The sequence below is a fragment of the Antennarius striatus genome, chromosome 11, assembly GCF_040054535.1.
Source record: "Antennarius striatus isolate MH-2024 chromosome 11, ASM4005453v1, whole genome shotgun sequence".
NCBI lineage: Eukaryota > Metazoa > Chordata > Actinopteri > Lophiiformes > Antennariidae > Antennarius > Antennarius striatus.
In genome coordinates, this window is record NC_090786.1 from 20,304,882 (window position 1) to 20,365,000 (window position 60,119).

Below are 60,119 nucleotides of genomic sequence, written 5' to 3' on the forward strand. Positions count from 1 at the left end.
CATTATTATAACTGTGATGGTTTTATTATAATGATGTTAGTAAATGAAAAATATTCACCATTAGTTTATCAGTGCTTTAAATTATTCACACACTTCATTCTCATCACTATACAAAATAGATTGAATTTACTACTTTTTTACTTTACAGTATGTCAACAACAGTTACTTCATCTGGATGTCGTCCCATTAAAGAATGTCAAACATTTTGATGGTATTGGTAAGCGGCAGAATGATGTGGAAGACCACAACTAGATGGCAATTTTGCAATTTCTACATCAGAAAAAAAAAAGTACAGCCTGTCTGCTCACCTTTGCAATCTCAGAGCTCACCCCCAGCTGGCAATGTAATTCTGAACAATGAATTTTAAATAAAGTCAAACATTTGCTTCATGCTTCTCCACAGTTTAAACAAGACATTTCTGATGGAGACGTGTGGATTTATTGTAAGTAAGAGATATAAGAGATAACTTAATCCCCAATTGGATTGTAAACCCCACCTCCACTTCGCATGGCTCCACCCTGCCACACAGCTGTCCTGACCTTTTGTCTCATTTCTCGTTGGGTAATGAATGCTTTCGGACTATTTCAGACAAAAGATCTTGCACATAGTCCAGAGCATTGGAATGTCATATCAGAAAATCACCCAATCAGCATGCTGGTGTTGAGAGCAAACAGACAGTGTGCACAGAAGTGTGGTGGACTGGGTCGTCTGGATGTCAATATAATAGACTGGCTTATGATGTGTAAATAACACACCACTTAATGGTTCTCTCCTCCTCTGTCAGAGTGTTCGGAATCACATGAAGGGGAGCGTTCTCTCCACTCCACAGGGTCTCGTCATCCATCCAGACCGCCTCACTCCACATCACGGCTTGGAGATTTAAAAAAAAAAAAAAACCTTTACTGTAACTACGCTGCTGCTGATGCTCTATAATTATTTGGATATATCGGTTGGGGATGGAATTGAATTTTTTTATCATACATTTCTCAACAACAGTCATCTTCACTTCTTTCAAGGGGTCAACTCTGTCTTTCTTTCTCATTCTGTCAAACAGAGAGGAAGAAGAGTCACCTGGAGATGACTTTTATCCCCAAACAGCAAATGCATCAGAATGACATATCCTCTATGAATGTAATGAGACTATAGATCTGCGTGCTGTATAAAGTTTTGTATATATGCTATGGAGAATATGCCCTACATCATATTAAATTCATGTTTCCATTCAAAAAATAAATACATTTGTAGAATAATCATATTGTATTAACATTGTTGATTATTCTACCAGTTCCTGTAATGGTTAATTCAAGATTGATAAAGCAGTAATGTATAGTTCACCACCTAAAACAACATGTTTTCTTTAAACTCAGAATAATATTGGTACACCAGTCTAAATATCAAAAATCACATCCATGTAATTTGTTCAGGGTATGGATAAAGTTTGATGAAGATAAAGTTTATATTTCAGGAGACACATCTATGATGAAAACTCTTCAAAGTACCTCACAAAGTCCTAAAAGCACATCAAAAGTCATAGCTAATTGTCATGTCTAGTCTATGTCTCAGGTTTGAAGCTACAATGGTTTTAGAGATTTGCTCTGGGTAAAAGTGATTCTAGATGGAGGTGTAGAGGACTAAACCCTTTGTCAGTTCATCTAAACTACAACAGAAACACAACAAAAAGACATTGTTATTTTCATAAATCATCTGCACTGGCATTTGTTATGTGTTCCAGAAAACACTCATGTATTATTCACAAAACATATATATATATATATATATATATACACACACACACACACACACACACACACACACACACACACACACACACACACACACATACATACATACATACATACATACATACTGTATATATATACTGTATATATATACTGTATATATACATATATATACACTGTATATATATATATATAGCTATTATTGTTTTAGTCATATTTGCATATGTGTGAAATGATTTGTTGTTGTAGCTCGAGTATCCAAATGTATAGTTGAGTGTTTATTAAAGCCTTAGAATGAACATTGTAAAGATATTTAAAGTGCAATTAGTATTTGTTCCCTTTTCTACATTTAGAAAAACTCTTTCAAAGTCTTTGGAAAAAGCAGTAAAACATAGTTTCTTTCATTATTCACTTCTTGTTTGCATTTCTACATGATTAATGAAGAAGGGCACAAGGACAGACATTTAAAAAAAATATTTAGCGAACCAATACGCCCCAGAGACACACACTCTGACACAAAGGATAATATTTATGTGAAATAATTACAATACATATTTCTTACGCGTGTTTGATGTTGAGTCTTAATATAATGGTGGGAAACACCATGACATTAATGGCAATAGCCTTGAAATTGGAAGACTAAGTCAATGACACACTCTCACTGTGTATTTGCTTTATTTGTTTACAAATTTGAACAATTTTACATTAATTCATTGAAATGCTTTGTCTATTAATTGCACTCTCTGTGGCATTCGAATGAGGGGGGAACTCTCTCTTGGTTAAAAGTTGGAGGCGAGCGTCTTTGAATGAAAGTGCATCTTAAATGTAACATTAAAGCGCGACCCAGTCAGTAAACACTGTCGGATAAAAACTTAACAAGTTTTAACAAGTCATTCACACCTGCTGATGACTTACGTCGGGTTTTATTATTACAATCCTTTCCATTCTAGACCTGCTGTATATGTGATACTTTAACCCTGCGGTAATAATAGAAGTGACCTCACTGAATGGATCACTCATGAAGCGTCTTGTATTTGGTCACTATTTCCGTCAGACCCAGGAGACAGCCGTATTTCCCACATCCACTGACCTTGGAGTCTCTTTAGTGCTCTTTCCAAAACCCGCTGCTCAAGGCTGCGTCCAATCTGTTGTTTTTCTACATTAGCAAATCTCAATTCTCCTTCCCCATTAAAGCCCCCTCTTGAAAAAGCAACACTGAGCGTAAGGGCTGTAAGTGAGAGGTGAGGGAGTGTCAGTTGTTGTTGGGTCAAACAGGGTGATCATAAACAAAAGGAAAAGAATAAGAAATATAATTTTACCTCCCCCCAATAATCCGAGAATGACCTTTGATCTTGCAGCATGTGTGGTATGCTGAGCCTCCTTGCTCGTGGTTGCATGCTGCTCTGATCCCGGGAAGCAATCACCGAGTGCACCGCTATCAGAAAGGCTGCTGGGGGGAAATACTCTAAGCCAGAGTCTGGAGGTGAGCATCAAGCAAAAAGCAAATGTGAAGGGATGGAAAAAAATAACCAAGTGCAGCCAACCACACAGAAAGCCTGATGGGCCGGAGTGCTGCTTGATAAAGGTAAAGTGGATACTGTATCTACAACACAACCTGATTTAACAGCACAAAACACTTTAACAATCTTAATTGAACTAATACTAAGAGAGACCGTTATTTTATGAATGATTTTTTTTTTAAATGAGCCACTGTAATGGTGTATATATGTAAAATACAAAGGATATAATATATAAAGGAATAACTTATTAGCTTGCATTGTATGTGTGTGTGTGTGTGTGTGTGTGTGTCGGGGGGGGGGTATTTTATTTTATTTTTTTACCAATACCAAGGAGATTAGATTTTCATTTTTGTTCCTTTGTTGGTTTGTTTTTTTTGCAGGATTACACAAAATCTGCTGCAGATTTCCACTAAACTTGGTGGCAGGGTGGGGGCATTGGCCAGCAGAAGAAACCGTTCCATTTTTTGTTGCAGATCTGGGGTAAAAGGGAGGATGCAGAAATTTATTTCCACTCGCTTTATCATTTGGGCGTTTTCCACATTTTCACTAATTAGACAAAACCTACTGAGCCGATTTTCATGAAACTTTATTGGAAGGGGTGGGGCGTGGGTCACGCAAGCTAAACAGACGTGTAGGATTGTTCGACCTTGGTGGAGGAATGCGCTCTGAGTGCCATTCCAATTTTAAAATCATATTTCTTCCATAATTGACACAGATATTTATTTCCTCAAAGTTCAAAAGTGTCAGGTTCGACCAGTGAATCTGTAATCACCGCTTCATCTCGGGGGGGGGGGGGTGTTTGAAATTCTCCACATTTGCGTTTATTTGATTGTTTAAGAGCTATTTCCGGAAACCAAGTTTTTTGGGACGGCCAGGAGCTGCCTTGTAACAATTATGGGGTTAAATGGCAGTCGGCCACACAGGAGGGCATTTGCCTGCTGGCAGGGCCCTTCCTGCTCTGCAAAGGTCAGAGGTCACAGACTTTCCAGGAAAAGTTCATTTCTCAAGTACCCTGAAACAGGTGGAGACCCAAACAGCCCTGTTTACTTAAACAGCAGAGGGAAACTGGGAAAGATTTAAGCAGCGACCATGCTGGGTTTGAGTAGCGACACTCAACATTCTGGCGTGTTTTCACTAACAAACTGTACATGTAGATAAACTATGTGACATGGATCATTTTCATAGTACATTAGCATATTTTGACAATTTTTTTTAATGACTTTTGTCAAGATCTGTCATCTACGGTCGGACTTTTTAAAAAAAATGTTATTCCTCATTATTCCTTATTGATTCTCTTCCACCTTTTAATGCACCGACACTGCGTCAAGTTCCTTGTGTGGTAAACTGTACTGTACCCGGCAATAAACTTCATTCTGATTTACAGCAATTCTGACTGAAGGAGAAGGTTGCACTTCCAGAACAAACCTGAAATTATTAGGTAGTAGTAGCGGTGTGAAAACGGGTGTGACGAAACATTTTCCAGAATATAAGACCGACAGATATTTCTATCAATGTGTCGATCGTTGGAAAAGGGTTAATACACTGAATTCAAAGAAAAAAAAGGGCAAATGGCAACTTGGCTGAACTCGACCCCTCGGTGCTCTCACTATTTGGATTGGTTAAATCGCCGGGACCTGGAGCTGAACCCCTCGGGAAGGGTTTAAGTGTTTAGGATTAGGGATCTAAAAAGGCATTTGGAGGCTGTGAATCAAACCCACAGGACTGGGTGGTGGGAGGCGAGCCTCGGTGTTTGGCCTCCACTATAATCAAACAGGCAGCTCAGGCCTGAGCACACCTGCAGGAAGGGCCTGCAGCAAAAGAATCAGGTCCCAGCGAGAGGAGCAGGTGAGGTGGCAAACGTTTTCGTTTTTGTTTTTTTCTCCCTGGCTGTGTAGAGTGACAACAGCTGGGGTGGTTTATGGTGGTGTTGCCCAAGGGCAAGGTCAGCCTGGCGGACCGAGGGGAACAGCAGGAGGATTGTTTTCACTCCACTAGTGAAAACAGCAAGCGTGGAGATGCTGAATGTGCCAGCTGTGGATGTGGACTCGCAGTCCACAGCCTGACCCCATATTAACAGCGTGAGGGGAAGCTGGATCACTAATGACCGGTGACCTCTGACCTCACCTGAACTCCTCCCATACAGACCTCTGGACACATTGTGAGCGCACGCAAAAAAAAAAAATTCCTTTCCGTCCTGAAGCATTCGGATTAAATTCGATTATCAGATAACTTTTATTGTAGGAATATTTAATTGTATGTTTCTGATCTTTCTAGAAACCGTATGAATGTAATTAAAACTAGAAACCACGACTGGAAATACTTTATCAATTTCTTTTGTGATTTCAAAAAAATCATAGTATTAATTTTTAACTTAAGTTGAAAATATTTTTGGGATAGATTGGTGTGAGGTTGCAGCACATTGAGCATCAACTTGAATCCATCCATGAAAGCGTGAGGATTCGCTCATGGCTCCAGGCCTAATAGGTCTGGACTGTTAACATCAAAGAAACTGAGCTTTATGCGTTAATCTATTCACCCTTCTGCCACATTCCCATGCCAAAGATTTTTTTATATGTTCAGATGGTGTAATGAAGGTCATTCTCCATCAAATCACTTTGATCTAAATTGAAGAAAAAAATATTATAGAAATGACTTTCAGTGCTTGGTTTACTGTGTCCCTTCCTTTCTAGATTGTCTTTTCTTTCCTGTCTCATATGAAACCAGCTCCTATTTAGTGTTTTAGGGAAACGAGATCAGAACAATAAAATAAGTGTTTTATAGTGCAGCCTCTGACATGCCCCAGCTCCTATGACACATGTGTAATTAAACTAAGTGAAACTGACATGCTTTATAATGATCATCTTCTTTTATAGATAGCACAGAGTCAGTTGGTGGAAAGAATAAAACAGCTTTTCATAGTAATTAAATTCACCTCTGTGGAAATTCCCTCATAGTCGACTAAAGATTATAATTTTAACAAGCAGAGATTAGTGACTTTCTGCATTACCACATCAGCCTGAATCAAAAGAAACATTTGCAACTGTTTTCTCGGAATTGTTTTGAAAATAGCAGGTGATAGTCGCTCATCGAGGTGCGTTCAGGCACCGCCGCCGCCGACTGCAGCTGTGCTTTTCTATCAGTCTGTTATAATGAGAAATCAACTGTCTGCAGATCAGCTGCTGAAATGCTGTAACGAGCCCTGAGCTCTAATACTTGAGGATCAGTTGCACTGGATGAGGCGGCTTTATCCAGTTATTAGGGTAATGTAATGGAGTCTCCTAATCTAAACCCAGCAAACCCTTTCCACCATAGGGGGCACAATAGTGACGCAACACGTTATTCCAACACAAAGCTGACTTCTCCACTAATGTAGCAGGACACTCAGGCTCACGGCCCCCGTTCAAACAAGTCCTTCACAGTATATCCCTTAAAATGATTTTCTCCCGTCTAACTCTCTTCCCCCCTTTTTTTCCCCTGCTAACTCCCTCCAACAAACGCTCTGCTGGCGAGGCATTTTCTCTTGCTCCTTAATGCCAAATTAAACCCCCAACTCTTTTATTTTAAATGAGAAAAGGCAAAAAGGAGTGCTGACAATCTTGATTAGGTGGAAGAGAAGGAGGGAAAGAGAAGAGGAGCTAAAAAAATGAAAGGGGTATTAGAAAATATAGAACATTACATTAATGCCATCCGGCACAAATGGTTCTAATAGGCAGATAATCCAGGATCTCTGGGCTGCCTAATGCTGGGCTGAGTGTGGGAGCAAGCCGGGCCTCTTGTCCTCTTCCACCGCAGAGTCCTACAAGCCACAGGATGGGGTCAGAGCCTGGTGAAAGGAGACGGATTAGCACTGGCATTGTTGGCTGTTTCCACTAGAACCTGACCTTGACGAGATTTTGGTTCACCTCCCTCCTCCCTTTCTTACCAATATTCCAGCAACACAAACTTCAACAGAGACTTAATGGGTAGTTTTTCAAAGTGCCAGGAGAAACACAAGGAACGCAGGGACACCTCCAAATAAAAAAGTGACGTTCCAACACCTTTGAATTTGAACCCACTTGGGGTAATAATAGAGCTCAAACTATGTTATTATAACTCCACGCTTCATGTAGAGCCGGGGTGTCAAACTCATTTCCACCGAGGGCCACATCAACATCATGGTGATAAATGTAACTCAATGTAATGTAACAAATATAAAATAAATGTAACTACTCCTTAATGTTATATAACTCTGAATTTATTACTAATTCAAGTTACAAACATTACAATGAAAACTAATATGTTTGTTTGTTTCTCTGTTATAACATGATGTTTTAATTTGTCAGGTTATTAAACCCACAGAACTCCATCAATCAAGGATCAAACTATCAATGAATAAAGAGAAATAACATCAAACACAAGTTAGGACATTAACTTTGTTGAAAAAATGTTTTTGTCAGTTTAAAATGGGTTTAATTACTGCATTGTGGGAAATGTAGTTTTTGGTCAAAGCACTTTTGACCTATTTATTTTTAGACACTTTGACCTTTTGCGCTCTCACGGGCTACATAAAATGATGTGGCGGGCCACATTTGGCCCCCGGGCCTTGAGTTTTGACACATGTGATAATATAGAGTCTCATGTCCAGATTATGTGTGTATCTGTGCAGAGTGAAAAAGAAGACGTCCTTTTTGCAGACAAGGAAAGTTAATGAAAACTGCATTTTTTTGACAGAGAATTAATAACAATAATTAAGAGTTTATTATAGATGCTGAAACTTTTGGAGCAATATCTCTGATAACATTCATGCACTGAAACAGCTTCTCCGTTTATAACAATTACTCGGGTCAAAGCAGGCTTAGGCTGTGGGAAAGCAAGTAGATGCTGTGTATTTTTGAAAACGTTTCTGATAATCTTTATCCTAATCCCTTAATTGGGAGTCAATGTGGTCTCCAGTGAACATACAAAGCTGCTTGCTGGAGGAAACTTGGGGCTCTTAAAGGGGACCAGCTACACCTGGGCGCTGAGTGTGCTTTTCAATACGATGAGGAGGCTTTCAAAAGCTCTACCTTATTACGCTATATATCCCAACGAGATGTATTTCCGCACAGTGTTTGAAGATTTTCCATTTGCATGAAAAAGGGCCTCTGCAAAACTGTAACTTGTGAACTGATCAAAAGCCAGAGGCCGTTCTTGAGTTGAATGGCTTTCCCCCTTTGACACGAAAGAGGCTCTTTTGAGGCGCCTTTGCGGCGGTGGCCTTGGAGGTTACGAAAATGTAGCCCCTCAGACCAAACGGGACTATTCTCTGGAGTCCAGACAACACTTGAGTCTGCAGCGATAGAAAGGAGATGCTTTGTCACCGTGGATCAGTACTTCAACAGACCTCAGTAACATTCCATAAGAGGGCTTTTACTATTGCAACCAAAGGCCTTTCATGTCGAGAGGAGGATGTGTATGTGTGCATATGTGTTTACACACGCATACCTCATGGCTGATTTGTTGTTAACATGCTAGCATTATTAAAGAAGTGGCATAAATTTGTTCTTAAAAGTTTTATCAACATTCAATGCATAGTTTCAATATAAAAGCTAGAATTTTAAGAGCTCTTGTGTTTGAAAAGTCTTAATTAATCCCCTTTTTAAAGAGCTTTGAGACAGAAAATAAAGCCATGAGGAGGAAAATGTATTCCATACTAAGGGTCTTGCAGGTCACATATGCACATGGTTCTTTGGGCTGAATGTCTGGTGGAATGGTCTTACAAACATCAAGGTGGAAGAAGAACAATGAATATCTAGGACACGTGTGGCCTGGGGGCCAAATGTGGCCCACCACATCATTTTATGTGGCCCGCCAGAGCATAAAAGATCAGAGTGTCTAAAAATAAACAGGTCAAAAGTGTTCTTTGACCAAAAACTACATTTCCCACAATGCAGTAATCAAGCCCATTTTAACTCTGACAAAAAACATTTTGAACAAAGTTAATGTCCTAACTTGTGTTTGATGTTATTTTTCTTTATTCATTGATAGTTTGATCCTTGGAGTTCTGTGGGTTTAATAACCCGACAAATTAAAAGGATTTATGTTATAACACAGTAACAAACAAACATATTTTTTCTGTGCAACTGTAATGTTTGTAACTTGATTTATTGAACATTATGGAGGAGTTACTTTTATTTTACATTACATTTAGTTACATTTATTAGTTACTTCTGGCCCTTTGAGGACAGCCATGATGCTGATGTGGCCCTCGGTGAAAATGACTTTGACATCCCTGATCAAGGACCTCAGGATTTTGTTTTAACGCTAAGTTTTTATCGAGAACGAATCTGTTTGAGTTGCGAGATTTGGGCTTAAAACCAGAGAAATGTCCGCGGGGGCGCGAGCCGGCCGCGCCATCATCTGGTCCACCCAGCCACAATGGACAAACCCATCTCACCTCCCTCCTACCCTCTCCTCCTCAATGACTCAGCTGGTTTCACTTACAGAACACGGAGAGAGAGGGGGGGGGGGTCACAAGGTCATACCATGACCTCATCAAATTAGCCCTAACCGAGTGAGGTTTTTAGCACGAGTTAAAACAAGTAATCTGAAGGGCATTAAATGCAAATGCGAAGACCATATGCCCACTTCAAACACGGACAGCTTCCCCCCACACCCCCCCGCCCCCCAGTTCTCTCACATACACACAGCAGAACCATTCACATGTCTCATGGACTTGGGGGGGGGGGCTGTTAAAATGACAATGGGTTTCTGTCAAGCCAACCAGGTGCAAAACATTTCAGCTGCTGGCCAAGTCTTTAGCGGTTTGATATCTGTTAACAATGAAAAGTCTGCAAGTGAATGACCCTTTTCCTTTCAGAATATATATATATATATATACATATACACATATATGTATTATGTGCATTAGTATCTCATATCAGCCTACCTTAAACATTAAATAAGTATTAAAAAAAACAGGGACGATGCTTAAAATGTTCATACAAGAGTTAACATTCTTAGCGTTACGTGTCCCCGTTATGTGAGCGAGGGTCCGGTGAGGTTGTGAAGATTAAGGGTGAAGTCTAATTCTTCCCCCCTCAGGCAGTAGCCATGTTGAAAACATGTGGCAGCTCATATATGCTAATAAACACCTGTGGAGGAGGTGGAGAGGGGAGCAGAACCCCCCCCCTCCCCTCCCCTCCCCTCCGGGCCTGACAGCCCAAGCCACCTGCACAGACCTCCACTGTGGCCCCCAATGAGGCTGGGAAAGCATGAACGTAAGCACCAATCAGACGCAGCGCTGCAAACCTGGACAAGCAAATCAGAAGCGCTGATGACAAATGAAAGCGGTAATCGGGGTTTTATTTAGGTGATAACTCTGGTGCTTGACTGTCGTGCAAAAGGTTTCTGTGCCAGAGTGCTTTTACTTACACTCTGATTATTCTTACTGCATGTTGTGACGTTTAAGTTTGGCTTTAACTCGTTTTTTATGTATTTAAATGAAAGAATCAGTAATTTTAAAGATTTGCAATACGTCTAAAACACGTAAAAACATCATCTTGTGATGAACATGAGAAGTGAGTGAAGCGCGTGCTACCTTTTACAAATCTGTCAATAACAAAATAACACCTGTGAAACGCGCCATGAGTAGCACATTGAGGCCAGCAGAGACTTTTAATAAAAGTCCTGCTTGTTACAAACGGCGCAAATGTTCAGCGTTCATCTGAAAAAGCACATCGCTGCTGGCGAGGAATGTGAGGGCAGAAAGGAAGACATTGTGGGAGAGCGCGCTGCTGTCAGTCAAAAGGAGCCCGACTGAATTTTGTTTAAACTGTGAATGCATTTTGAAGAAAGAAAAAAAATATTCTTTATGAACAATTTACAGCCAGTTTTTCTTTTTCTTCCAAAGTGGAAATCTTTATTTATTTTTTACAGTAATCTAGTACATAGCATACTTAACTCTGAAAAAAACTTTTAAAGCTAATTAATAGAGATCATTTTACAGTATCATAACTAACAATATGGTTATTTTCACATATTGTCTCGTGTCAAATCTCAGCAGCAGATTGAAATAACTGAGTTCTGTTTTAAAGAATCAGCCGTCCGGGCCTCCAGGTGATGAATGCTGTGTCACCAGTAGACCGTTCTATTATAACTGTTATTTGTGTGTTGGACTTTTCACCTCTTCGACAACTTTTCCCCCTCCATGCACATCAGGACAGTGATGTTGTTGCAGAAACCCTTGTACTGCCATTTTTAGAAAGCTCCTGTCAGTCATGAGTGATGCACATTGGGATTTTTGAATCAAATTTAGTCAACCGATCGGCCTCCAGTGAGTTATGTGTTTCATAATTTTCACATATAGATTTGATATATAAAAGAATATTTAAGACACCACTCCTCCTGTTTAGAACTGAGGACATAGGAGATGCTCAGTGAGGATGTTGAAATGTCTAAACAGAGTTCAGGAGGAAACACAAAATTGAAATTTTATTCTAATTTAGGCAAAACAGTGGAAATTACTCTCCGCTCTTCAGGCTGTATAAGCAAATGAAAAATATTTATCCTCGATATTAGACAGACATTTTGATGTTAATTCACAAACTATAACGTCATTCAAAATGACACTTCAAATAAACTTTGCAAATCCTTGTTATTCTTAAAGTTAGTTGAGACATTTTTAATAAATCTACTTTTTAAAATTTTTAATTAAACAACAGATGTTAATGAAGATGTTATAAATTCCCTCTGTAGTTACAGATGTTTGATGAAATTAGTGTAACCAAGTTCAACATTTATCACTGTGTTATAAGTTCTCAGCCCCTCTCCTGCAGTTCAGCCGGAAACATGACAAATATACACACTTCATTCATGATTTCACATCATCAGCAAATTACATAGTTTAATTCTCACTCTTGTCTTAATTATTAAAACAAGTTCTTACATAGGATTTTTAAGACCCATAAACTTAATAATTTAACTTTTAATTTAATTTGACTTTATTTAATTTAGAGCGATTGCACCCTCGTGCTTTGCTCTGACTGTTGCTGACACATCAATCCTAAACTTATTCCCGCAGCTTGATAAAAACTGCAGTAGAGCTTGCGCAAAACATTCTCTTAATTTTTTTTATTTCAAGTTTTTATTTCAAGTTTTCTTTTCGAGCAGAAAAAGAGCACAAACTGGTTTTTACTTTTTTCAATTTGTTTTACTACAAAGTGCAAAAATCCTTTTAGAAATTAAATTAGAAGACACGAAGCCATACAAAACATTACAAATAAACACCAGCAAATATGAAACTACAGCTGTAGTGACTTTTTTTTAACAAAAGATCAAATATTCAGTGTTATTTTACGTAATAAGAATCCTTTACTTACAATTATTCCCCCTTTGTGCCACCATTTACATTACATTAATCCAAGTCTGGTTAAATAAATACACCAGCGCTAGTCAGCACCAGGTTGCTGATATTTTTCTGTGTCAACTGTGACTGCAGCAGGATTTCAGTGAAAATAAGCACCACATATATTTCTCTCCAATCCCTCGGAGACACTGCAAGGCTTTGCCCCTTCAAGGAGCAGAAGGGGCAAGAAGGGGCAAAATTTTTAGCTGAGAGCACCCCTCCTTAAACTTTAAATAGATAGTTTCCAACATAAGGACCTCTGGTCAACGCCATGAGCATCACGAAGCATTGCAGGAACATGAGATCAGCAGCTTATGGCCTGTGCATAATATCAGTCGGTGTCCACCAGGGTCATGATTTGGATTAAATGGCCCCCCCTTTTACAGAAGACAGAAGTGACAAAAGAGGAAATTGGGCAACTAACCTGCTGGTTAGATAAATAAAGGGTCTCTACCAGCTCTAATCCCCCCCCCCCCTTGCTCCATTGTCCGGAGACAAGTGCTGCTTGGCTTCCTTCTAATTGCACACAGATTTGATTTTCAGTGACAACGGGAGCTCTGTCTGTGGCCTTCACGTTGAATAAATCTCATTCTCACTCCCGTCTCACCACCTCCTGTTTTGTCATCAATTTCTTTCTAAATCCTCATCAACCGTTGACTCTTTCTAAAGCTGAATGTCCTACTCGATCAATCCATCCACAGGTTTTCGTCTTCAAACATAGAGGTTACATTTATATCTTTTTAAGTTATTTTACTTTGATCAGTGCTACATAGGTCGCATGTCCAGCCTGGACTTAACTTTAGTAAAGTTAAATTCACACATATTGGGTGAAACATGAACCTAATTGGTCAATCCTTTAACTTAAAAACTTAAAAAAGACTTTACATTTACAAATAATGTAGACAGGTGTCTACTTTGCCTGATCAGCAGGTATTTATGATTAAAACCCGTCTTTTGCAATGTGAGTATTTTACAGGTGGAAAAGTGCCAGAATGTTTTTGAACAAAATTCTTATTGCATCAGTTAAAAAGTGCAAAAAAAGATTTATTTCAAGAACAACTGCCCAGTTAGTAGACAAATACAAACTGACAAAGAAAAAGGATTTTCTGACTCGATCAAAATATGTGAACTCTGAAAATGCATTTTTGTAAACTATTGTTGATGAAAATAAAAAAAAAAGTAAGGAAGATAATGGTATAAAAGTGGCAGTTACAAACACTGAAAGGACTTGATAAAGTTTAAAAAATGATATAGTGTGTGTCTCCAACCTAACATACACTTATGGTTTCAGGATAACATGCAGCTCCGGCTCCTCCTTTGGCCTGCAGGCAGGGTGCAACCAATGCATCTACCCCATGGGAGAGCTAGAGGGCTTGCTCCGAAAGCACCAGAGCCCAGGAGAAGCCTCCACGTTCACCCTCCCAACATTTAAAAGCTAATTATCCCGGGAACAAAAATGCACTTTATTTTCACTTAACACAATTAGTCATAAACTGCATTTCTGAGTTCTAAATCTACACAGGCCTCCATTCTCTGCCAATTATTCATAATTTCATGTTTGTGTCACATTCAGAGTTTCAAAGCAAACATATTTTCAGTGCCGGTGTCTGTGTTAATCATCCCACCCACACATTTCATGGATTAGTCATTCACATTGCATGAAATATGAACCGGAGTGCAGCTCTGCCAACTATATATGTACGTATTATCCACAATATTTCTGTTGGGGAAAGGTTAGACACTATATATACACGGAGAGACAAAGTGAGAGAATCAATGATTCCTAATCCACTCAACAAGCAGCTGAGATAATTATGCATTTCATAAATGGTTAGCAAAATACACAAATATTTAATCCCTCTTTGCATTGATGTTTTTGAAACAGCTCTTAGGTGCACCAGGGCACATGATGAGCATCAAATTGGCCTTTCTGTTGGAAAATAGCATATTTGTGGCAAAACCCCTGTTTGAATGTGACTTTTTTTACAGGCATTAAATGAGGTTTTTAACGCATTCATAATTGAAAATGAGTAACTATTTACAAGCACATGCACACGTGCAGAGAAAGACAGAGGGCTCTATCCTCTCCCTGCACATAGCACGCAGTGTCATTACTGGTGTCAAGTCACAATATCTATGTGAATGCTGATGGGAGAACCAGCTAATGCAATTACTGTCATATATAACTCATTACCTCCAACAAGAAGGTCCGATTTCAATATTTTTTTGGATGGATATGAGAAACAATCCACCTGATTTTAGTGGCGTTCCAGATCACCGAATGCTCCCAATGCAATGCTCATATTTCATTATTTGCTTGGGATGTTTATATTTTATTTAAATTATTTTATTTAAATTGAAATTGAATAAATAAAATAAAATAAATGATACATTTATTTATAAAATAATTAATTAATTTAATTTATTTAAATTAAATTAAATAAATGTTCTCTGGGCACAAGTAAAGAAGAGTTGTCTGGCCAGTAGAGGGAGCCAGGTTCCTGTGGAGGTGAGCTCCGTTACAAATTTGTCTAGAAAAGGAAGATGTGCAACAGAGTGTTTAAACTGCACACAGATTGCTTTGAAAAGTGAGCAGTCGTGACAGGTTGATGTGAGGTCCCTTGGCACCGGCCCTCCCTCAATAGTAAATCGGTAACTTCTAGTTTTCTCCAGGATGCAGCTCTCTGTGCTCCAGACTCTCCAACTTTAATGATGATTGTTTGTGTCTTTATTGATGTAATGCAACGATTCACAATCAGTTTGTGACGATAATTCCTAGTCATAAATTTGCTGATCAGATGTATGAAGATGACAACTTTGACTGGATTAGTAGAAATGAAAGAAAATTTGGTGAGGTCTTTCCAAAAACATCTATGACTGGGACTTGTGATAGACACAACTTCTTGTTAAGGTAACTATAGAATCTGAATTTATTTTCCAAGTTCAAATTCCTCATAAACCTAATGAACTAAGGCATGCTGCAGCCCTGTAAAGGTACTGTATCGTGTCATCAGTGCTTTATAATTATGAAAATATGGTAGCACAATTTGTGTAATCAATAATAAAGCACACACCCAGTGGAACACAGCTGCAGTCTTCTAATGGTCAGCATGGGTTTGATTTCAAGTGCAGTTATTCATTGCATGTGTTCCACTTTGTCTCACATTTCCTGCCACATTTCAAGCTCTCTCTATCTATAAAATAGCATAAATGCATAGAAATATATTTATAAATAAAGGTTTATATAAAACAATTCGGTTACTTGTCTTGTGAATACCTGTTGTGACTTAGACTGAAGAATGGCTGCTGCCAGCTACATCCAGAGAATAACAGGTCAAAGAAGAAGAAGCTTTATATTCACATACAATTAGGCTTGGTACACTCATAAATAGTGCAATTACATAAAGTTATACATAGCACAATGTCATGAACTTTGTTCTCTGCATTTGACCCATCCCTGAGGAGCCAGGAAGCAAGTAGGGGTTAAGTGTCCATCTGGAATCAGAAATGAGCTATTCTTTTTTATGAGAAGATCAGCATCTATAAATGTCTTCTAGGCTCATCAAATTGATTCCTTGCGGTTGGCTGGTGGTAGCCACCATCTTCCTTATAATATTTGTTTGTGCCAATATATGATATTAGCTACAAAAGACAAAACGTCCAAGGCTCGCCAGATTTTCAGTGCAGGTGTCACAATGCAGCACCACGCCTCTAGAGGGGGAATAAATCCTCTTCCTTCATCGAATACAGTTCTATAGTAGAGCATTACTTCAAGGGTAATTGGACAGAATTTAAATTATTACATGTTTGTCTGTTGTTCCAAGAAGTATTTCTCAACCAGGAGCTGCTATATACAGTAAGGCAGCGCCAGCTCCAGAACACACTCACACAGTAATGGAACAACCATTCATGAGAAAATTGATGTTGAATACTTGTACAAGGAAACTTATAAAGTCATGGGACCTGGTATTGAACCACTGACCATCTATAGACAACATTTAAGTGTGCCTTTTGGTTTTCGAACCTCATTCAGTCAGCAGGAGAGAGTTGGGCACACCCTGAATTATATCGCACCATATACTGTACCCATAGATCATTGCAACTCCATGTAAGACTGTTTCTGGTATAGTTTTGTCATCATAATCAATTTAAAGAAGTTAACTGTCTGGCAAGCCATCAACATGTTTAGGTTTATTTCTTTTCTTTTTTTTACATGAAGCATGTATGACGATTCATTTTCCCATTCATGTGTGTGGCATAGTGATATTAACACATAGTTTGTCTGTATAAGTAGAGCAGCAACAGGATTCTTCTTTCCAAACTGGTTCAAACGGAACTGTGTTGTGAGTGTGATCAGCTTCTGTGAATCAGACACATCAGATGACACCTTAATGCTTCAAAAAATTACCAAAAAGAATTGTCATTTTACTGTACAGTGCCAACTATGTACTTTACAAAAGGTCACGAGCCTCCAATTGCCAATCAGAGATGTCAGCTCTCCTTAATGTCATCTGGGTAACCTTTTGTGGTTGATGTGACACAAAAAATAGACAATACCTCAGCATTTCTCCATCACATACCTTGACCTTTGTTGTCATAATGACAACATGAAAATGACAATTACCCAATTATGAACCATCACCTCACTGAAATAAGATGATTGATGTTAATTAAAATAAAAAATTTCTACTAGTTTTCAAAAAGGAAAAATGGGCTTAAGCTGAACACAAACAGCAGAAGCAGAGGGTGGAGAACATGCTAAACCTGCCACAATCACAACATCTGGACAACATGTGCAGATGTAGTTTGTGGAGATTAAGGAAGTGTCAATGGTGAGTCCTGGAGGAGATGAGAAACAAGTGGGATGATGACAGCCGTGTGTCTCACCTGAGCGTGGAACGACTCCAGGGAAAAGACAAAGGTGATTTGAAATAACTCAGTTAACTGATATCACAAAAGGTGAACATCTTTTATCTTTTGGGGCTTCAAATTTGATAAAATAATTGTTCCTTCAAACCACACAGATATGCAATAGGCTAATGAAGCCTATTGATGACGGCCGATCACAGGAACTATAATCTAACCTGACAGGTCATCCATAGCATAATCTGTGAAATGTGTCATTCCAGGTTGTGGATGTTCATATGTTCGTTGGCCTTTAGAGTGACACAAAGGTCATCTATTTGGGCATGTACAACAGCTAAAACACGTATTGAACACAACACCACTTTTCTCAGTAAATATATTTCTAAAGGCACTACTGACATAACATTTTCGCCAGATGTCGATAACAAACCACGCAACCTATACAAGCAAAGAAAACAAACCTTAAATGTCCACAAATTAATAAATGTGTACTAAAATGGAATGACGCAGGGAAAAAGTATTCACCACATGAAGACATGGACACGCAAAAAAGATTTTCAGATTTTCTTTCAATTTGAGCAAATGGATGAGAAATTGAGATGAAAATGTACTTTTGATCATCTTCGGTGCAATATGTAACCCAGGCGGATTTACACTGCTGCCTTCAATGCAAAAATAAATAAATAAATAAATAGATAGATGGATAGACAAATAAGTAAATAAGTAAGTAAGTAAATAAATTAATAACTCAGGCCAATTTTCTTATGTTTTGTTTGTGAGAAGAGTATTTATAATTTAGTTTTATTGGTGGAACATTGTGTTGCATCACAGGATGAATTTAATCAATAAATCAATGCATTACCAAAAAAAATTGCATCCCATCCTCAGAACAAAGTTATGATTAAATAGCTGAAACTTATATTTGAATTAAATAAACAAATACCAAAAATTTGATAGTAAAGTTTTTAATAAATCTAAATTAGTTTATATTATTTGTATAAAATAATTACAGATTTTTCCTGCAGCAGGAGTCCCTGTATAGTAAACAAACTTTAGAATGGGTCTGAGTTTCCTGCATTGTGTTAAATGTGCACTTGTAACTAATTAACTACGGAAATGGAAATAGAAATAGAAATTGATGCTTGACATAGGAAAATTGCTTTAAACTGTGCAGAATGAGTAGCTGTGTGGGATGCTTATCCTTGTAGAAGCTCATAATAACCTGACTCCATGTTGATTTTACCTTTGAAGACTGGTAAGTGTAACGATACAACCCACTCACTTTCTGTAAAGGGGTTAAGGTTTTCATGCTGTGTCCTCGATCGAGAAAGAGAGAGAGAGACGCTGGTTCGCTCTACATGCAAAGAAAATGGTTATCAAGAGACGCACTTTTAGATCCACATCCATTATTTTGAACTTATTTAAAATCTTATTGTGAAATTTAGTTACATTTTTAGTCCAAATTACATTTTCATATTCATTCATTCATTCATTCATTGTCTATTGCTTCATCCGCTGTGGCGGGTCATGGGTAGCTGGAGACTATGTATTTTTTAAAAAACATTAAATACAAGGACTGCAAATAAGCAATGCCATCATATTTTTTCATCATAAGATTCAAAAACTGCTTGAGATAGAGTCATGCACAAGAAATGCACAAAAGCCAAGAGACCATCATGTAATGCTTGTGCTATTTACCAGTTTGAAGTACTGTACAAGTGTACCGTCATTTCCAGTGGGAAATGGTCTAACTTTGGTTCTGACGTTTCTATTTCGGCATAGTGTCCCTTTAATCTGCAGACATGCATTTGTCATTAGCAGGCCTCTGAACGTGACTTCACAACATCTCCTTTAAAGCATTTCATCTTGTACACGGCTGACTGCATGTAGTCCTTCCTCTGAGCTGGGTTGAAACTACCTCTCTGCTAGGTGACATATTCCACATGAAAAATTAGATTAGATTAGATTAGATTAGATTCATCTTAATGTTTCCCAATACTCAACAATAAGGTACAATTTATCATCTAATTTGAAGGTGCTGGTGAACAGTTCAATCGATTCACATCAAAATAAGAAATGAATAATTTGCTGTTCCTACTAACTGCCACTGTGACAATTACTGGATGGAATCATGTGAATGATTTCAAGTTTAAAAAATATTTGAAATGTAATTTTAATAATGGGGCAGATTAGACTAGAGAGTTGACTTAATTTGTTCCTTCATGGAGAAACATCGACATTTGCGCTACACACCCATGCCTGCATCTTGAAGCAAAAACTTCAGGATAATATGTCACCAACTGCTTACAGCTGCTTTCACCCATGTTGTAGATCAAAATATAAATGTAATTTCCTGTTGCTAGATCTCAAGGGGTTCTATGACTATAGCTGAAATTTGTCATGTGGATGTCTTCCTAGAAGGACTCATATCCAACAGTTTAGTTCAGATGTACCGATAACCAAAGAGTTGTGACAGGTTTATTTTAAGGGAAAGACTTCACACTTTACTGCATCTTGACTGTTATGCATGTAGGACAGTATTAAGATATTACAGATTTGAAGTTGGGCGGCATGGTGGTGTTGTGGGTAGCGCTGTCCCCCCACAGGAAGATGGTTCTGAGTTTGAGTCCTTTCTGTGTGGAGTTTCTATGTTCTCCTCGTGTCTGTATGGGTTCTCTCCAGGTTTTCCAATTTCCTCCCACCTCCAAAAACATGCGCTTTAGGTGGATTTGTCAGTTCTTAATTGTCCGTAGCTGTGAGTGTTTGTGTGTGTGTGTGTGTGTGTGTGTGTGTGTGTGTGTGTGTGTGTGTGTGTGTGTGTGTGTGTGTGTGTGTGTGTGTGTGTGTGTGTGTGTATGAGTGATTTTTTTTGTCTTTTGTGTGGTTCCGTGGTGCGCTGGCCCCATGCCCGTAAGTCTGCTGGGATAGGTTTCTGCAACCTCCACTGACCTACGAAAGTGGAGGAACAGGATACAGAAAATGAATGAATGAATGAATGAATGAATGAATGAATGAATGAATGAATGAATGAATGAATGAATGAATGAATGAATGAATGAATGATTTGAAGTTTAAGTTCTTGAAGGTGTTTGTTAAAATACAGTCTTATGAAATGTGTTATGTGAAATGTTAAACAACAGATAAAAATTCTAAAAGGACCACTCAGTTTTTGGGTTTAGCTCATGACTCCAGGAAGCTTTTTTTTGCAAACATAGATAAACATGTTTGTTGAATTTCATAGACATATGTTAGATCAAGGCAAACCATTTCCTATCACTTTTTCCACATTTCTATTCAGATTTATTATTTCACCAACAGTTGTGAGTTTTTGTGCTCAATCCCCACTAACGAGACTCACTGAGGAAAAGAAAATACTTTGTATAAAAAATAGTTAAAGGTGCCACCAGTATTTGATAGTTGTCTGCGCAATAGTTCCATAAAAAATAAGAAACAGTTTTTTGAGTTTTGCAGGAACAATCTGCTGCAATCTCCTGGATGCAAAAGAAAGAATCCATTTCACCTTCCTCACAGTAGGCGTGACAGGGGGACATGACATTATGAAAATTTTCTTTACTTTATGCAACCAGTTGGGGGACAAACCCTGCTGGTTAATAAAAATAATGCACTATATAAGTGCTACTGCATAAGCAATACTTTCTGTAAAAAGTGATTTTTGTTGTTACTGAGTCAGGTCAGTTAACAACAAGCACACATAAAACTCACTGGTGGGTGAATTGTAGATGTTTTTCTTCTTATAGTTTCACTTATTCCTTTTGAGGTTATGAGATAAAGGTCTTTTTAGCTCTCTTCGTCACGCTGCAGTCGCACATCTGCGCCTATATATCAAAGACGTGCATGAAAAACATTCCTGAGAGCAAGCAGAGGTGATTTGTGTGCCTTTATCCTTCTTTTTTTATTAAAATTCATGTGTGATCTAACTGTTCACTCGGCTAAAAGCTGTACCTTCTACATCAGTCATCCATCCAGAACTTACAGACCTGCACTACATTAAGACCAGCACTGACATCACAACTATTTCCCCTCTCCCTGCCACGTCTCATGCTTCTTTCATATATATTTTCTTGCAGCCAGAGATTTTTAAAGTGTTTAATAAATGTAATACAACTTGTCTAGTGTTGAAGAAAGGGACCTAAACTGGAACCATGTGCACAGAGTGGATGGTGGCCATTAGGGGCTACATCTAATATAGTTCAACATATGGAACCGACCAGGCAGGTTCAGTTTATGACCATCAACAATGTTCTCTCAGAAGGTCTGGGCCTTCACATTGCTACGCTCTAATTTATAGCATAATATTTGTTTTTTAAATGTACCAGTGTATAATCTATGAGAGAAGAGTGATAAAATGATACAGGTGATATTGAAATGTGGTTTCATATTATATCACACAAATGCAGTAACCCTATAGAGGGTAATACAATAATCCCTCATGTGTTCGCTCTTCAAGATGCCCGGCTTCACCTCATCGCAGATTTTTAGTAGGTAGCCATGTGATACCGTACGGGCATGCTATTGGCTGACAGCATTATATTGAATTGAAGAAACACTTAAAAGCACTTTAAACAATCTATAAGTGTGGGAAAAGGTAATAGAAGGTGGTTTAATATCAGTATGGGGAGGATTCATAAACATTTAAATTACCGTAAATAATAAAATAAATAGTTTGTAGCTGTATCATGGAATTTCGTTATTTGCGGGTGGTCCTGCAATGCATTTACCGCAAGTAACGAGGGATCGGTGTATATGAAAGTGTTTGACCTATTGTTAAACTGAGATAAGGTGTCATGACCCTTTCGGTGTTCATGCATGTCTCTGGACGTTATTTCATTCAGCCCAATCTGACACTGCCAACCCCCAAAATAAAATATTACCTTGAAGGAATGTGAGCAGTGAAGAATTGGATAAATCACAAATGATTGTCAGTCAACTCGGACCTGAGTAGAGAATACATCACCTTTTCCTCTTAATCCACTATTAATCTGGGCTTGAATAAATTCTTACACCCAGTTTCTTTGGGACTTTGAGGTTTTCTTATCTTCCGACCTTGTTCTTGATCACCATTGCAAACACGAGCCAATTAAATCTTTTTTAACACTTTCCTGTCATTGTATTTTGATCTACTGGTTATTTAGTTGTTGCAAACACATTCTTCTGCTGCCCAGCTTTTTCAAATAGATAAAATCTTACTTTAAAATCTTCTGGACTGCAAAATAAAATGTTAGTTGTTAAAATTGTTGTATTTGTCAGGAAAAATACATTTCTACTCAGCCAACAATTAAGTTACAGCAACATTGTCAAACCCTTCTGTGATAATGTCTTCATTTTGCAACATCCAAATCCATTCTGCAATAAACAGAGTGATATTGGACAGCAATTACTCATCAAACCCTAACCCCAACCCTTACCCAAACCCTAACAATTCATAAAAACATGAGGGTGAGATCCTCAAATGTAATAAATGCTATCTTACTTACATTTATGTAAAGCCTAATATTTCAGATTAAGCCCTAGCATTTCATTCAGAGATGCACTTCAGATAAGACCATTAATATTAGCTTGACAGATGGTCCAGCTGAAGCCTCAGGCCAACAGTGTGCACATACTGCATTGGTTTTGTCAGAATGATAAAACCAACATAGGCAGGTGTGTTTGGTTAAGATGTACCTGTCAAGTGGGGTGACAAGCATGTCTGTGTTCATTCAACTGAACCCCTTATCTGTGCCTCCTTGTTCAGCTCATGAGACAAAGGCACTTCCCATGTTTGTTTGATTTACCTCTCAGATGCAGCCACATTCATATGCACTCTTACATGCACACACCAACAGCCTTATCTTACAGAGGACTGTGTGTTGACTAATCAAAATAATTTATTTAGCAAGCCTCAGAGTGACTCTAAATACAGCAAGTGGACTCCTTAAAAAAAATAAAAATTTCCAATTCACCTAAAGCTGCTGGCAAGTTCTCAGTGCATGGAGCCAAAAATAACTACTAATTACTCTCACCTTCTCAGACATGAAAAATTACAGAATTTTATTTTTCTTTCAGCTACTTGATTATCATTTATTTATGAAAATCAACTAAAAACATGCTAATATCCTTTTGATTTTCTAACAAGAAAGATGCTTTTGCCCCCAAAAACCCAGTTATTCCGCTAATAAACGGTTTGGTCAGTTAAGGGTTTAAATCCTTCCTCAAGTCTACAAATATTTTGAAATAAAATGCGTGGGGTTATTTTTGATGGCCCAATTCATGGTTTATGTTTTCAGCACAGATATTTCACCATTATTAAGGTCATAAAATGCTGTAAAGTAGATGTTGTCGCGTGATGCCACGAATATATAAAGAAAGGTCATTCACAGCAACAAGTCACAGAAAGTTGTCAAGTAAAAATATATGCATATTTACAAAAATAATAATGTAATAATCATATTAAGGGCTGCACGGTGGTGCAGTGGGTAGCGCTGTCGCTGCACAGCAAAGCGGTTCCGCGTTTGCATCCCGCTCTGTGTGGTGTTTGCATGTTCTCCCTGTGTCTGCGTGGGTTCGGTCCGGCTTCTCCGGCTTCCTCCCACCTCCAGAAACATGCACTTCAGGTTAATTGTCCGGTCCCAAATTGACCCTAAGTTCGAGTGTGTGCATGCATGTTATCATGTATATGTGTGGCACCTTATGCCTTATGCCCCCAGTTGGCTGGGATAGGGTCCAGCACCCCACGACCCACGACAGCGGATGAAGCAGGTTTAGAAGATTAATGAAAAAATGAATTAGCTTTTGCGGCTCCGGCTTCGGAGGCTCCCAGTCATTTTAGACTACTTCACATACAACTCAGACATTATGAGAGTAGAATATCGCTACAGTATTCTTCACAGTGAATTCACAGTGAAATCAAGTCCCAAGTATTTAGTCAGGAAATTAGTTGCAAAGTCCTTAAACAAGGGGAGGAGCTGTCTTAAAAAATAAATTTTCCATGGAGAAATCACTCCCTCATGTTTGACAGCTGTCATAAAGAAAAGCTCTGATGGTGGAAAGTGGAGTCCTGGAAAGCACCTTGTGCCATAGACTGTAACCCCTGGCCTGTCACCTTCAAACTACAATGGTGTCCAATTTGAAAAATCATGTCTTTGATGTTCACAAATAAACTCAGATCACATGTTACAGGTAGCAGTAATTGCATATTAATCCAAATTGTTTTTTGTTTCATACATGGCAAAAACAACAGCACTTGTGTCTTGTTTCTCTTCTGCAAATAGGGATGGATGGACAGGTGAATTGTCCATCCATCCATGCATCCTTGCATCCATCCATCCATCAAATCACTCACACACACACTCACACTTACGGGTAATTTAGATTGCTCAATTCACCTAATTGAATGTGTATGGAGGCGTGAGGAACTTGGAAAAGCAAGAGAAATTCCACACAGACACAGGGAGAACATACAAACTGCACAAAAAGGACTCAAACCTGGAATGAATCTTTTTTCTGCAATTTTACACATTTTTAGATACAGTCTATCTGAACTCCATTGATTTGTTTTGGTAATAATATTGTAATGATGGTCTATCATCTCTTTATGGTGAGGGAATAAATAAAACAGGATTTGAATCAAGAATTTTCTTATTTATTAACTCACATATCATTTGATGTTGATACGACTCTATTTGTGAGGGTTTTTGTTTTTTTGTCAAACAAAACTGCAACTGAGTAATCATTCTTCATTGTTTCATTATTATTGTTTTGGAGTAACTGATGTCCTGATTAACTGAATCAAAAAATCATTCATCTTATGGAATGCTTATTTCACTTTTGCGGGTCACGGGGGTTGCTGGAGTCTATCCCAGCTGATTTAAAGAGGAGAGGCATTCCAGTTGAATCAAAAACGCAGTTTTCAATAGTTATAAGCATTCAATCTGGGTGAAACAACTTTGGGTTAGTCTAATAAACGCCTTGTTTGATGAAACAAGTTGCACATTAGTGTACAATGCCTTTTTTTACTAGACTGCATCGTGGTTGTGTGTTCCGTAAATTCTCCATAGCATCATTCAGGATTCGTTTTCTCGCCACGAGACCACAAACCGGAAATGACGTACAACAGGATTATTAGAATAAATACAAATGTATTTTATTATCATGTCAAAACTTTGTAAGTGACAATAAAATTGTTTCTTTCTTGTATCAAATATTTTCCTGTCATTTTTATTTTTTCTTTCTTAACAGAGATCGCGGTTTTGACGCTTCAACGTTTGCCCGATGATACGGAAGTGACGTCAGACCAGGAAGTAAATCTCGCCGCTTGTGATGGCAATGATAAGCTACAACAAGTGTTATTAGCTGGCAATCCTTGTACAAACAGTCGCGTCAGTTTCGGGTTTTAAGTGAAGTTATTTTTTGTCGGGCCGTACTTCAGAATGTTCCAGTTGTCAGTGAAAATGAAGCAGGTGAGCAACTTTGTGTATGATGCTCCGTGTTTCCTAATAGCTGACGCTACACAGAAGCCTAATGGAATAAAACAACAGCAACGCTTTGCTTAAGCCTTAAAAGTTGATGTTAGCATAGTATTGCTTAAATTTGTCTCTAAATGTCCATTTTTTTTCTTTAGATTTGAATAGCAATAATAGAGAAATTCAGAGACCATTTCGGGGAGATGCTCATAGGCTGTTTAAAACGGCACTTTCAGTTCCCCCACAATTGAAGTCATATCTGAAAAAAATCAATTCAGTTCAATTAAAAAAACTTTATTAGTCCCCGAGGGTCTATTGAAGTCATAACATCATGTGACTGATCAACTCATGCAGATGGATCCAAACCGAAGTGTGTTACTGTGTGAGCTCCTCACTTCAGGACTTTAAACAGTAGTGCACATTTCCCTTGTTTTGATATTTTGTCTAATAATATTAGTGTTGCATTATGTAAGATCTGTCACTGGAGCTAGCTGAAGTCCGTAGTTGTACCATATACACCTACATCATGCTATGATCAATGGATGGATGCTAATGCTGTTTGTTTCTTGCTCTTTTTTTGCAGACATCCCATTGGTGGTTTTGAACAGAAGATGATGCGCACTGATTATTGGACTGTAATGACAGCATGCATGGATCAAAACCCTAATACTAACTTTGCCAACAAACTGTAATGACTTGTATTTGTTGCTTTGTGCACATGACACTCACTAAAAAATCAACTTGCTTAAATCACGACCTAGTTTGTATTGAGCAGTTTTCAGTTGATAAACAGTGTCAATGATGTCACTGGGCCAACAATCTCAGAAGTGGTTTCCAACCCATGTACAAGCCACCGTTCTTCAAGCATCTAGTTTACAACCCAAAGGCAAAAATGGTGTCAATGATGCCTACACTATCATCCAGCTGGGCAAGGAAAAGTACTCAACATCAGTGGCAGAGAAGACACTTAACCCTGTGTGGAAAGAAGAAGCCTCCTTTGAATTACCGGGGTTACTTTTGGAAGGTAACCCAGAGGTGTATGAACTTTGCCTTATAGTGATGCATCGGTCTTTGGTTGGGATGGATAAGTTCCTGGGTCAGAGGTCCATCAACCTGAATGAAATCTTTGATAACAAGGAGCGAAGAAAAACTGAGTAAGTCGCTATCCTAATTTAGCCTCATGTAGCAACAGCCAATGTTTGAGTATTTCTCATGGACTCCAGCAAATATCTGGGCTAATATTTTTTTCTGTGCAAAGGTCAATTTACACAGTCCAGTTAGCACCTTTAGACACATTGTGTTTATACCTTTAGTCCGGGCAGTGTCTTGTCCAGCATCAAGGAGCACATAGTTATCTGTACAGTAGTACCTTGAGATAGAAGCAGTTGTTCTATCCATATTTTTGTTTGACATACAATGAAAATCTGAGATACAAAGATGTAGCTCATGTGCTCGTGACTTTGGCGATTCTTTTCTTATTTTATCATTGTTTATGTAACTTATATAATTAAATTTGCACAGGAAGAGTATGCATGTCTTGGTTGACAGGAATTTTTTAAATTTTCATAATTTAAGGGGTTTGGGGCTTTTTTTTTTACAACGATTGGATAGATTAAATTGATTTTAGTTATTTTAAATGGGGAAAATTTGATTTACGTGTTGTTAGACTTACAAGCTCAGTCATGGAATGAATTAAACTTGTATGTCAAGGTACTACTGTATTTGAATACATGCCTCCAGTGTGTTTCGCCTCATAAACTGATAAAGAGATGGTTCACCTGTCCACAAAAACTATGCAAGTGAGTGCTTCTCATACTGATATCCTTTTACAAGAGATTCTACATTCCAGTGCAAAAATCCTTTCATAGAGAATATTGGATAACAGTCCAATATCTCACCCATTTGAAGGACAATTTTTTAGAACAGCATTAGTTTTGCATTCCATTGATAAACATTCTTCTTGCTGCAGTAGGTTTCAAGCAATATTTATTTGAGCAAGGTATGTGCACCAATTTTCAAATGGAAACTGCCAAGATCATTTTCTATTGTTGCAGAGATTATTACCTGCAACAATCTCAACATATATTTTTAACTGTATTCATAACAATGTCTTTCGGCATCGTCACTCATCTGAGTGATTGGAGCAGCATAATGTCTGAAAAACAAATGGGACCAATGTGATACCATTAATCCTGTCACAAAGTGGTCGTTCTACCTCATGCTTTGCACTATTACACCAACCAAATTTTCCAACAACATGAAAAAGTAAACTTATTAAAGTTTGTTTGGTAGGATGGTGAAACGTCCTCCTACAGTGTAAGACATTACAGAAACCAATAAAATTTTATATACTGTATATAAGTAAATATCTCTGCCACCCTCGTAGGTTGTTCTATGGTTTGAGCAGTTTCAGAGTTATTATCAATTGCTTTATAATTCTGAGTTTGACATTCAGTGATCCACATTTATTCATGAATTTATCAATGTGACTAGAATAATCAGTTTTAAAGTCATTTTTCTGAGTCTTGGCTCACATGTGCAGCATCATGAGCATTTCAACATTTTTGTCATTGATATTTTTATAGCATCTTTTTGCAAATCCAGCTGTCATGCATGGTTGTGGTGTTTATAGACCAATGGACTTTTTAGAGGAAGTGGAAAATATTTGCAAAACTGTTCCTGTCATGAATGTAATATATCATTGGCTAAATATATTTTTCCTGCATTTTCGGCATGTGACTTTGCCATTTTGGGCTACAGCTAATGGCAGTGCATTGTGTTTAAGTGCTGTATTCATTTCATGAGAAATCCCCTTTATCAGCACGATAACAATATGGGATCCACACCTACCTTTATTTTTGTGTGTTTCTCTTGGGATCTGGGATCATTATTTAGTACTGTATTTTACTTAAAAAATGGTAAACCAACATAATCACAAAAAGCAAATCTTCAATTATTTGTTTTTATGTCTAATGAGCATTTCAATGGCTACAGATGACTACAGCAACACACCTGTGACCTGCCAGGTGGAAAAACAGATGAAGGTGAGACGATTCAGGTCGTCTCGTCTTCAAGAAAATGGGTGGATGGTTGTTCAGTACCTTAATAGTCAGTGGTAATAGCTATTTCCCCCGAAGAAACTATACCCAAAAAAAACTGAACTACACCAATAACTGGTTGCAGCTTGCGTACCTGATGATTTCCATTCTCTGGTTATTGACCTGCACAAAATTCCAAAATCAGTGGAATGCCAGGAGAAATGACTGAACTGCTTTATTCTGGAAGGGTTACAGCGCTGCTTCTAGGACTCTACTGGTCCATGATGAGACACAGTATTTACAAATGGACAACGATTGGAACTATAGTGAACCTTTCCAGAAATTGTTAGCTTTCCAAAATTCTTCCAACAGCCCAGTGAACGTTTATTCAAGAAGTCACAAAAGATCCAAAGAAAACATCTAAGAAAATCCTGGCCGTTCACACCCCAAGAAAGTTCAGTGTTTATGGCTACACTGTTTCCAAGGCGCTGGGTAAAAAATGGCATCCATGGGCGAGTGTTCAGGTGGAAGCCACTGATGTGGTCCAAATGAGTTCCACCCAATCTAAAGATAGCATTGCTGCTAAAGATAGCGCAGCTTGTTCAGGGGATGAATTCCTTTGTGATTAACTGTAGGTCTTGGATAACTTTTTGTCTTAGATGAAGTTAGAATTTAAAGCTCCATTTTACATTCACTCAGGTTGACTAAACATTTCAGTATGAGATACACCCAAAAGCAGAAGAAACCACAACCCAAGCTAATACTTTGTGAGAGTGCTGTACAACACATGATTGAAATTCCTTTGCCTTGGTTATTCACTTCATGTATTTTTTTATGAATCCAGTCCATCAGATGTGGTTTAATTTTAAAGAGCAAAAACTATGTTGTTGACCAGACAGTGATTGGGTCTGGTTGAAGTTCCAGTGTTTCTTGGAACAGGAACAAGCTAAAATATTTGTGCTCGATCGGCAATCAATGATTAATCATACATACCAACCTCTTGTTTGAGGCTTACAAATGGATTGCTTTGCTTTGTTAAGGGAGTATTTTCAGCTCAACCACTAGCATGTCGAGGACCAGCCTATTTAGGACTTGTGGAGCTGGCCAAACATGTCTTGTTAGTCATGACTACATACATGTTTTGAAGGGTGGCTGTAAAAACTGTCCTGTTGGGTGTTTTTTTTTTCTTTAATGTGCTGATTTCCATACACCAAAGCCGAATAAAAGTCAGGTGAAGTGGGGACTCTGGAAAAAAAAGTGAGATATTGACCAAAACTGACCAAAGTAGGTGCAAAATAACTTCTTAAAAGTGATATATTTTCCATGTTTACTCACCCTATGTTATAGTATGCAAAAAAAGGGCTTTACCATCACAACATAGTTTGAGGATTAACTTGATCACATTGAGCCAGTAGAGAAATAGAGCACTGATCTACACCAATCTTCTCTACTGACTTAAAGTATTATATTCAGTTAACCAACACAATAATTTTCAACCCTTCATGAATTAAAAAGAAATTGAAAAGGCATAAAATATTCAGAACTCTCCCAGCCTGGTTTGATTTCATTAAAAATACATTTGGAAATTTCTAATTTCTGAGTAATGTTAAAAGCTGAGTTTTTTTTGCTCTGGTATTCTCTCTGAAAGAGAGCAAATTAAAAAACTAAGCAACACAACATCCCAACTTGACTTGAGGTGGAGCACAGCAAATAGACAATGTAGACGCCTCAGTGGGAAATGAGGACAATAACTTAAGAGCACATTTTATGATCCACATATATGGTAACTCTGGAATTTTAATTAATATGATACATACAATTTTGCGTCGTTGTCACCTGCCGAGATTCACGCCTGTCTGTTTATCCTTTAATGTCTCCTTTATGCTAACATTTCTAATAAAATGAATATTCATCTTCAGTTACTAATGTTTGTTGAATTTCATGGATATCCAAGTTTTAGCTGTTACTGATATTCCATTTTTTCAGAGTGATGATATTAGTGTTGATACTTGTCCTCGTTTCACTCTAGAATTTTCTCTGCTGGTGTGGGTCAGAGGCTCCCACTGTGCTGTCTGGCAGGCATTTGATGGGTAGTGGAGATCTTGGCTTTTTAAAAAAAAATTATTAAACGGGTAATAAACCAAAGTTCATGATATGGTAACCATCAAATGTAATACTGTGGTAAAGCATGAAACTGGTAACTGCTGGAACCCTGTGATGGCATCATACACCACAAATCACTGCAGGTCACTTTACAACATTAATAGTTGTTGTAACCAGATCTACATTTTACCATCAGCAAAGGGCCTCCTTCGCTTCTGGAAGATAGTTGTTTGATTTTATCCTTTTTCAGTCCAGGTGCAGCCATATTTGGTCCATGGAATTTACTGAAATATAACAGTCTGGATGTAAAAGGGCGATGGTCATATTGAGGGTTCATTATAAGACAGATTTCATGGAAATTCTTGTTATGTGCTTGAAACCAGATCTGATGCAGTCATCTGTAGTCTAAGCCCAGCTTGTGTCCAAATGATGACCACGGATTTGGCCTAAACACAACCACTTCAGTGTGTGGTTGTTGTGTGTGTGTGTGTGTGTGTGTGTGTGTTGAAGCTTTTGGTTAAAAAAACAAAAAATTAAGCAGTTTTTGCTTTTATGCTCTGGAAATTAAACGTAAACGACAGATAAATGGGACAGCCTCTTCCTATGTCCACCCCCCCCCCCTTACTTTATTTATGGCAGAGGATCCAGACAGAATTGGATCTAGTGCTAATTAAGCCCCTTATTTTTTCAACGTGGACTAACATTAGCACACTTCCTTTTGCCCATCCGCTGGGATAATGGCACTATGTTACAATCATGGCTTGTATTTGTTTTGGGTGCCTGAGCAATGCACCTGAAGGTCTGGTACTTCTTCAGCAGAGGTTCTGTAATGTATATGTTCATGTCGCCTGTTAGCCTCATCCGTCACCATAGGCATATTTGACAATGACACTGGGACCCTCGATACTACGTCCACACTCCACAGTGGTTCTGTGTTCACGGCGGCCCATCCGCGATATTTCTGAACCCGTCTTGATATCTGAGTAGGCAGCACATAATTATCACACACCTGTGTTTGTTGATTGTGAGGAGTTTCCCAGCGGTCTGGGCCCAAGTGGGAGGATTGTGGTTTCCAAGCACACAGAGGTTTATCTTGGCCTTGAGACGCACGTGAGGTGCAGCCCCAGGCCCATGGCAGAAGCCTGCTGTGGCTGCTGATCAGACTGAACATGGCTCTCAGCCTGGGAATCAGACCCAGCAAAGCCTTTCATGACTGGGCTCCTGAGCCATGAGCTAGGCGCTTTAGAATAGCCTTCAACAGCTGCAATTTTTCAAAAGCTCAATAGCAACACTTTTTTTTTTGGAGGGGCTTGAACTGATGGTTGATTTTTCTTGGGGGAATTCAAAGAACAAGTCCCTTTTTAAATCATTAAATGTAGGATTCCAACATTTATCTTAAAATGTTTTTATAATGATGGAACTGTATCGTGATGGAGGTGGGTGAGTTCAAAGATCAATAAATTGATGTGACCACGATTAAGAATACACCCAAAGGATTTCCCCAATGTCAATAGCAGACAGAATGCATTCACTAATGTTGTTCCATCCTGATGCCGTTTTGCTAAAGGACATCACCAGCTTTATAACACAGAGTCTATCTCATTAGCATGTATGGCCTGTTTGGTTGCCCTGCGACATGGCTTTGCAATTTCCCAATTGTTTGTCATTGCATTTCTGAACAAAGGCCAAATTTGTGCAAATGCCACATTATTTTACACACAGTGCAAGCATAAATCCCATTACTTCCAGTTGAAAAAAAGCAGACGTTAAACAAACAGGAGCTCAAAAGCAGCCAGAAACGCTCTTTATTATTCAGCAGCAGGTAAATTCTTACGTTCAGGATGTAAAGATTAATATTTATCTTCTAAATGATATGTGTTTTCATTTGTGTCAGAAAAATTCAAGTGATTTAAACATTAAATTTGTGTGTAGCCTTTGGTTTGCCTCAAAGTAGCTTTCCTGTGATGTCCTCAAAGTGCTCATATATAAGTAGTTTTATTACATTTGCTTGGCTTAAGCTTCCTTCACTTTCATTTTAGTTGGTATTCCTTGGAGTCCAAGCCAGGCACCAAGAAAAAGGAAAGAGGCCGCATCCAAGTGAGCATCCAGTTCATGAGAAATAACATGACAGCCAGCATGTTTGACCTCTCCATGAAAGAGAAGCCTCGCTCACCGTTTTCCAAACTCAAGGACAAGATGAAGGGGCGAAAACACGACAGCGGCTTCGGTGATACATCCTCTGCTATCCTGCCCCATTCTGCCGTGTGCGACACGGAATACAACCGTCAGCCCTCTGTGACAGATCCAAAACCCCAGCATGAAGCAAAGGTCAAAAGACCACTACTAACTGGAACCCATAAACTCTCTGCAGCACATTCCATGTCAGATCTCATTGGTTCCAACGCCTGTCCCAAGCCGGACTCCATGAACTCCACTGAAGAGTCTGGTAAGGACAAATATTCTATATTTTGCAGCGACTTGTTTAAATATATGTTCAGTTAAATAACTGGGTTTTCATTTGATATCCAAGTGAGCATTTACTGCTGCTTTGAAATTGTCTACTGGGATCGATGGAGTTTTTGAAATTTTCTTTGCCAAGTAAAGTCAATGATCATCAGCAAAGTAATTGTAATTTTTTTTTCAAGGACTGAGGATAGAGGTTCTGTCCAAGAACATGTCAAAATGTTGTGTGTGTGTGTGTGTGTGTGTGTGTGTGTGTGTGTGTGTGTGTGTGTGTGTGTGTGTGTGTGTATGCATATATATTACAGTATTTACTGTAATAAATGTTTCTTAAATAAATTAGATACTTATTTTGGACATTGATATCAAGCTGGGTGCTTTGTTGTGGCCGACATTTTCCTTTATTTATTCAATGCCGGTTCTCGTTCGTCTTCTTAATGGCTAGCATGCTTCTGTTATCTGTCTTGTGTTCACATCGTGTTTCTCCTCTGCTTCTGTTTGTCTGACTGTAAACAGTCTGTAAGTGTGTTATCGCCAGGCGGTCGCCATTTCCACAGTTTCAGTAGCCCAAAATCCAATAGAATTCAATTTCAGATTATAACGCCAAAAGATGGGGTGAAAATAAACATCCATCATTTTGTGATTATTCTGCCCGTATTACAATTGTGAGAAAAAAAATTGTGATGAAAAACTGGCTTTAATTTTCAAATCAATACAATTTTAACAACTTAATTATTATTCACAATTATTAATAGCGCAGACATTCACTCTGTCCTTGTCTGTTGATCGATTCCTCTGTAGTTTTTGTTTTGCTAATGTTGTCATCACCGCTGGAGGTGAGGTGGGGGCTGCTGCCCAATCGGGTAGCATCCAGTATTACTGGTTTACTTGTGGGTCTCTGCTGAAGGTGCGTACAGACCTGTTCCCTGAACGATCCCAGTAGAACCCTCAGCATAACTGTCAGGCCTTACCCTGGAGCAGGGGCCCCTGGGGTCCTCATGGTACATGGCACCAGCCGGCCCCATGTGACCACAGTGTGAACGCAGGTCCTGACATGAAATGCTTAAGTTTTTTGCAATTTTATGTTTAATCAAACTTGTTGCACTATTTTTCACTCTTTCACTGAGTGGTGTAGTCGTCCGCATGTTTGCTTCAGGAGGACTGTACTTCTCTGGATATTCTATTTGTAGCCAATCATGTTAGTAACCTGTTACCAGGTAACCTCATGTCCCACCAAATGCGTTCTTTCTGTATTTCTTCCATTTTATTGCTGCCCCTCTCCTAACACTATTTTGCTGGCATCAAATGATGTGTGTGTGTATGCATGATCATGTGTGTGTGTGTGTGTGTGTGTGTGTGTGTGTGTGTGTGTGTGTATGCATATCTGTATGTAATATATATATTAAAAATATAAAAAATATAGTTGGAGCAAAATCATTTTAATGAAGACATAAATATTCTAAAAACATTTTAATTCAACCTGACGGAAAGCTAGAACCCAATGCAGATATTTTTGTCATTTGTTGAGTTTTTCCTGATAATTGTGTGTCATCAGTGCTGCGTTTTGCTCCTCTTCCAGGCCCCCACAGGCGTTCCCAGAGTGAGGTGCCAGGCTACCAGGATGGCGAGGCACACAGTGACCCTTTCACTGATATCAGTGACACCCTGCCACAGAAGTATGCCACACTCCCACGCAACCGCAACCCATTTGAGGGGGAGACTGGGCAGCTGTGGGACAGGGCAGAGCGGAAGGAGAAAAAGGAGAAGGTTAGCCTTCTGGAACGTGTGACAGGAAAGAAGGAAGGCCGCAAAACCAGCAACGGGGATCGCTCGGGCAGTTCTGGAGACCTGCGGTCCCCCAACCCCTTTAGTGGGAACTCACAAGCAGATACTAACCCGTTCATCTCCAACTACAAAGTCCGGTAGTCCCTTTTTGTTTTTTTTCTGTCTGTGGTAATGAAAGCTGTCACCTCCAGCACACCAGGCTTTCTTCATCTCACAACATGCTTTCTGCAATTTTCATTCCACAGGATTGAGACTAGTTACTGTCCCATTAATGAAAATAGTACAAAGGATAAGAAATATTCAGATTTTGTCAATAACAACAAAAACCTTTTTTACAAAATGTGATTATTACTCGTGGCTGCAGAAATGGGCTACACTCAAAATTCATAAATATCATCACGATCACTAAGCCATCGATTTTTAACAAGAAGCAAGTGTTTTGGTGAGGATTTCACAAATTTGGTTCCTCCCTTCACTTTCTCACACTCGGGTTGAGGACCCAGCTAAAAAATATTACTTTGAAAATGAGCAACTTCTGTAACTGACCTCCCTACTTAACTTCAGATTACAACAAAATGTTCAGATTTATGCAAATCTGGAATTTGTTCGATTCATAAATCTGACTTAGGACCAGCATTATGGTTATTGATTATAGTTTGTCAAAAAGCCTATAAAAAAAGGCAATTATTTTTTAGCTACATCTGTTTTTATTTCTATCCACACACATATATAAGATTGTATAAAATAACACATAATGAATGATAGTATTAATGACAGATGTTTTGTGTAGCACCTTTCATGTAAGACATGCAGCTCAAAGTATTCCAACTCCACGTGTTTCACATTAAAACAACAGCACATAAAGTGAGGGAAAATGCACTACAAAAAATATTAAAATTTAGTTGTGAATAGCAAACAGAGAATATTATGACTCATTTTCAAATCACCATTTCAATCTGTAACCCCTAATCCAAGTTGAGCAGTTTGTGGGACCCTCCAGTAAACCAGCAGCGTGTGGTTACAGTGTTCTCGAGTCCAGATTTAGAACCAGAATGGTAACTTCACTTGATTATTAAAGGATTTGTTATTTTACTTAAGAGTTTGACGTATTAGGACAGTATTTTGAATCACTGGCAAATGCTTGCATCACACAAGTGTCATACTCAAGGCCCGGGGGCCAAATGTGGCCCCCTACATCATTTAATGTAGCCCGCGAGAGCATAAAAGATCAGAATGTCTAAAAATATAAAGGGTCAAAAATGTGCTCTGACCAAAACTACATTTCCCACAATGCAGTAATTCAGCCTTTTTTAACTTTGACGAAAACGTTGTGAACCAAGTTAATGTCCTAACTTGTGTTTGATGTTATTTTTCTTTATTCACTGATAGTTTGATCCTTGATTGATGGAGTTCTGTGGGTTTAATAACCTGACAAATTAAAAGGATTTATGTTAGAACAGAGAAACAAACAGGTTTTTCTGTGCAACTGTAATGTTTGTACCGTGAATAAGTAATAAATTCAGAGTTATTTCACATTAAGGAGTAGATACATTTATTTTACATTATATTGAGTTACATTTAGTTACATTTATTAGTTACTTCTGGCCCTTTGAGGACAGCCGTTATGCTGATGTGGCCCTCGATGAAAATGAGTTTGACACCCCTGCCTTAAAGTTTAAATAACCGATTGATTTTAATGTATCTCTGTCTTCATCTATTAGTCTTGGATTATTGTTCAAGCCAATAACATTTTCCTGTGTTGCATAAAGAGTTGGTGAGCAGCGCGGCTGAGTTCTGTTCTATCAGGCTGGAAGGTGTCATTAGTGTCTCTTTAGAGAGCCTCAGCCTGATAGCAGAGCCCTCTGAGCTGTAGTAATGAAATCATCTGCATGGATAGACCACCCAATTAACCACTTATCTCTGTGGGCACCAGTCCATCGTCTTCACCGCTGCCTTTGTCACACAGCGGCTCAATGGTCATTTTATAGCGCAGCGCTGGACTGCGAAAGGGTGACTTAAACACATTATTAACTGATGAAGTTATTTACAGCTGCAGGGTAAACGTGTCAAATGTGTTGTTTAATTGGACACCTTATTACACGCTGTATTAATCAAATATATATAAAATTACTAGAGGTAGACCAACCAGTTCATCAGGTTGTCAGATTAATGTGTGAAATATTTTAGGGAATATCTCTCAGTGAAACTTGGCCAGCCATTGATTTGTGTTGGCTCACAAAACATCCCAAGACAAATTAATGACAGAAAGGGTAAAAAAGCTTTAAAAAAAAGAAAGAAAGAATGTTTTATGGCTAAGTTAATCTGTTCCAGGTTTATTTATTGTTAATTGCTTTGAGTTGCTTATTTAGTTTGAAATTCATATCAGGTTTTTTATCAATTTGACCTTGACATTCAGAGGTTGAGATTTATTTTAAGTATTTATTACCGTGACTAGACAAGGAGTTCAACAGTTATTCACTTTTTTGTTTGTTTTCCAAAATGTTGAATGTTTTTGGTGGAGGTAGAAGGCTGATGATTAATCAGCTATCAGCTTGTCCATGTTCCAGAATTTTTTTTTACATTTTTTTTATTTATCAGCCTTTAAAAATCCACCATCAGTTGATTAAGATGACTAACTTTCTTTTTGGTTGCTTCGCAGTGACAAAAAGTCTTCAAGAAATGAAGATATCACATTTGGTCGGAAGATAAAGGACATCAGGGCGAAAAACCACGTAAGAAAATTTATGTCCAAATACGTGATTTCTCAAGCGATGTTGGTTTTTCAAGCTTTACGTGACATTGATGGAGATGGAGAAAAAACAGAAATGGTATCAAGCCGTTACTTGTTTTTTTAAATCGAGAACTCAAAGTTCCATCTGACAAAGCAGCTGGTGACATTAATTCAGACGGTGCCGTTCTGCTAATTAGTAGCTGCACACATCGGTCATCGTGTCTGATCCGGTCACGATTTGAAGTGGTGTGAAATTTCAGGGCTATACGGGGTAAATCATAGTGGTGTATTGAACCGTTTCTGTAATTGGAGGTTGTTTGTCGAGAAAAAAAGGCAAAGAAATGTCATCTGCTATTTTTTGATCATGTGATGGTTATTTTTCTCTGATGATTACTGTACATTACATGATGTTTAAACTTTTTGTTTTGTGTCAAGCTTTCTTTTCCAGTTCCAATTTGGTTTAAAAAAAAAACAAAAATCCAAGTATGACCGAACAAAATGGGTATTTATGAGAGAGTATTAGTGATGTCTAAATGAGAGGGAGAATGCTGTTAATGGCTTTCCTCACCTTCCTCTGTGGGTGTTGAAGGCTGTCAGTATCCACACATGTGCCCCCGTGCGTGCCACAATGCCACGCAGAAACGGTAGCTCCCGTTTCCTCTGCTTCAAGGCCCCTAATTAACCACACACGGTTTGGTGGGGGTAGGAGTTGGTGGTGGTGGTGGTGGTGGGGGGGTTTCAAAGGGCTGAGCTTTTAGATTCTCAAAGCTGAGCTCATTAGAAAGTGTAATGACACAACTGGAGAATGCCAAGTGTGAACCTTATCTTCTCCCCCACTACTGATCGCACAAAAATGGTCATCATTACTTTGCCAATTCATGGTTGTTCCAGGTCTTTGTCATCAGCCACTAAAGCTCCTGATTATTACGCTGTGTGTGTGTGTGTGTGTGCGTGTGTGCGTGTGCGCGCCCGAGGCTCACAGCCAGTGTGTGTATGTACACATTCTTGCATGTGACACTAAGATCTGCTTCCATATGGCAGTCAGTTCTCTTATTCCATCTCAGGTGGCTTAAGTGCTCTGTCTTTCAGTGAGATGCCTTGTTTTGTGTTGTGGGTGTGAGGAATAGGTTACCGAGCTCTGTTCTTGAAAGCCTCCTTACATTTTGGACATTTAATCTCTGTGGCAAATATTTCATTTTGGTTTGTGTCGCCCCACAGTAGCCTCTACGCTGCTGGGAGCGATAAGATACCTGGTAAGCAGTCCCGCTCCAGGTCTTTCTGCATTGTCTTTCCCCAGCAGTGGAGGTTTGAATGGTGCATGGGAGTGGAAGCTGATAAGTGTGGTATTTTAAACAGAGTGAAGGTTTTTTTGCTGCTCTATCCAATGGGAGGAGGATGGCCAGCACTGAAGCGATAAAGTGTTTCCTCATTAAAAACGATTACAGCTCCTATCGTACCTGTGGAATACGATCTGCACATACCGTACCATACTGCTCTGTCCAAAGTAGGTTATCCTCAAAGACCAAAGCCGGGCTTGGGTTGCTTATTTTGGTATTTATTAGCCTGGTCTTTAATTGCTGAAATATGCAGCCTGGCGTTTCCCCCTTAAAGCAAAGATTCCATTATTCAAGACAGTTCTGACAGGCTTTTCTATATTTTTTTAATTAACCCTATCCAGTTAGAACGATACTCAAAGCTAAGAATAAAGACGATGCCGAGGGCAACAGGAGATGTCGAAAGTCTCTTGGTTTATTATAAACTCTCATGCACAGTGTGAGCTCACGATGTATTCTGACTGAATCTCGTATGAAGTGTTGTCTTAACCTGTGTTAGCGATAAACTAATACCAGTGAGGGTTATCAATGTAACTGATGATGACAAAAGGAAAGCAGAACTACATAAAGGATAAAGGAAATACAGTTTCTTTAATACAAATACTTTGGTTCGGTGTCTGAAGATCCAGTGCAGGTGACTAGTGCTGGCAGCGGTGAACAGTAATATACTCACTTTACAGCAAACACTGGGAAAATGTCCAGAGTCGGCAATGGTCTGTAAAAACTAATGGAGGTGCTCAACCATCATATGGTGCTCCTGAAGATCAGCTGTTATGGGCTGGAGGCCATGTGGATAGGGTCGTAGAAAATGTCCAACAAGTCACCACCTGGATTGAAGCGAGTTTTCCCTGGAATTAAATGCAATCAAATCATAATTTATGACATAATTGATTATTTTGGGTGTCCGTTTGTCTGTCCAGCAAACATCTTCATAATCATTGCAGGTAGAAAGATGGGGGGGGGAAAGCACATTACTCGAACAGCAAAGGGGATGAAAATGAGATGATGAGCTTGACCTTGAGAAAACTAGGTCAAGGTCAAAGTTCAACTTTTGTACATTTTTTTTGCACATATCAGGAACCGGATAAGATAGAAAGACGAAACAAAAGGTGTTTATATTGAGGGAGGCAAGGGGATGAAAATTAGATCACAACCTTGACCTTGAAAAACTAGGTCAAGGTCAAATTTCCACTTTTATACCTATTTAGGCACACATCTCTGAAAGCTGATGAAATATAATTACAAAACAAAAAGCCACATTTTCTGGAGGCCAGAGGCAAAAAAGTATGTAGGTCAGGGTAGAATTTTGAATTCAGGGGTGTTGAGGGATGTTGCAGTCTTTGACTGCCTTGTTCTCATATTTACAAAACAATATCAATACATTATGTATTATGGTGTATCATCTCAGCATCAACATCTCAACCCATGTGCAGTAGCCACCATCTAGGTAGAAGAATCAACTGATGTACATGGAAGGTATATTCATCTATAGAACTTGTTTTCTTTGAGCTCATAGAATAAGCAAATATTTTAAAATGTTAGAAATGATAGATTACATTAAATTACCACAACTGTAACCTGTAGGAAATGTCTTACTTTTTCATGTCACAATATAAATTGTAGACAAAAAAGATTTTTCTTTTATTCCAATAATGTTTACATGATTCATTTTCAGGATGTGACACAAGAAAGCACGGTCGCCTATAGCAACCTGTCCTTTGAGGAAGTTGTACAGGAACTCATGAAGCAGAAAGAAGTGGTAAAAAGAAGAGATGCTCACATCAAGGAGCTGGAGGACTACATCGATAACCTACTGGTGCGCGTCATGGAGGAGACGCCGAGCATTCTACGCACGCCTTACGAACCGAAAAAGAAGGCGGGTAAACTTTGTAAAAAGTAGAAAGAAAAGACGCAGGATGGAAAGTTACTGCTGAATGTTTAGCAGTAGCTTATGCTTCATTACCATCTGGTAACATTAGTGAGACCACACGAGATTGATCAAAGCAATTTTATGATTACATCTTTGATTCATAACCTGTTGCATTCAGTGGATGTAATATTTATAGATTTCTTCTTTTTAGCAGTCTGGTAACTTCAGTTCATGTTACCAACCTGCTAGTTCCCTGGACAAAAGGTGCCAATATTTCCCACCAAAAAGAACGTAAATACTTGTTGCGGTGCATGTTGAAGTGGTTAAACAGGGTTAGAAAACCTCACTGGGTCGATTCAAGTCAAATCAATTTCAATACCTTCTACAAGACCTAGTAGCCCAATGATTCATGGGTATTCTTGAAAAGACTGGTGGAGGTTTTGTTGTGAGAATTTGCTTGACGTTATCGGGGAGTCTGAAGCCTGTCTTGATAACAGTGTTGTGTGTATTTAAAACAACACCTCCCTGTTACTGTTAGTGACTTTTAATCCTTAGTTTTATACTGATGACCATTGTTTAAGTTTTTCGTCGGTGAAGTTGATGATTTACTGACTCTATGGAACCATCATGACCTGAGCATCGTGCTTTATATGGAAATGTTGTTGTTTACATTTTCATCAGTTTTGAGTTTAACTATTAATATTCATTTGATTCAATGGAAATTTGTCATCTAAAGAATGCAGTAATCCCTCACACTTCAAGATGCACGACTTCACCTCATCCCGGATTTTTTAGTCGGTAGTCACATGATCCCGTACGCGCATGCTATTGGCTGACAGCATCCATGTGTGTGTGCTGCGTTCCGAGACTCACATTCCCTCCAACTTTTTTTTAATAGAAAATGTTTTAAACAGTCTATAGAGTGTGGGAAAAGGTAATACAGACATAAGGTGGTTCAATATCAGTGTGGGGAGTGTTCATAAACGTTTAAATTAATGTAAATAATTAAATAAATCTTCCATATATCGAAGAATTTCGTTTTTCACGGAATGCATTAACCGCAAGTAACGAGGGATTACTGTATACATAAAATGATAAATTATCAATGGTATAATTTAAAACAGATATTATCTACTATCAGCCAGTGATGAAACTACAGCCACTAAATATTTATGATCCACTGATGAAGACACAGAAGAAGAACCCCAAACTGCTCTGCTGTAGGTTCAGCCACCCTTTGGAGACAAGAATTCAACATTCAACATTTTTGTTAACAGTGAAGATTGTATTTATGGTACCTAGCTGAGCACGCATGTTTAACAACCTTTATTTATTAAAGACACATGGCACATTTACATATGAATATTATTTTAATGTATTTGCATGGTACCTTATGGTTATAATAGTACTGTGTGCCAGTCCTCACTGCTTTTTCTACTGTATCAAAACTGTGCAATCAGTAGATATACCCCCCCCCCAAAAAAAAGAGGCTTGTTTCACTAGATAATCGTGTTTTAATGAGTGATTCACTTCTTTTTCACAATGCATATCAGCATTACTATATTGTTTACCTTTAATGAAGTACCATCACTAAATAATTAATCACTGTGCCTCGGTAAGTTTCAGCTATTTTCTTTTATTTATTTATTTTTCGTGCTATCAAAGCGGTCCAAAATTCTGAGAAGTGTAAATGTGTTTCTCACCAGCTCACTAATGAGAATGAGTTTCTAATTGTTCCAGGTAAACAGACAGTGATACGTTCAACAGTTTGACAGCCAACTGTCCTCATTTCAGTTTTCTATCATCTCATGTGTCAGTCTGTGATACTCGTGTCATAACACGCTGTTTCCACGCTTAACAGCTCTGAAATGTTTGGATGATCTCTGTGTTGTGAGCGCTGAGTGAGCTGCAGGGCAGCTGGTAGATTTCACTGCTGCTGCTAAAAAGGTTTTATCTTGTATACTTTCCCTTGCTCATGATGCTAGACATTAGCATAATTAGCTACAGATGTATTAGGTTTACATTTTACTTGTTTTTGTCTTTTTGCAGGAAGCCACTTCCTGCACAGTGTATTGTATTATCATCACCTTTAATGACCAATCAAAGCTCTTTATCAGATGTTGATCCGCTTTGTGCTTTTGCTGGTCTTATTTATGGTATTGATGTATTTATGCCCACAAGATATTTGACCCTCACACTTTATAATACCAAATCACCGCTGAGCCAAAGTGCTGCACTTTTATCTGTGGATTATCAACAGTCAATGTGTCGTTCATGTCATTAACACATTTTGTTCTTTCTGCCACTGTGACTCTAAGCAGTAATTCAAAGGTATGTAATTTCTTTTTGGACCTGCCAAAAAGACACACATTTCTTGATATTGAATGTATTTGGTTGGCTTTGAAATGTACAGTTCTGGAATGTCAATGAATAGATAATACACTGATAATGCCATGGTACCAAATAGTTTAGAATAATGAAGGAGTATTTAGTATTTTATTCTGTGTAGTGAGTTGTATTTACGATGCACTCTCATGTTAGCTTGTTTCCTTCTTTCTTTTTACCCATTTTTTTAGACAATTTGTTTTTAACCAGCAAAGCCAATGTGTGTATTACTATTATTATCACTATAGCGTAGGCCATAGTGTGCATCATAGTTAATAGTCATGAAGAGTAGTAAATAACTGATGATGCTTTGAATGATGAAGAACAAAAGATAGTATTTAAAAAATGTTGGATTTTATTTGTACCCTTAGGTTATTTAGTTCAAATGAAAAGTGAGGGGTGAGTAGTTCAAATTGATTAATTTTGCCTGTCATTTTTTTTCTTTTAGCTTGCTTTATGCTTTAATATAATTTGGTGCTTTGCTACATGTCAGCCTGAAAAACAAATCTTAATGAAAAGCATTTTGAAATCATTTTTCTAGCGCAGCAGTCTAAATGGGTACGTTTGCAACGAGCCCTGCATCATCATTATACTTCCTCGTTGCCACTTTGCATAATATTTGTTATCCAATTAATTCAAGTGTTTCAGTTTGCATGGGACATGAGATGCTAAGAGGTGAGATTACCTTAAAAAAAAAGAAACCACGTCATGGTTCATGTTGACGTGTTAAAATGCCATGTTGGTTAATGTCCATCCCATTCCAATAAATAGTGTAAATATATGGGGACCTTTCCTGTGGTGAAACGTTGAATGATTTGATGAAGATGACAGGAAGCTTGAGTCTGGTCTCACCATCTTCCTCTGGCAGTCTTTAAGTCTTCTGCTGATAACATGATGCTGTTTGCCATTGGCCACATTCAGCTGCCAGACGCTGAGACTTAAGCTACCGCTAAATCTCCTGATGCTGCTTGTAATGTGGTACGCAGTTCTGGAGGAACGGATGACTGTTTATTACAGATATTGCAGTTTAAAAAATGAATTGCTTTGACACAACTGGACTGAACCCAACACAATTAATCAATGAGTTCAGTGCCCCGACACGGCAAAGACTTTAAATGACATTTTGATAAACTGTTGGCCTACCGCTGGACGTCGTACTGACCTGCTGGGTTTTACATACTTTGCAATAAAATAAGTTCATATTTTTGTGTCTTTTTGTATATCAATTGCACATCATGTTTGTTTCTCACTTACATATCTCACCGTTATTGGCAAACAATAAACTTCTTCATCCAACAACGATAAATTTACCTTGGAAAGAAAAAATAAGAATTTCATTTTCACAGATTCTAATGGGTTTACTGTAATGTAATTTACCCAGAATAATATGGAGTGCAATTTGGTAAAAAAATAAAAAAAAATTGTTGGATAAAGCAGAGCAGATATGCAAAATTGTCATACTTTTGTGTATGTATTGTTTTCCTTTTGTCTTCATTTTAGTTCTGGAAATTAGTGGAGTTTTCAAGACGGATGTATTCTCATGATAATTTCATGCCGTTACTGGTGACTACATGTACTGTAAAAGGCCAACTTGAGCACTAATTCAGCTTGATAATGCATTTCTTAATAATCAGTCGTTCTAGGTATTATCACCTCCATTATGATCAAATATGTTCTCCTTTAGTTTGAGAAGCACAAGCAAGATTGTATTGTCCTTTTCAATAAACATATAAAAACTGCTGTCTTTGTCTTTTGAGTTCCTTACATTAAATTATCAACGATCTGTAAACACAGATTAAATTAAGAATCACAGTTAATGTAATATAAAACTGATGTTGTTAACTCACATTGTAATGCAAATATAATGTGGAGCCTCTAAAAAGTGAATAGCCGTTCAGATGTTCCCCATTGATTTTTTTTAATTTTTATTAACTCGTCACTGGCAGTTAAACAAAAGCAGTGTTTTCATTGCTCTGATTTGTGTCATTTGTTTTCTCTTTGCTCAAGCTGTTTGTTTTATTCAGGAATATTTCCAAGAGAGAAGTGGCATTGTCACAAGTCACTGGAATAACTGATCAAACTCTTTAAAGCGCTTTAATTTGTCTTTATGTGGAAAACGGCTCCGTATAATACAAGCAAGTATCAGTTTATATACAGTAAAACTTTTATGTAGCTTGGCTATAAAAAAAATGATCAATTTCAGTGACAGACATTAAAAATATTCAAGCTGAATGTAATTGATTTTTTTTGTTCAGTTAATCTTATTTTAGTTTGTTAATTCATGATCTGCCCTGCTGGTCAATGAGCAAAACACACGTAACTGGGCATCACGCAGGTGTCACCTGCATTCATAAGCTGATTGCCTCACTTATTGTCAGGTAGCGGCGCGTGTTGTCTGAGTGCCTCCCAGATTAAAGCCCATTAGTTTCATTGTTCATTATATCATATTGCTGTAATTTGAGTAAATATCTGACAAATGTGTTATAGTAGATTCTGTGGGTGCGAGAGAAGCCCCCGGTGTGCCACACAGAGCCACCCATAGGTCACCTGTACTCCCCTTTAAATATGGATGGGCGTCATGGCGGGGATCAGTGTCACTCCGCACGCGTCTGCGCCTCAGGTGATCCTGGAGAGACTTATATGAGAAGAAATTCAGCAGATGGATGAGGTGTTTTCAGGGGAAAAACAGACCTATTTGGGCAGCTGGCCTGAACATGTCAGATGATCGAGGGCCAGATGTCAAGGTTAACCCCTTCAACTCCCCAGAGTATCAGCCCCCGCCCACTCTGATGCAACTCTTTGAGGACTAGTTAACTCATTTCAATAGGTGCTTGAGAAAAATCAGGTGTCAAGTGTGCTGCACATCCCGGCGTTGTGCTTTGTGTCGATGGTATTGTCTTCTTCTGATAGCCGCCACGCGTCTGGGATCAAATGAACAAAGCCAGATGACAAACAGAGCGAAGGGAATCTGGAAACGCAGAGCAGCAAATAGGGGTGGGGGTGGGGGTTGGTTATTAACCGTGACCTGTTCAGGTGTGCTTCACACACCCCCACCCCCCTGCCACAACATGACACACTGAACCTGACTGAACCATTGCCATTTTTTTTTAACCAAGATCTCCTGGTATAAAGTCCTCTGTGAGGTCACTGCAGTATTTTAGGTCACATGATGAATTCTTAGAAACAATGAACATGTTAAATGACTCAGGTGATGTCGGGAAGAAAAAGCATCTCTGGAAGAACTGGAACCATAAACTATGTGGAATTCCAGAACATCCTTCTTTCCTTAAATTCAGTGGATCAGACATCAGACATGATAATACAGTTTTGCGACATTAAATCTTGATATGAACGATAAGTGAGTATCTCACCTGTAGCACAGAGTTTGTATTTTTCATTTATTATAAATTAAATTAAATTAATTTATTACAAGTATTCACTCTGCTGTAGATACGAGCGAGAGTTTGTGTTTGAATTGATAAGCTCTTTAAATATTTTTAATTTCCTATTTAGGATTTAGCTAACGTGTTTACTTCAGTTTTATTGTGGCTACTGCTCATGATAAAATCTTATTTGTTTATTGACAAAATAAAAGATGCAAATCTTACATTCAAAGTTCAATTACTGACGGTGAATTAAAACTATATTCCTGTGTTATTTCATGCATTCAGCCATCTATCTATTAGCTTTTTGGGTTGGTAATATACTGTAGTTGTTGGTGATGTCACTATAGTTGGCAAATGATGTTTTAAGGTTAAACTAATGATTTGACTGTGTGGTTAACAATGGTAATGTCATGATTAACATTGTTACCTAGCTGGCTATCTACAGTGTAGGTAATTCTGCCAACCATCACCTCATGCGGTTCCAGAAATTTTAAATATTTATTCATTTTTTAAAGATTCTTACTTTATTTTGAATGAGGGTGTCAATATAGGCTTGGATGGATCACATCTAGCTTGAATTAAAATCCCATGATAACCTGGTCATTATTAATAATTATTAGCCTCTACCTGCCTACAAAGAACTTGTCAGGCAAACATCTTACTTTTATTATTTTGTCAGATTTTAAAGAGAAAAAAATGACATAATGATGATCAAATGTGGGATTGTCATTACATTTGTAAAAACTCTTGTATGTGTGGCAGTGAACTTAATGTGCTCTAAATATTTTTCCCAAATCTCACATAATATATTGTCAGTGCTGTGGGTTGTGCACTGCAATCCGTTAAGTTTACTTTTTCACCACGATTCACGATTATCACAGCAGGAGAACGCTGTAGCAGGCAGGCAGGAGCAGTGGCAGTTTTCTCTGGATAGATCACATTAGAACTTCCCTCCAATAGCTCTGAAAAGCCACGCTAAAACTAGAGTAATGCAGTCAATCAATCAGTCATCTCCTGACTTCACAGCACAGGGGGAGCTCTGCTGGAATGCTGCTAAGCTGCAGATGTACCAGCCAAATTACGCCAGCGGGGAATTACCAGGCCATAAATCCAGACATCAGGAGGATGGCTGTAGCTTATTTCACGGCAAGAATGCATGCAACTTGTTTCTATCACTTTAATAAAGAATGTCTCACTGAGCAGACCCCAAACTACACTTTTTTCTCAAAGTGTTTCCAGCATTTAGAGATTTATCATCAGTTCCACGTCATTAGATCTAATGGTTTTAGTTAAAGGTGCATTATCCTTTTGCCTTGTCCTATTTGAGTGCTTCTCATGTATGTGTAATGCAAACAGCAAGACATACAGCCTAGTCAACATGACTCAGTAACCACTGGCATCAAATCGCTGGCAGGTAAAAAGGCCTCATTATTGCTAATTAAGATGTATAAATATGCTGTCTGGCACTTGACTTGTCATTTGCAATGAGGCTTTTTTTTTTTTTTTGCATCAAACTCAGAAAGTGCCAAGGTAGACAAGGTGAGGGCATCGGTTCAGGCCGTGCAGCAGTGTGTACTCTGTGGGCACGTTTCAGCTCCGCTGGCATCCATCTGGGTGACACCTTTGGGTGCCAGCAGCTAAACAAACCCGGGGTTGAGGGGAGAGTCTTGTTCAGCTCAGCGGCGTCTGCCAATGTCTTTGAGTGTCTGGCTTCACGGTCTCTGGTACAGAAGTCCTCGCTGAGCGCTGCTCTCTGGGCGTGGGGACGGACAGTTTACAGTAGGACACACAGCCAGGTGTGTGTGTGTGTGTGTGTGTGTGTGTGTGTGTGTGTGTGTGTGTGTGTGTGTGTGTGTGTGTGTGTGTGTGTGTGTGTGTGTGTGTGTGTGTGTGTGTGTGTGTGACGCCACTGCGCTCTGTACTAACTGTTGTGTGTTAATCAGAATTCATGTGTCATTTTAACATTTTAATTTAACTACGAATTTTAAAATACTAAATTTCAAATAAAAAAAACCAGGATGTTCTACCTGAAAAGGGCTTTGTTTGATTGATTGTTTTTGTTTTTTCCTAAGTTGGTGTCATCAAATTGCATTTTTAAACTTTTAAGTTTTTTTTTTTTTTTTGAAAGTATGACAATTTTGAATGAATACCCAAAAATAAAATATATCTTAGAGGAACATTTTCTGCCATCCTCTCAGGTCTATTCAGAGCAAGAGAACTAAACATGAGTAGATTAAGGGTTCTTTTCAGTTCCAGGTTTATTTTTTATTTTATGTTCAGTTTTATGAGTTTGTTAAATCGCATCAAGTGTTCAAGATGTGCTTTAATAAACAGCTTTAAACATGCTTTTAATGTGGCTCCGCAGTGCGCCGGTGTCGCGCCTGGAGTGTACCCTGCCTCTTGCCCCCGAGTCTGCTTGGATAGGCTCCAGCAACCCCCGTGACCCGCGGCAGCAGGAGAAGCGTGTGCTAAAGACGAACGGATGAATAAATAGTGTTTCATCTCTGTGCCAACATGTCGTTTCCATGTCGTTTCACATTAACTAACTGCGATTAGTTAATGTGTGAACACATGAAAAAAAATCACAAATGAGATATTTTACAAACACACAACATGTATTTATGTGCAAATTATTGTTCAAAGACATAACGTAAATGTAAGTGCATGTAAACACAATATTTCAACATGTCTCAGGAATCTATAACCAACTTTGCGACGAAAAATTTTTTGTGCAACAATTGAATAAAATTGATCTGCATGTGTTCAACATTAACAATGACTGGTGAGGAGCACCAACAGACACATGTCTGTCCAGTAATAAAGTTACTCCAATGCAGCGGGTGTTACTGGTGTCTCTACCCCCCCTCCTGCTGGGTTGGAAGGAGGTGAAGTTGTGCCAGAAATCTCTACTCTGCTTCCACAAAAAAAAAAAAAAAATATATATATATAAACTTTCATAAAAGTGACATGTCAGGCTAAAGTTAGTTCAGAACATCTCAGAGAGACCAACACTGTGCTTTTGACCAGATGGACCTTCATCATTCTAACTTTGTATGTTATTTTTCCAGCCCCCAGCATTATTAAATGTCTCCACTGTTTTCAAAGTGTCACGTAGCTTCAAGACCCATCAAGCCTTGGCTGGTGGGAAGCCTGCGAGCCTCTACAGACTTCTTTGTAGGGGGGTAATATATCTGCAATTTGCAAGTAAGATGAGTTGTCAAGCTTTGGAGACGTGCAGGTGGCATAATTTGTCTTCTTGTTTTGATATAGCTGAAGCAGAGTATTGGCAACGTATCGGTAAAACTCTAGAGGGTTATTGGAGCGCGGCAGTGAGTTTGGACACAAGTAGCATTATGTTGTCACTCCGTCAGTGAGATGACAGCCATGTTTTTACTCCTTAAATGTGATTGCTGACTGTCTTAATTGTCAGGATGTAATTGGGTTGTTTACTGTGAACATCTATGAAGTGTATTTCCTGTGTGTGTGAGTGTCTGTGTGTATATACAGTATATATATGTATATATGTGTGTGTGTATGAGTATATATATATACTCATACACTCATATATATATATATATATATATATATATATATATATATATATATATATATATATATATATATAGTCAGAAACTGACTGACATTCAGTTGTCAGTTGTTAAACTAACGGTGGACTGTTGTTTCCCTTTACTTACCTGGTTGTTTATTGCCAAACAAAAAATTAAAAAGCAAAAAAAATGAGAAAATTTAGGAATGATTGACTTTGACAAAAATGTTTTGTTGCTCTATGACGTCATAATGAATCAGCTATAGTATTATTTTACTCAGAAAACCTTGCAGCACAAAGAAAGGAGTTTCTTCAGGACAGATAGAAGCGTGATTTGAGTAGTCACATGACCACAAGACATCCACCTATAGTAGGTCAGCTTTTTTTTTTTTCACAGCTAATCGCCAGAGAGCTGATAGATTAACGATTCAAACGTTGCTGTGGGATCATTAAAGATAAGTTTTGTTTGCATTTTAATGACAGATATTCTGAAAAATTGGAGCTCCTCTGACGTGAACAGCCTGAGGACAGGGAGGAAAGGTGTTGAGGAGACGGCCGTCATCGAGACGTTTTTAGGCGAGGTGGTGGTTCCTTTGGGGGTACGAGTTTGGAATATGTAGTCGCCTCTCCTCCAGCAGTGAACCAGAACCAAGTGGAGTGAGGCCGGTGGGCCACAAGAGTACCATTGTTCTTCACATTAATCAAACTGTGGAGGGCCAGGTAGCATTTCCCGAGCCCACCCCACATGTACACCCTGCCAACCTCCATATGAATGGAGTGCTTTTTTAGCTGGCAGCGATTGGCCATCGGAGCTCAGAGAGGATGTGTGTCTGTTTAATTAGTGTGATGAGCTCAGCAGAGTTTATGTGCAGTGTCGGACACCGGGTATTAACCCCTGGAGTTTGACCCTGTGAGGGAGGTGGCCAACCTCAATCTTGACATCTCTTTCTTTCCACTGTTCTCGCGTTCCCTCTCCTCATTAGAAAACGACAGATTAGACGGGCGAAAAGTCGAGTGGAAGAGAAGGAGCCTTGATTTTTTTTTAACCAGCTCCTCTCTCTCTCTCTTTGCAGGCTTGTCCTCAAATGAAGACAATAATTACTGCTGTGATACTTCTAATGATGCTGTCATTAGGATGCTGAGTTGTGGTCTGCTCCCTCCCTCCTTTGAACGCACACAGCTTCCCGGAATTAAAGAAATAATCTCTGCGCGCTGCAAAGATACCGACGTGCTCGAGTTTGCGATTTCTTTGATACGCCGAACTCACATTGTTTCTTAAATCTCACACGTCATTAAAATAAAGACGCGAGATTGTCTCCGAAGTGAAAGGTGCATTCACGCCATAATTAAAACGATGGCTTCCTTTTGCTTTGTACAGTAAACAGTCTGGATGACATGTAGATCATTCACTGGCAGCTGCCTCACATATGCTTTGGATGAGAAAAGTGCAAATGTGTTAACATCACCCAGAGGCAATGTTTTCTAATTCATTTCACCACAGTAGTGTTTTTCCTAACAGCTTCTGTTGGCAATTAAAAACCATGAAAAGATAGGAAAACATTCTTACCATGCCAGACGCACTTTCCACAAAGGTAAAACAACCACTTCAGGCATAAATCAAAAGCTTAGGATATCATCCTTTATCGGATTATGCACTTTATTAGTTCAGTGGAACAAACAAAAACACTTGAGGGGCATCTACTTTAGGATTATAATACCTCTGTGCTCACAAATGGTTGGTTTATGCAGGGACAATTAATTAGTAAAACAGTTTTCTGTCTTTCTAATAATCTAGCTAACGGCACTTGGAGGGGCGCACACCCCAAAGTTTTACGGGACTTGGATGACTCTTCCACTCATGATTTGGGATACTAGTTCGGATTAATTCAATAAATGGCTAATTTGTTGAACCATCTGGCAATCATTTCAAAGTATTTTTCTCACGTGATCCGCTCCCGCTAGCGATTTCTGTGAGATTACAACACGTGTGTAAACATTATGCAAGCAAATGCAAAAGATGTTTCGGGTGAAAGGTGAGCAAATAAGTTATTTCACTGGGAAATTCTCCAAAATCTATTATAAAAGGAGGTTTGAATCAATTTTGTGTGATTTAAAAAAAAAACAGGTTTTTGAATGAATTTTCTGATTTAACCAGAATAAACAAAAAAAACAAAACAAAATCCCGCTTCTTCTCTAGCGCTGCTGAGCATTTCAGGCTCAGGGTTGTATCTATTAATATCAGTGAGTGATAAACAAAGAGCTGGAGTCACAGCGTGTCAGCTTCTCTGAAAGCCAGTGTTCGCTGCCCCCCCCCCTTTGAAAACACTTTGGTAATTGGATTTAGATATTTGCAAAAATGATCTATTTAATGGGATTACCGCTGGTATAATGATCTTATTTATGACGGAGGCAATCCAAGTTTTTGGGGCGTGCTGATAATGCATTTCCAGCTCTTTTTAAGCAGTTAATGTTGTGTTACAAGGGAAGATAACGTTGAAGTTCCACTGTGGATGAATAGTTGAGTTCTCCTGGTGAAATGGAGCCGGTCGCTCTGCAGACGGGCTCCAGTGGCCGCGCTCACATTCCACAGGCCTATCTGGACGCTGGGCTCAGACCTGCTGAACTCCTTACAAGTTCAAGGCAGCAGAGAGAAGGAAGGAGGAGGGACACAGAGAGATTGAGCCCCCCACCCCCCCCCCCCATCTCTGAAGCATAATGGCCCATTCTTACATCTTTATCAACCCAATATCCCACTGAAGCTTGAACAGGCCCCCGTTTCCATGTCTGGAAGTAGTGTCCGATCATTTCAGCGCTAGTCGTATGAGGAAAGTTAAAACACACACACACACTTCTCCTCCAGAGCACACAGACTGTACAACATTACCATTTCAATATAGCATTTGATTTATGTGTGTGTGTTGTTGGTTTTTTTTTTTTTTTTTAAAAAAGGTTATAATCTTTTACTTTATAGGGATGTATTTTCAAATCAGATTATGCTAATATACAGTAATTTGCATAAAACGGGTGGAAATGTTAAACCAGATTTAAAATTCTGAATATTTAAGACTTTTATTCATGCTGTTAGTCAACAAATATATTCATTCTCCTGGAGAATATCAGAGCCCTAAACGCGACATTGTGCAAAAAACACAAACTGTGTTGCAGTAACCGTGATCCCGCCCCAATTAAGTGGTTTACTTGTTTATTACTATATATCTACAGTGTGTAGGAATATTTATTCTGAATATTTTTCTAGATGTTCCATTTCTGCTGATCAGTTGAGTGCTGCTTCTTATTATCATGTATGCATGAGCATTAGTCACAGGTGAGCACCAGGGCAGCGTGCGAGGCTCCCATTAATGAGCATCCTCACAATCTGGCATTCAAGATATTAACCTGCAAACACGTGTCATTTATGTGTCTCCAGACCATCAACTTGTACATACAGAATGTTGAAAAGGATTCGTTCACCCCCAACCTGGTTCACCCCCAGTCTTTATTACTGCACAGTGAAAAAGTGCAGCAGGACGCTAAAAGAACAAGTTCATTCATGGAAAAAAAAAAAAAAAAGATCAATGTAATGATGCTGTGACCCCTGATAAAGTCATCCACGCTTCGTAATAACATTAACACACTGGATTCTCCAATTAAAAAGTATTTATGTTCACACAAGCGATAAAAACACTATAAGATGCACATCGCTTTTTTTTAAATAAAAATGTACAATAAAAATGTACTAAAATTAAAATCTTACTCAAAATATGTTTGCAGTCAGATATATTAAATCTAAGTAATATAATAATTGTATGTTTGTTTAAAGCATGAATACGCATGTTATACTGTGTAGCAGTCCAATAATTGAAATAATTTAATTTTGAAAATTAAATAGAGAGTTAATTCAAAGCCATCCACTAAGACGTTATTAATTGCTCATATAAAATATTCAGTATATCTCTCAGCTCAATTTAATGACACACTGAAAATGAATAGTTTGCTGTTTAGGATTAATGGGTCATTGCTCAGATTTGATGGATCAACAGGAATTTGTCAGATGATTGAAAACACATGAAGGATCCTGATGAACAACGTAAAACAATGGCCGCTTTCAGACGACGGGGCATGGACATCCTCAGATATATATTTGATCTAATAGTGAATGTGTGATGAATAAAACATTTTACTTTGACTGATTTCTTTTGTTTTTCATTCCTGGAGGACTTTTAAAACACTGAAATAATTTAGCCATGAATGTATTTTTTAAACGTATAATTTATTTTATAATTTATTTATAATTTTTTTTTTTTTTTTTAATCTATATTTTTATTCATTTTATTTTTTAAATTTATAATAAATTTTTTGAACGTATAATTTAGCCATGAACTTAAACTGAAGTGACATCTGTGAGCTCAGATACGCTGTCAGGCCCGACACACTGCCCCTTGTGGAGAACGACAAACCGGCACTGAGATTGGGACTTGGCAGCAGGATCCTTCCTTCGCCCTAAGGCCTACACATTTGTACTCTCATTTATTTATTGCTTTATTTAAATAGCTCTTCAATTGTGAACTTTAAGTATGTTTTTTTTTCCTTTCTGTTTTGTCTCGCTCTAATCCCGTCCAGAGTGAATACTTCTTCCATCTGGCAGCAACTCCTCTCTGTGACAGCTTGTCTGCGCTATAGTTTACAGATTAGATTATCAATACAATATGTTATGTTATGCAAAAGAATCGTGTTCAGAAGAGCTGGGCTGGGAAGTCCCTGCGTTAAATCTGTTGTAAAAAAAAAGTGACATCCCTCTCCCCTGTTTCCAACTCATTATAAATCTGTGAGGCTATGAAGTGCTTCTGGTCCTCTTCTGCCAGGAATCATTCATGTGCTAATAACTGCTCACTGATTTGCTCTTAATGTATGTCAATGATAACTAGTATTTTCTTGACTTGAGACAAACATATTAAATACATTTGCCATGCTGCGCATGTTTAAACCTTCAATTTGTTGATGTGGATTTATGTAGTGTTGGAAACTGAGGTCGACGGCCTGTTAGAGATTTATGAAATGCCCATGAAGCACCATTATTCAGTAAACTCAGTAAATCCACTGACTAGATTAGCGTGAGCCGTGAGCCTGATCAAACCATCTCCTGGTTGGAAGTCAGAAAGCCGTCCGAGACGATTCAGGGTCATCTGCTTCAAGGCTATTGCCCCCATTTGTCACGAGTCGTTGTGCAATTCATGTTTCATTTGTCTGGTTTCATCAGGAGGCATTTATTTTTTCTGGATCTTTTTATGCTGCTGATGATAGTAGTCATCTGAGAAGTCCCTAATGATACAGCGGCTGTAAACACCACAGCCCCTTAAGCCTTTCATCTCATTTTAGTGTCTAAACATCCCACTGGCACTTTTCCTTAATTCCACTGAATAGGAGTATAAATATGTGCAGACTTGCTGTGGATTCCCAATGAGAAATTAAAAGTAATGCTGCTATAAAGTGAACATTTTTACTAGGCGTGTATCTCAAGAGTTCTGTCCTCAGGTGACGGGGGTTGTAAATGTAAGGTGAAAAGGATGTAGATCCTTTTTTTTTTTTTTTTTTTTTATCGCTTGCACAGGCTTATAATGTAGGTTTTCTTTCATCAGGATCGGTGGGTGTAAGTGTTATGTTCTGGTAGGCAGAAACACTTAATGTCCCAGATCTACAGTATGAATAAAGTCATATAGTGTGTGGGCTGATATGCTTGGCAGTCAACCCTGACGAGTAGATTAGCTCTTACTGGGCCACCTCTGAATGGCATGTACATATCTCCAGCTTTTCCAGTCAAAATGCTTCATGTAAGAAAATCTTACGCCCAGCAGCATAAATGAAGCACATCTAAAAGCAAAAAAAAATAAAAAAATTACCAACAACGACAAAAACAAAAAAAAACCTGATGTATGTTTCATGTCGTCTCCACAGCTTGCAGTTGTTAACAGGGAGTCCAAATTTGGCATGTCTAAAAAGTGGGATAATGATTATAAATGTGACAGACTGAAATGTAATTACAATTGTCTCACTGTGTTTTCCCAATAATGCTTCGAACATTTCTATAAAAACTCATTTAAATCTTCCACAAGTCCAAAAAATTCATTCTTGCTCTAAAGTAATTTGGCAAAAAAATTTTTTTGTTCAGCTTGTGTTTAGAGAGGATTAACTGAAGAGCTGAAAATAATCGTACCAGATGTCGACTGCAGCGAGAAACTGCATCCCCCGTGGGCATTTCATTTCATTTCATTGAGTTTTTTATCAGTCTTGAGTGAATACACTCAGGGGTCTCCATAATGCACGGTCTCATGGTGTGAAGTCATGTACACAACTGACTATCTTGTCACATTTTTACAATAACAGTACAAAAACAAACACGCCCTGTGAATGTATGTGGAGGAGTTCAAACAGTCAACAAACAGTCTGTTTATAGCCCAGTTCAACAGAAAACACAGCTTAACTGGGCAGACTGGTGGAACAAACAGCATTATAAATAAGAACCAATTCAATAACAGGTTTAAACACTAAACCACATCTGTAAAGTTTATGAACTTTAAATGTCATTGTCTTTTTAAACACGTTGCAGATCTCGGCTGTCAAGTCACATGACTTTTTAATCTTTTTTTTTTTTTTTTTTTTTGCTGAGATGACGATCAAACGGGATCCGATCGCGTCAGAACGTCTCCGGGTTCTGGATGCGAAGCAGAAATGATGGAAATAATGAAACGTCCTGAATAAAGACCCGTAAATGAAGAGAAGTACGCTCAGACCCATTTTCCATGCCTATTTCTTGGTTCTCCTGTGAGGCTCGCACTTTGTTTGTTGGATTTGTTTTTTAGCTTTAATGAGCTCCACAGGAATGCAGTGTCTCCCACATGTCTCGCGGAGGGCGGGGGGCCATCTTATTGCTGCCACATGTTGGGGCTCCTATAGTGACTCTTCCAGGCTTGTGTGGTCAGCCGGTTCAAAGAGCCCAGGCTCATTTGTTATACAACTTTATGTAATGCTTCAGCATGTCTGAAGAGGCAACGGGGTGGGGGGGTGGGGGGTTATTGCTGCCATTCTTTTCTTTTGTTCTAACCGGCCCAGAAAGACGTTGGGATCATCTGTTTCTCTAATTTGCATGTTTGTTGGACTGAATGGGGTATTGTTATTTGATGTAGAGCAGAAATCCTCGCGTTGAAGTCAAACCGGAGCGGTCGTGTTCATTGGATGCCTCTAGTGAGGGGTGGTAGTCGATCACTGTCGCTGGTGAAGCGGTGTGCCGTGCCACATATGGCAACAATCTGACATGGTAATCTGGTCTGGAGGTTATGAGCGACTAGGTTTGGACTACCTCGATCAGGCCGACAGCATCAATCCTGTTCGCCGCTCCGTGGAGGAATCGGCTGCAGAGCCCCTGGTGGTCGCTGACGGGAAACCCCAAACAATCCACCGACTTGGGCCTCCCAGAATCCCCTCATGCTTCTTTCCACTCCTCTGGACGTCATATTTTTTACTTACTAATAGTGAGAGAAGAAGATGGAGTAAACCGCACTACATATCAATTCTGCTTTCTGTCGTGTTTTAACTATTGTTTTAACATCCACCTCTTTATTTAATTCCCACACTCCCATCCTGATCAAACTCACGTTTGCATGTTAACCCTTACACCTCTGACCTCTTTTGGCCGTTTTTTGGTACTTTTGATATTTGTCTCTATATACCACATTAAAAATGATTTAACATACCCATGCTTGGTATTTTTATCTTCAGCACAACTTCAGCTATATCTAGTTTTTATTTCCCCATAACTTATTACATTGACATATGGGGGCAAAATAGACACAGAGTCAAATTCGAAAATGGAACAAATTATATTTTTTTGCATATAAAAACCAAAAATATGCTCATCAATTTGATTTTGAACCCAAAAAAAGTTTGCCTTAGGCTTCCATCATAACTGTCACTTGTGCCCCTCTTCAAAGTTTTTCAAAATAAGACTATGCGCACGATTTGCGCATAAAAATGCGTAAACGGTGCACACAGTAGTTTGCGTCACACAGACGTTTGCGTCACATGACAAAAAGCACCAATCACTGCACATGTTTGCATCACGTGACAAAAACGCACGAATCGTGAGACATGTTCAAATCACATGAATATACGCTGACGATAAGGAGCCGTTTGAACCGCTTGTCATAGATCAAATGTAAACGATCATCTCTCCAGTTTTCCGGGGTCAATCGTCTCCAAATAAATTTTTAAAAAAACAAAGAAAGTTTCACATCCATACTGTCACGTAAACATGAGCACAGCAATCCACGTGACAGACTTTATTTGTTAAGAATGGTTTAAAAACATCATGCGATCTGATCATTGCCGGCGTGATCATCGGGCTGTAAGGGTTAAAGCGGAATATATCGCAGAAGGTCTTTTCCTCTCTAAATCACATTAAGAAAAAAAACAAAATCTAACCTGCTTTTCCTTTTTCACACATCGATTCCCCCCCGGGGGTGTTTAGCGTCACCAGACCCGTGATGCCTTCAGGGAACCGGCTCCACTTGCATGTTCTGGCTGGTTGGCCGTTTGCAATAATCTCCTTTTTACTGTTTAGAGGCTAATTATGTAATATTACACCTGCTTCGGTCAGCCTAGGCTCTGGAATAGTGCACAATGAATTGCCCCCCCCCCCCCCCGATCCAACCCCCCACCCCCCACCTTCACCACTCATGGGGTGGTTAGAGTTTCTTAATTAGATTAGCACAAAGCTGAAATCTGCTTTGCGTCTCTTTGCTATATGGCAAGATACTGGATCAGTGGAATCAAAGCTAAGAGTGGGGGGGGGGGATCATTTGAAGATGCAGGCAGCCGACCTCGTTTCTGTCTCCCCTCCAAACCCCCCCACCCCCCTGCATGTGACTTGGACGGGATCCGTCGCTATCACACATGACATTGTGTGCAAGCTTTGCATAAGAAATATCTTTGTTTCGCTGAGATGTTTGCTTGCTCCAGTGTTTTCATGCTTCCCCCTTTATCTCCCCGTCCAGTTTATATTTGCCGTTGGATCAAAACTTCCAATAGTCATCTTCAGAAGTGAGGACATGTGGGTTGAATACTGAGAAAAAAAATAAAAAGGAAGGGCTTTCCAACTGTCTGGGATATAAACTTGTCCAGCTGTGATTTTTTTTTGTACTGCTGTCTTTTTGGACTTTATTGACACAAATTATCTTGTACTTTACAACAACTTCTAAGGCTGAACTGAAATTCTTATTTGTTACAAACGCCAGACAAATCTATATAAAAGACAGAGCTACACCCACGACAGCCCCCATCTACAATGGGAGCCTTTTTTATTTCTTTTAATTTATTGGGACCCTGATGTCTCAAAATCGCACAAGTGATGAAACACCAACAATGGATTTGGCGCAGAATAATGCATGCATCACACACTCACACATGGCCATATTATACAGGCTTGCATGTGTATATACATGCATGCACACACACACACACACACACACACACACAC

At 38.7% G+C, this 60,119-nt stretch overlaps 1 protein-coding gene across 1 annotated transcript; it reads left to right on the forward strand.

Annotated features, from left to right (window-relative positions):
- The first annotated feature begins 25,809 nt into the window (after window positions 1-25,809).
- Window positions 25,810-45,391, forward strand: LOC137603589 (rab11 family-interacting protein 2). The gene is made up of 6 exons (XM_068327183.1): window positions 25,810-25,948; window positions 26,535-27,105; window positions 33,132-33,538; window positions 35,132-35,474; window positions 37,997-38,069; window positions 41,078-45,391. The coding sequence occupies exons 2-6, from the start codon at window positions 26,750-26,752 to the stop codon at window positions 41,300-41,302; spliced, it is 1,404 nt and encodes a 467-aa protein (XP_068183284.1). The 5' UTR covers window positions 25,810-25,948; window positions 26,535-26,749; the 3' UTR covers window positions 41,303-45,391.
- Window positions 45,392-60,119: the final 14,728 nt, after the last annotated feature.

Bases quoted from the DNA above. Each gene is read 5' to 3' on its own strand.
- LOC137603589 (XM_068327183.1), top strand. From the start codon at position 26,750: ATGATGTCACTGGGCCAACAATCTCAGAAGTGGTTTCCAACCCATGTA. The intron at 33,539-35,131 runs GTAAGGACAAAT...CTCCTCTTCCAG, and splicing joins GAACTCCACTGAAGAGTCTG to GCCCCCACAGGCGTTCCCAG. The intron at 38,070-41,077 runs GTAAGAAAATTT...ATTCATTTTCAG, and splicing joins ACATCAGGGCGAAAAACCAC to GATGTGACACAAGAAAGCAC.